Source organism: Liolophura sinensis, chromosome 13 (assembly GCF_032854445.1).
Source record: "Liolophura sinensis isolate JHLJ2023 chromosome 13, CUHK_Ljap_v2, whole genome shotgun sequence".
NCBI lineage: Eukaryota > Metazoa > Mollusca > Polyplacophora > Chitonida > Chitonidae > Liolophura > Liolophura sinensis.
The window spans coordinates 1,713,770-1,773,552 of record NC_088307.1 but is presented as its reverse complement, the minus strand read 5'-3'; the positions used below and the strand labels follow the sequence as shown (position 1 = coordinate 1,773,552).

The window sequence follows — 59,783 nt, the reverse complement described above, 5'->3', positions numbered from 1 at the left end:
GTCTAGAACAAAACTTTCTTCCAACTCCTGAAGCCCTGTGCTTAAATCAATGGATACCACAAACCTTTCAATTTTAGTAACTAAACATTGTACATATAGTGTATCGCGTGCGCTCGTTTGCACATAGCCAGCTTTTTCTCGCACATGTAAAACGGGGAAACTTTGAGCAAACTTATGCTTGTAATCTGCTTAATAAATCAACACCGAGAAATGTGCTGCATTTTTGCAGTTTGAATTGTGTTAACTTTTATGCAGGTAATGGTGGTTGGGCTATATTTAGGGATTCCGTTCTCCAGAACGGGATACCTAATGTATTCGTTCTGTTTTCTCTTCTTATAATTATTTTTTTCACGGACTTTGTGAGCAGGATTTCTCCAACACCGCTCAACATACAGGCCCCAAATTTGGCACATATTATCTGTGAGATATTTTCCAGGGGTAAAATTTGTTTCTAGGTCACGTGGTTTGGCCGCCACATTGGATTTTGTTTGAAACTCTTAAAAATCTTCTTAAGAATCACTGAACCGATTGTTTTGAAATTTGATATGCAAGTACACCGTTGGTAGTTACAAAAAGTTTTTAAACATCGTTGACATCCGGTAAAAACTTTGAAAGCTTGCCATTGGTCGAAGTTGTGACGTCACAAAAGGTTTTAAAACTTTAATTTTGTGTAACGTATTTTGGTGTATTTTGAGCCGCTGATTAGGAATCTGCTTTTATTTTTTGCATATCTTTGTAACTTTTTGAGACCTAGTCAAAAAAATCTAAATTTAGTTACGTAATTTCAATGACCTGTAATTCGAGAACTATGGGAGCTAGAAACGTGAAACTTGCACCAAATTGTAGCCCAAGGCATGCTCTTTCAGTGATATGTGCTGCGATTAATAATTTTGGGAGTATAAACTTGCTGTTACACGGGCCGTGTATTCTTGGGTCGGGAAAACGATCAATCCGATCCAGGATCCCGGCCTAGGATCTGCTCGCAGATCCATTCTAGTTATTATTGTATTTGAATGTCGTCTAGCCCTATACAGAATTATATTTCATTTATAGGGCATATTTCATTAACGGCCAGCAGGCTTGTAAGATGAGGAAATCAAAGTGCCCCCCCACCCCACTCCGCCTCACTCCTTTTCTTTCTTGTGACGAGGAGCACATTGCGACACAATGTCGACTGTTTTATTTTAATTCCTAAATAGCATTGTCTGCTCTTGCCCCTAAACGGAAAGACGAAGACGTTTGTCTAGAACAAAAGATTCTTCCTGAAGCCCTGTTCTTAAATCAGTGGATACCATAAACCTTGCAATTTTAGTAACTAAACATTGTACATATAGTGTATCGCGTGCGCTCGTTTACACATAGCCAGCTTTTTCTCACATGTATAAAATGGGGAAATTTTAGCAAACTCATGCTTGTAATGTGTTTTATAAATCAACGTAGGGAAATGTGCTGTATTTTTGCAGTTTGAATTGTGTTAACTTTTGTGCAGGTAATAGTGGTTGGGCTATATTTATTATTGTATTTGAATGTCGTCTAGCCCTATACAGAATTATATTTCATTTATAGGGCATATTTCATTAACGGCCAGCAGGCTTGTAAGATGAGGAAATCAAAGTGCCCTCCCCCCCCCCCATTCCGCCTCACTCCTTTTTGGCATCATTTAGTAGAACATTTTGTCATCAAGGAGAAATAAGGTTGTTAAGGTATAAACCAATGTGTCTAAGTACACGTTTTCGAAAAATTACTTCCATGGGTTTTCTCCACTTTAAATTGATTTTTATTTCGTTCTAGTCCTAATGCCTTTTAATTCTCTTTGTCTTATTTCCTCAAACTCTGATTTTAAAGCTGTTAGCTTTTTCAATCGTGTATCGTCAAGCTGTGAAACATTCGTCTATATCTCGTTTTCAATTTTTAAAAAAAATTTTGTTCGATTTCCTTTTCTGTAAACGTTTCTTTTCTGTTTTTCTTTGATGAGTATTGAATGGTTTCTCCTCTTATTTTCATGAGTAAAACTTCAAAGAAAAAAAAGTTGATCGCTGAATGTTATATCTAGATTGGATCTATGGATATTTAGGACATTTTTTCTGCAATATGACAGAGGAGTGTATTCGTCGATAATTTGCTTTATAGAACATTTTACTAGGTCAGTGTATTTAGGATCTTTCGGAAGGGGAACCATATAGTTTCCAATAACCCTTTCCTTTGTCACAGTTAACATACTTACATTTTAAAGTATCTACCGAGTGGTCGCTCCGATATCCTGGAACATGGTTCGGATGGAGGGAATTCATAGCGGCAGAGACGTACTGGTGATGGTTCTTACAGAGAAAATACCGACCAGTCAACTTTCCGCTGATATTGTAGACATCATCCACAACCAGACGTACATCGAGATGACAAACCACAGGTACGGCGAGGCGCTTTTCTGGGAAAGACTTGCCTCGGCCATTAAAGCAGACTAGATCCCCGGGACATACATTATGCCGAAGGAAAATGGGCGTTACTATGGGTCTGAGCTTGTCTCCGACTACATTATACAAAATGGCGTGTAACAAGAGAAGGAGACACTGCCTCTTAAGAATGAGCACCGGGTGGGTAATAGTGCCACGTGGACATTTTAGATTTTAGAAGTGAAAACGTTTTGTCGATTGTTACTTTCAGGTTACCAAGGGGACAAAATGCTATGACTTCACTTCAAGCAACCTAATTGTTAAATGCAGTGCTTGGGAATTCTGTTTGGGTCCATCATCAAGTGCCGCTGCGCTTTAGTACAAATAAAATGTTTTCGGGCCGGTGGTGTTTAAGTCTTATGTTGATGTTATATTTGGTTGATATTTTTCCCTCGTCGGTAGATTACTCTGAGTTTTCCTGTAGGATGTTTGTGTATTTCGAGATTTCAATGTTTTCATAGTATTCATGCATTCTTTGATTAGGGGTGATGGGTTTTTGCTTCTTTCTACCTGCTGGGTAGAGTTGCGCCTTGAGCGAATCGCACTATGCTTGTGTTCTTGTTTATTTACTTTTTTTGTATCCACGTGTATTCAGTTTGTCTTGGAACAAGATAAGTTTTCTCATGTAGTTTGATTCTGAGCTGCAGTTACTAACATATCTGTCTGCTTCGCCTATAATGAATGATTTGAAACAATGAGTGCCAGGAGTTTGGGTGGACGTACTGATATGTCCCAGTTTTTGCCATGTGCATTTTGATATCCAGCATACCTTCCCGTACATATTTTGGGCCTTTAAATATGCAGGTGTCCAGGAAGCTCGACTGGTTGTGCACATTGTTAGCAATAATAAAGAATCCTTCTATTTCCAGTGGCGCCCCAATAAAGAGCATAAATCAGTTATCACGTGATCCTTTGTGAAAGACGGATTTGGTTTTATGCGGGCACTCGCTTATAATCTGGTTTATATGGCCACAAAGTTCAGAGTTACGGACTGCTCCCTGCGGGGCTCCTACTATTTGTCGATAGTATTTGCAGTTAAAATTGGATTCATTTTTGGTCAGTTTAAGGTTTGTAATCTTTATCAGTCGTTCATTGGGCAGTTTGACCTTTGGTCATAGTTTAGGTTGGAGCATGTCTCCATGTCCAGCTTTGAGGCGTGAAGTATTTCATCAAACTGTAGATTGGTGTACACGGAAATAACTACATATGACGCAAGTATTGTATTGATGGGGATTTTCGGCCCCTGAGTAGAACCCGGGGGAAAGTCCGGTTTGAACATGTATATTTTAGGTGGGAAGTAAAGCGGACACACTGAGATCATGAAACAGATGAGTGGAGTATTCTAACGAAAGATTCAAAATTGGGACACTGTGATTGGTGGAAAATAAAAACCGCATGCGCTTGGCCGCGACATAATGATTTCGTTAATAATAATTTTGTTATATTTATTTTAAATACCGTGTAAGACATTTCGCAAGTAAAATGTTATACGTACTGTACTTATCTGTGTATTGTATATGGAAGAAGTTCTACGGATGTCTTTTATTTAAAGTTGTAATTTTAATGAGGAACTAGCGGTTCAGAAATGAATTTCCTCATAAAAACTGAAACATTAAGACTCCCACAACGCCTTAAGAACCAGAAACCCCTTTATTAACCAATCTCTACGGCAGTTAACGTACTAATGGAATTTCCATGGAAATTTCTGAATCACAGGCTGTTGTATTTAGGGAATATATATTTTGGGTGTTCAAATAGACAGATTTAAGGCATAAATAGTAACGAAAATCAACGCCCTCATGTCACCTATAGGCGGCATGTATTTATATATTTGGTTGGTGTTTAACAGCAGCCAAAACAACAAGAGGAGGATTCGAACACGTGGCCTCACTGGTCGAGTGCATGATGATCAAGGCGAGCCGGAGCAGTAACCGTTCCACTGCTCAAAATCACAGTAACTGATGATCTTCTACATACCTAACATAACAGAAATCTCATCACGCTCAAATAATTTATTGTTCACCTTTTGACCTCTGTCAATTATATATATATGTTTCATTAATAAATATCAACTCGGTCTGAGTGGAAGCCATCGGCCATAGGTCCCCACCATTTCAGCACACTTGTGTATTAATTAACCATACACTCTTATACATTATTTAAGAATGCCATGTTTAATGTGCACCAATGTGATCGCTGTTAGTCCACCTCATGCTAGTTTCCTCTCTGGCCGTACGTGAGAAGGTCTGTCAGCAACCTGCGGATGATCGTGGGATTCCCCCCAGGCTCTTCCCGGGTTTCTCCCATCATTATGCTGGACGCCGTCGAATGAATGAAATGTTCTTGAGTACGTCGTAAAACACCAATCTAATAAATAAATAAATAAATTAATGTGCATAAAAAACTGCAATATATTGTTTGATTTTACACTAATTTATAAGATTAGTAGTAATATCCTTTGTGAAGATGTAGAAACTTGATATTTATTTGGAGGATAATACAAAACGTGTTCACATGGAACAGCACTTCATTCGGAAATTCAAACCCCAACTTAACAACTGGATCTCACTGTGAAGGTATAACTATTGTTTGTTTTGTTTAATTAAGCACTATTTGCATACAGACCTAAATCCCTGTAAGCTTACTTCTATGTTTACATTTACCAGGCAATAACAAAGAGTTGCTAAACTACATAACTGTATACGATTCTATGTATATGTTCTTTGTGATCGTTGCCATTTCGAAAAGTCTCAAAACAGATAAACCGCCTTTGAGTCACTTGAGTTTGGTTCATTATACACTTCACTAGCTTTAGCTAGCAAGTCTATATATCGGCTGCGAGAAATACGTGCAGTGGCGTAGCAAATACAGCATAGATGCCCTGGTACAGGAAGGAAATACAACAAGAGCCATCCAACAGGCAATTACGTGTTCCCGGACCCCACACACAACACTTTTGTTTCCACTTTCCATTGAATGCATTACGGTAAAAAAAATTGTAAATTTACAGCCTAAAATGCTGGCAAAAGGGTACAAACTTTATTTTATAATTACAACAGCGAGTAAGATGTTCATTAGTCGGTGGCATCGTTGATCGAGGCGGTTAGCGTGCCAGCGCGGCGCAATGACCCAGGAGCCTCTCACCAATGTCGTCGCTGCGAGCCCATGTTGGCTTCCTCTCCAGTGATATGTGGAAAGGTCTGCCATGAACCTGCGGATGGTCTTCGGTTTCCCCCCAGGCTCTGTCCGGTTTCCTCCCCTCGGAATGTTGGCCGCCGTCGTATTAGTGAAATAATTTTGAGTACGGCGTAAAACACCAGTAAAATAAATAAATATGTTGATTAGTCTAAATTGCCATGTGGTTTTCGAAATGATGGCCTTGGTATGTCATAAAGTAAGTGTAAGTGTACATTTTGTGTGGAGTACACGCATTTTCTGACATACAAAATGCGCTCATGCTTTGCATAATGATACAAAACACTGTTTTACCAGGAAAAACAGCGATGTGTTTTTATTGCTGCATGTCAAGTAGGATGCGTACATATATCACAAAGAATAGTAAAGCGCTGGCGTCACAAAAACGTGTCGTACACGGCGATGTCAAGTAGTGGTGGTTGTAGTTATCATGTCCAGTGTGGTTGTGGATATCGTGTCCAGTGTGGTTGTGGATATCGTGTCCACTGTGGTTGTGGTTATCGTGTCCAGTATGGTTGCAATTATTGTGTCCAGTGTGGTTGTGATTATCGTGTCCAGTGTGGTTGTGGATAGCGTGTCCAGTATCACAAAGAATAGTAAAGCGCTGGCGTCACAAAAACGTGTCGTACACGGCGATGTCAAGTAGTGGTGGTTGTAGTTATCATGTCCAATGTGGTTGTGGATATCGTGTCCAATGTTGTTGTGGTTATTGCGTCCAATGTGGTGGTGGTTATCGTGTCAAGTGTGATTGTGGCGATTGCGTCCAGTGTGGTTGTGGCTATCGTGCCCAGTGTGGATGTGCTTATTGTGCGCAGCGTGGTTGTGGTTATCATTTCCAGTATGGTTGCAGTCATGGCGTCCAGTGTGGTTGTGCTTATCGTGTCCAGTGTGGTTGTGGTTAGAGTGCGCAGTGTGGTTGTGGTTATTGCGTCCAGTGCGGTTGTGGTTAGGTGTGTTTGCGGTCATTCTGTCCTATGAGGTTGTGGTTTTCGAGTCCAGTGTGGTTAAGGTTATCATGCACAGTGTCGTTGTGATTATCGTTCCTTCCAGTGTGGTTTTAGTTCTCGTGTCCAGTGTGGCTATGGTTATCATGTCCAATATGGTTGCCATTATTGTGTCCAGTGTGGTTGTGTTTATCGTGCGAAGTGTGGTTGTGTGCTTGTGTTATCGTGTGCAGTGTGGTTGTGATTATCGTGCCTAGAGTGGTTGTAGTTCTCGTGTCCAGTGTGGCTGTGGTTATCATGTCCAATGTGGTGGTTATTATTGTGTCCAGTGTGGTTGTCGTTATTGTGTCCGGTGGGGTTGACGTCATCCTGTCCAGTGTGGTTGTGGTTATCATGTCCAGTGTGGTTGTGGTTATCGTGCCCAATGTGGTTGTAGTTCTCCTGTCCAGTGTGGCTATGGTTATCATGTCCAATGTGGTGGTTGTTATTGTATCCAGTGTGGTTGTCGTTATTGTGTCTGGTGTGGTTGACGTTATCCTGTCCAGTGTGGTTGTGGTTATCGTGCCCAATGTGGTTGCGGTTATTGTGTCCAATGTGGTTGTTCTGGCCCGGATAGCATAGTTTGTAGAGCGTCCGCTTCAGGAGCGGTAGATCCAGGATCAATCCTGGGTCGAGTCACACTCAAGACTTTAAAAAAGGAAGTTGTAACTTCCTCGCTTGGCGTTCAGTATGAAGGGGATAGTGCAACAACTGGTTGACCCGTATCAGTATAATGGCTCGGGCGGGGAAGCTTACTTGCCTTCGGGAAGTCGTCTCAGTGAAGCAGCACTAGATAAAAGAGCGGTGGAAATCCGTCCTGCGACAAGGAGGCACATTACATACATCCTAAGGATTCCTTCGTCGTCATATGACTGAAAAATTGCTGAGTACGTTAAACCCCAAGCACACACTCACTCACTCCAGTGTGGTTGTGGTTATCGTGCGAAGTGTGATTGTGGTTATCGTGTCCAATGTGGTTGTGCTTATCGTGTGCAGTGTGGTTGTGGTTATTGTGTCTAGTGTGTTTGCGGTCATTGCGTCCTGTGTGGTTGTGGTTTTTTGCGGCCAGTGTGGTTATGGTTATCGTGTCCAATGTGGTTGTCGTTGTTGTGTCCTGTGTGATTGTGGTTTTTGTGTGCAGTGCGGTTATTGTTATCGTGCACACTGTGGTTGTGGTTATCGTGACTAGTGTGGTTGTAGTTCTTATGTCCAGTGTGGCTATGGTTATCATGTCCAATGTGGTGGTTGTTATTGTGTCCAGTGTCGTTGTGGTTATCGTGTCCAATGTGGTTGTGGTTATCATGTCCACTGTGGTTGTGGTTATCGTGTCATTGTTGTTCTGGCCCGGATAGCATAGTTTGTAGAGCGTCCGCTTCAGGAGCGGTAGATACAGGATCAATCCTGGGTCGAGTCACACCTAAGACTTTAAAAAAGGAAGTTGTAACTTCCTCGCTTGGCGTTCAGCATGAAGGGGATAGTGCAACGACTGGTTGACCTGTATCAGTATAATGGCTCGAACGGGGCGGCTTACTTGCCTTCGGGAAGTTGTCTCAGTGAAGCAGCACTAGATAAAAGAGCGGTGGAAATCCATCCTGTGACAAGGAGGCACATAACATACACGCTAAGGATTCCTTCGTCGTCATATGACTGCAAAAATTGTTGAGTACGACGTTAAACCCCAAGCACTCACTCACTCACGTGTGGTTGTGGTTATCGTGTACTGTGTGGTTGTGGTTATCATGTCCAGTGTGGTTGTGCTTATCGTGTCCAGTGTGGTTGTGGTTATCATGTCCACTGTGGTTGCGCTTATTGTGCGCAGCGTGGTTGTGGTTATTGTGTCCGGTGGGTTTACGGTCATTGCGTCCTGTGTGGTTGTGGTTTTTGCGTCCAGTGTGGTTGTGATTATCGTGCCCAGTGTGGTTGTAGTTCTCGTGTCCAGTGTGGCTGTGGTTATCATGTCCAATGTGGTTGTTGTTATTGTGTCCAGTGTGGTTGAGGTTATCATGTCCAGTGTGGTTGTGGATATCGTGTCTAGTGTGGTTGTGGTTATCATGTCCACTGTGGTTGTGTTTATTGTGCGCAGCGTGGTTGTGGTTATTGTGTCCGGTGGGTTTGCAGTCATTGCGTCCAGTGTGGTTGTGGTTATCGTGGCCAGTGTGGTTGTGGTTAGTGTGTCCAGTGTCGTTCTGGTTTTTGCGTCCGGTGTGGTTGTGGTTATCGTGTCCAGTGTGGTTGTTATTATCGTGCACAGTGTGGTTGTGATTATCGTGCCCATTGTGGTTGTAGTTTTCGTGTCCATTACGAGCTCAAAATATAATTCAGAGCTTTTCTCTGATTGGTTATATGCTATTCAGTTTATGTTCATTTATTGGACAATTGGTGAAGAGATATTATTTAAATAAATAAACCACGAAAATGAGTTTTTACATTAGTAATTACTCTTTTATTTCACATTAATTGTAATGTGTGCTTCTGTACAAAATCATGAATATTTCATTATCCGCCGTCTGTTGTTATGTTTACATGGCATCTCGTTAGTTTCAGCTCAGTCGGTTAACAGATGGAGTTGTCCATTGCATGGTTGTGTTGCTGGTTAAAGAGCATGCAGGCCGTTCCTAGCTACTGGTTTCACAGCTCTGCATTGCGGTGCCAACAGGGCAGTGTGTCACTAGTTGCACAGCATACTATTACTGCTTAATTGGGAAACTGGTTATGGAGCAGTATGGTACTGGTTGTGGAGCAATGCAATACTGGTTATAGAGTATTGTGGTTAGGAATCAGTGCAATGCCTATGGGTCAGAAGGTTACTGGTCAATGAGCTTTGTGTGTGAGCGTGAACAAATCCATCAGTCATGTGTTTGCTATAGGAATAAATTGCCTTGCTGAATTAAGGGATTACTTTGTATAAATACTTCAAATCAGTTTATTAAACTGACAAACTAGTTTGTTAAAGTTTACATAGTAGTTTGTTAAATTAACGCATTACTTTGCTAAATGAATTAACAAAGAAACTTAAAATTAAAATTAATTTAACAAAGTACTTTGTTTCCTAAAAACTTTCTTACTAGTAACAAAATAGTTTTCTTCAGTGTAGATTTATTTATTTATTTGATTGGTGTTTTGCGCCGTACTCAAGAAAATTTTACTTATATGACGGCGGCCAGCATTACGGTGTGAGGAAAGTGGGCAGAGCCCGGGGGGAGCCCACGACCATCCGCAGGTTGCTGCAAGACCTTCCCACGTATGGCCGGAGGGGAAGCCAGCATGAGCTGGGCTTGAACTCATAGCAACCGCATTGTCTAGAGGCTCCCCGAGTCATTACGCTGCGCTAGCGCGCTAACCAACTGAGCCACGGAGGCCCCCTTTACGCCGAGAAGACACATGTTCCGTATGCAGTGATGCACCAGAAGATGCAAGGTTTTACAATACATGGTGGTGCTTACTTTTTGACTACGAAGTCCATGTATATATCTGAAAAACCGCATACTTGGTCAGACAAATTCGCATTGGAAATGGTACACATGGTTTATCTCTGGTTTTGTAATGTCGTGTACATTCTGGAGCAAGATCATCTCAGAAACGATTTGTTATCTGTTTTCAACCTGCCTTGTATTTCATGGATGCACTGTATACTACATACTATAGGCATGGTGCTCATTGTTACACAGCCGGGTTAAAGAGTGGCTGTACTCCAGCAATGAGTTACCACACAAGCTAGGGGCGGGTGCCAGGGCATCAAGCATTCCTCACAAGACCTAAAATCTCTTGCAGATTCTCTCTTTTTTGATTATTCCATGACAAAATTTTCCTCTCTCTGCTTTAAGGCTTCTGTGGTATACACACTCTGTTGTCACGCCAAAACGTGTCTGACCTTTGAATGCATGGTAACTTTTAGTATGGCGTGCGAACCACCTTGCCTAATAGAAGGTACAAAGTCTACACACCTGCAAATTAAAAAATTTCTTCACGTACATATATCAACCAAGGAGTCAGAATAAACTCTTCATACTTTTTATTTCTGGTCTCTCATACAAACACCACCTACATTTTGACAACAAAACGGAAGATTTCTGGCCAGCTTATCTGTAATAAGGACTTTGGGTGATTTTCAGGGAGGTTTTTTAAGAACTAAAAACATGGTGGAAAACACCACGTGAATTTCTGTCAATAATCATGAGCCTACAAGTTCACCCAACCCTAAAATTACACAGCTGATTTACATAAAAATTGTGACAAGACAAATCTTTGACATGCAATGTTGCAAGTACAAATACGACCACTGGATTTACCCAAATGTTTCGCAAACGAAAGAGTTCTATTGCTCACAGAAAAGCGGTTTGAGGTTTGTTTCACAGCTAAGGTGATATCCTACAGGAAATATTTCCGTTTCAGCACCAAAATACATATTTTATAACCTTTACTTGCCTCACAGATTGCCTTGCGAACAGATGCGCAATGTTATGCTGATAGATACCGAGATTTATATTCCACAACTACCTTGCCAATATTTAGCGCTAATACATCACTATTACAAACTAAGGCCGCACACTTAATCAAATGGGGAGAGGAACAACTTACGACTGCCCGGGAAACATCCGTTTATCAAACAGCATTTCCCTTCAAGGAAATGACAACACTATAGACAAATGCATACATGAATCGAAAAGGACTATCCTGCCCAAAGTTTAGAAAGTGTAACCTTGTTATCTTTATGACGTACAATCGAGATATCACAGATCCACGTAAATCTCCCATCACACTAAACAAATTCTCACCACGTTCTTAAACTTGCTGCCGAACGGTCCTCAAACTGCGTGCCAACGGTCTCAAACTGCGTGCCAACGGTCTCAAACTGCGTGCCAACGGTCTCAAACTTGCTGCCGAACGGTCTCAAACTGCGTGCCAACGGTCTCAACTGCGTGTGAACGGTGTGGACGGTGTAGCAACTTTTTATGGTCTTAATACGAACGTCATGGACGGGCTACGACGGGAAGGAGGCTTTAGAACTTCGGATCTGCTCAAAATTTTCTGACGGCCATCACGTTGCGCAATTCGACTTGAACCGATATGGGCATACCGCGAACGGAATTGCCGTACTTCGATCCTACTAAGGGCGTGTTACCAATGGCAGCAATGGCAGTATGTGCGCACACCCACGGGGTCCGTTCGTACCTCGTTCATCCCGTTAGCAGACAGGCCCAACTCGTTCACTTGATGTGTTGATATGCATCGTATTTTAGACATCATTTGGCCAAGGTTACACTTTCTGGCCCGCCACAGTTACACGTTTCTGGTCCAGCCACAGTTACACGTTCTGGCCCGGCCACAGTTACACGTTCTGGCCCGGCCACGGTTACACGTTCTGGCCCGGCCCACAGTTACACGTTCTGGCTCGGCCACAGTTTACACATTCTGGCTCAGCCACAGCCCGTTTTACGCTTTTTTTGGGACGCTTTGAGAACTACTTTGGTGTGATAATAGCGCAAGCAAATCACGCACATCGACAGAATTGAAAGTGCTGCCGTATTATCACATTTCCTCAATCAGGCGCAAGTTTTTCGTTTACAACCCAAGAATTCCACTGTGAAGCCACGCGAGCCCTTTTCTCAGAAAAGCCACCGCTTGCCTCGGCACACACGATTACTTCTTCGAACTCACTATTCATGCCATCTTTCATGACCGCCATGTTGAATAACTTACTATTCATCAGCTAATAGTTCATTTTTTAATTTGGATGTTTTTGATTAAGTCCGATGCAGGTAGATAATTTTCATACCATTAATACAGATTTAGACTCAAGGAATCTGTCAATATCTGATACTCCTCTATCAACAATCATCCCCGTACTTTAGGGGGAAATCAGTACGCGAGCCTTGTCTCGGCACCGTAGGATCACATGGGACACATGGAGGACGTGCTAGTATTTGCAACCGATACTATATGCCTTCTGATGGCTAGGTTATCTCCCTTTGTTTGGCTGTATCACACAAGCGGTTCACCAACACATCAACCTTCTGTACTGAATTCATGGGTCTTTTGCAGGATAAATTTGATACCCAGGTATATGAGAGTTACTGACATGTATTTCTGCATTATGTTACATGGAGTAACTGTTTAGCTGATATCAGCTGATCACTGTTTAACATCATACATAAGAAGACAATAGAGAAGACAATTCTCATATACAAATGGTACATGCTGGAATATGCGTACCTCTCGACATATTTCTCTGCTACCTAAAAGTTTCTCCTCGTTTCTTTAGATGTCGTTTTTTGGACGCCAAGTATTCCTTCCTCACTGTGCTCATCCGGAGCTCGAGAATATTGTTCAGCTTTTCAATGATTTCCTCTGCCATTTCAGTTTCAGCCTCGAAATCTTGGTGTTTGTATTCATGACCGGTGGAATATGTCATCCTGAACAAGCACTTCCCTGCGAAAAATGAAATAAACTGTAGTTAAGCAAAATATGTCATCCTGAACAAGTACTTCTCTGCGAAAAATGAAATGAACTGTAGTTAAGCAGAATATGTCATCGTGAACAAGTACTTCCCTGCGAAAAATGAAATGAACTGTAGTTAAGCAGAATATGTCATCCTGAACAAGCACTTCCCTGCGAAAAATGAAATAAACTGTAGTTAAGCAGAATACATCATCCTGAACAAGCATTTCCCTGCAAAAAATGAAATAAACTGTAGTTAAGCAGAATATGTCATCCTGAACGAGTACTTTCCTGCGAAAAATGAAATAAACTGTAGTTAAGCAGAACACATCATCCTGAACAAGCACTTCCCTGCGAAAAATGAAATAAACTGTAGTTAAGCAGAATATGTCATCCTGAACAAGTACTTTCCTGCGAAAAATGAAATAAAGTGTAGTTAAGCAGAATATGTCATCCTGAACAAGCACTTCCCTGCGAAAAATGACATAAACTGTAGTTAAGCAGAATATGTCATCCTGAACAAGCACTTCCCTGCGAAAAATGAAATAAACTGTTAGTTAAGCAGAATATGTCATCCTGAACAAGCACCTCTGTGCAAAAAATGAAATAAACTGTAGTTAAGCAGAACATGTCATCCTGAACAAGCACTTCCCCGCGAAAAATGAAATGAACTGTAGTTAAGCAGAATATGTCATCCTGAAACAAGTACTTCCCTGCGAAAAAAAGAAATAAACGGTAGTTAAGCAGAATATGTCATCCTGAACAAGTACTTCCCTGCGAAAAATGAAATGAACCGTAGTTAAGCAGAATATGTCATCCTGAACAAGCATTTCCCTGCGAAAAATGGAATAAACTGTAGTTAAGCAGAATATGTCATCCTGAACAAGCACTTCCCTGCGAAAAATGAAATAAACGGTAATTAAGCAGAATATGTCATCCTGAACAAGCACTTCCCCGCGAAAAAATGAAATGAACTGTAGTTAAGCAGAATATGTCATCCTGAACAAGTACTTCGTTGCGAAAAATGAAATAAACTGTAGTTAAGCAGAATATGTCATCCTGAACAAGTACTTTCCTTGGAAAAATGAAATAAACCGTAGTTAAGCAGAATATGTCATCCTGAACAAGCACTTCCCTGTGAAAAATGAAATAAACTGTAGTTAAGCAGAATATGTCATCCTGAACAAGTACTTCGTTGCAAAAAATGAAATAAACCGTAGTTAAGCAGAATATGTCATCCTGATCTTTCCCCCCCGAAAAATGAAATAAAGTGTAGTTAAGCAGAATATGTCATCCTGAACATGCACTTCTTTGCGAAAAATGAAATGAACTGTAGTTAAGCAGAATATGTCATCCTGAACAAATACTTCCCCGCGAAAAATGAAATGAACTGTAGTTAAGCAGAACATGTCATCCTGAACACGCACTTCCCCGCGAAAAATGAAATAAACTGTAGTTAAGCAGAATGTGTCATCCTGAACAAGTACTTCCCTGCGAAAAAAGAAATAAATGGTAGTTAAGCAGAATACGTCATCCTGAACAAGTACTTCCCTGCGAAAAATAAAACAAACGGTAGTTAAGCAGAATACGTCATCCTGAACAAGCACCTCTGTGCAAAAAATGAAATAAACTGTAGTTAAGCAGAATATGTCATCCTGAACAAGTACTTCCCGCGAAAAATGAAATAAAGTGTAGTTAAGCAGAATATGTCATCCTGAACAAGCACCTCCGTGCAAAAAATGAAATAAACTGTAGTTAAGCAGAATATGTCATCCTGAACAAGTACTTTCCTGCGAAAAATGAAATGAACTGTAGTTAAGCAGAATATGTCATCCTGAACAAGCACTTCCCTGCGAAAAATGAAATGAACTGTAGTTAAGCAGAATATGTCATCCTAAACAAGCACTTCCCTGCGAAACATGAAATAAACTGTAGTTAAGCAGAATATGTCATCCTGAACAAGCATTTCTCTGCGAAAAATGAAATGAACTGTAGTTAAGCAGAATATGTCATCCTGAACAAGCATTTCTCTGCGAAAATGAAATGAACTGTAGTTTAAGCAGAATATGTCATCCCGAACAAGCACTTCCCTGCGAAAAATGAAATAAACTGTAGTTAAGCAGAATATGTCATCCCGAACAAGCACTTCCCCGCGAAAAATGAAATAAACTGTAGTTAAGCAGAATATGTCATCCTGAACAAGCACTTCCCCGCGAAAAATGAAATGAACTGTAGTTAAGCAGAATATGTCATCCTGAACAAGTACTTCCCTGGAAAAATGAAATAAACTGTAGTTAAGCAGAATATGTCATCCTGAACAAGTACTTCCCTGCGAAAAATGAAATAAACTGTAGTTAAGCAGAATATGTCATCCTGAACAAGCACTTCCCTGCCAAAAATGAAATAAACTGTAGTTAAGCAGAATATGTCATCCTGAACAAGTACTTCCCGCGAAAAATGACATAAACTGTAGTTAAGCAGAATATGTCATCCTGAACAAGTACTTCAATGCGGAAAAATGAAATAAACTGTAGTTAAGCAGAATATGTCATCCTGAACAAGCACCTCTGTGCAAAAAATGAAATAAACTGTAGTTAAGCAGAATACATCATCCTGAACAAGGCACTTCCCTGCAAAAAATGAAATAAACTGTAGTTAAGCAGAATATGTCATCCTGAAACGAGTACTTTCCTGCGAAAAAATGAAATAAACTGTAGTTAAGCAGAACACATCATCCTGAACAAGCACTTCCCTGCGAAAAATGAAATAAACTGTAATTAAGTACATTTCGTCACTACGAACTAGAGTACAAGTGAAACAAACCATAGCTATTAAGATGAATTTGTCCCTGTGAACAAGTTTTTTCCTATATAAGTGAAATAAACTATGTTCCTGTAAAGTAAACGTTGCAGATTTACTTTATCTATTTATTTATTTGTAAATTAACTTCAGATTATTCTGTACTATCGTTCTTCCAGGATAATTATGTCCTGGTGTGAGCTTTACAATCCCATACTTTTTGTCTTCTGAAACTATCTTTAATGTCAAAATTCTAAATTGTCATCTTCATGTCAGTTTTTAGCATTCAAAGTTCCTGACGGTTACCTGGTGATAGAGGGTGGTCTTCTCTTTTTATTTTTACCACTCTCCGCTAGGTTTCTTCCAAATTCATGCTAGTGAAATAGTCCTTGATCACTGGATTATTATTTGTGTCATACAACTAAAATGTTACAATATAAGAACACCTGATGAGATACCTGTTGATTTTTCTCCCAGCTTTTCACAGGCTGCAATACTTTCTGCGTCATACGTGATTGCTTTCTGTCGAAAGATTCTTCCCGCTCCTTTTCGAGCTACGGGGTCGATCTCTACCTTCTCCCCGCTTATGCCTGGATAGAACAATGATACATAGTTATACAGCTAGGTCATGGACAGAAACAATTACGTATAGATGTACAGCTTGACTCGAATAGAACAATGATATACAGCATGAACCTGAATAGAACAATGATATGTAGTTATACAGCTAGGACCTGGACAGAACAATGATATATAGATATACAGCTGGGACCTGAACACATGTGCTCACCTAGCTGCATCTCTAAGTTTGTCCTCAACTTGTTAACCATCTCCACCATGAAGGACTTTCACTCACCTAGCTGCACTTCTGAGTCTGTCCTCAACTTGATAACCATCTCCACAATGAAGGACTTGTACTCACCTAGCTGCACCTCTGGGTCCGTCCTCAACTTGTTAATCACCACAATGAAGGACTTGTACTCACCCCACTGCACCTCTGAGTTTGTCCTCAACTTGTTAACCATCTCCACAATGAAGGACTTGTACTCACCCCACTAAATTTATCCTCAACTTCTTAACCATCTCCACTTGTACTCACCTAGCTGCACCTCTAAGTTTGTCCTCAACTTGTTAACCATCTCCATAATGAAGGACTTGTACTCACCCAGTGGCACCTCTGAGTTTGTCCTCAACTTGTTAACCATCTCCACAATGAAGGACTTGTACTCACCTAGCTGCACCTCTGAGTTTGTCCTCGACTTGTTAACAATCACCACAATGACGTCTTGTACTCACCTAGCTGCACTTCTGAGTTTGTCCTCAACTTGTTAACCATCTCCACAATGAAGGACTTGTACTGATGACTGCTAAGTGCCACAGTGGATGTGTCATAGGTTGCCACAGCCTCAGTGTCACCACGAGAACCTGGTGACAAAAAAATGTGGAGTTCAGTCTCAAATGTTAATGGTAAGTACTAAGTCATAAGTTTTCCAGTCAGTACCCAAAAAGGTCTAAGTAGGATCAGGGGTTTAGCCAGTGTGTTAGGTGAGGGTGTCTCACTTGAGTGACCCAGGACCAATAGGCCGGGGGTCGAGGGGCCGGAGATGCAATCTAGAGGTGTTCAGAGGTCTATAGTGGACAAAATTTAGTCCAACCACTGTTCCTCATGTTGTCATCATTTTTACATGTTCAAGTGACTAGGGTTCTTTTATTACAGATACATGTAGTATAAAAGTTGTCTTTGCATAATAGGCGAATGTCATTAAAGTCTTCTTGGCCTCTGCATCAGTGGCTTAGTACTTGTATTTTTTAGCATGATCATGGAGCCTGATAGTTAGATTGATGGTTTAAATAAAAAGAAATTACACTAAACAAATACAGTGAATTTAAGCTGAACGTGATATTTGGTCACACTGGCCACTGCCAATGATACTTTTGTGGAATTTATACAGGGGGCCGACATCAACAAAACTGAAAGTAAACCGGACCTGAAATTTCTCGTGGCCTCAGTCCACTCGCCCCACTCTGACTGCATACTTTAAATTTCAGTGTGTTGTCAGCTTGACAGTAACTTAACTATGCGAACGTTTTCATTCAGCCTGCAGAAAACGTTTTGTTTCGGTACACCTTTTTTTTTCCCATCACTTTGGGCCGTTACCTACACTGACTCGGCGGTCCACTTCCAACATGTCCGATGAAGCCATTGCTGTCAATGTCAGCACCAGCTTGTGCCTGGAGTTCAACATCAAGCTCCAAATTCAAATCCTCTTCGGTGTCTGAGTGTACACTACCACGAGTTGAAGCTTTGTTGAAGAAAGACATTATCTTGCTAGATTTATCAGACCCACGTTTTGACATCTTGGCTGATTCAAGTGGTTCGATGCTTCCTATACGTACGACGTGCGTGGATCGGGTCTTGCATGTACTAATGATGGGAAATTCCAAAAGTATTAAATCTTTTGGTAGATTTACAATATATTTTAATATGCCAAAAGTTTACGGAAATAATCTTTTATCCAGGGAATGAGATTTAAGACAATTTCGCCGCACTTCGTACTTTAGCGAAGGGAGACAACTCCTTGCATCTTGCTTGCTACAAAGCAAAACAGTCTGTCATACAAGTAAACCTTCATGTCATCTGACATGAAAACCCTGTTGTCAGCACTGCCTTCCTCAGTTACATGTGTAGTAATATTAGGAGACCAGTGAGTAGCACTGGGGAATATTTCCTACATAAACACAAGTAGAAGACAACGGACTGTGCTTTTGTCCCCACACGTGACCTTAGCACGACTGATATGTTACATGTAGCAGCAAAGTGCGCAAGATGGAAAGGAGTCATTCAGATAAAGCCGAGGCGATGATTGAAAATACATGTACTTGTTCGTTGGTTGGGCATAATCCAACCAACCCTCCACTGGGCGTAATCCAACCAGCCCTCCACCGGGATTAATCCAACCAACCCTCCATTCGGCATAATCCAATCAACCCTCCACTAGGCGTAATCCAACCAGCCCTCCACCGGGATTAATCCAACCAACCCTCCACTGGGCGTAATCCAACCAGCCCTCCACCGGGATTAATCCAACCAACCCTCCATTCGGCATAATCCAATCAACCCTCCATTGGGCATAATCCAATCAACCCTCCACTAGGCGTAATCCAACCAACCCTCCACTGGGCATAATCCAACCAACCCTCCACCGGGATTAATCCAACCAACCCTCCACTAGGCGTAATCCAACCAATCCTCCACTGGGCGTAATCCAACCAGCCCTCCACCGGGATTAATCCAACCAACCCTCCATTGGGCATAATCCAACCAACCCTCCATTGGGCATAATCCAACCAACCCTCCATTGGGCATAATCCAACCAACCCTCCATTGGGCATAATCCAACCAACCCTCCACTGGGCGTAATCCAACCAACCCTCCATTGGGCATAATCCAACCAACCCTCCATTGGGCATAATCCAACCAACCCTCCATTGGGCATAATCCAACCAACCCTCCATTGGGCATAATCCAACCAACCCTCCACTGGGCGTAATCCAACCAACCCTCCATTCGGCATAATCCAATCAACCCTCCATTGGGCATAATCCAACCAACCCTCCATTCGGCATAATCCAATCAACCCTCCACTAGGCGTAATCCAACCAATCCTCCATTGGGCATAATCCAACCAACCCTCCATTGGGCATAATCCAACCAACCCTCCATTGGGCATAATCCAACCAACCCTCCATTGGGCATAATCCAACCAACCCTCCATTGGGCGTAATCCAACCAACCCTCTAAAAATGGGTTCTAAACTTTTTAACAAGATTTTGACGGGTTTAGTTTTGTTTTCATCAAATATTTCTTTACATACCAATGTCTTTGAAATCCTCATCTCTTTCATAAGCCAAAAAAAAAAAAAATCCCACCTGACCGACCCTGTTTTTTCTGATTTTTCTTAAAGGACATCCCTGCTGCTTTTAATGTAAGAGTGATTCTATGTATTTACAAATGTACAGGTATTCCTGCCAGGGCTCGGTTCAGAATGTTCATCATTAATCTGTCTGACTGATAATTTTAAGGTGTTTGATTGATTATTTTAAGATGTTTAATGTTTTATTGGTCAATTCATTCTATCCTGTAAGCTGCTGAAATTTACTTTTTGCACATTTGTGGCCAATGAGGCAAAAGAAATTCAGCTTTGGCTTCAAACTCACCACCCCCTACAAACATGTGGATAAAACTCTGATCAAAATGGCCACCAAAACAGTGAAGTCAACTATTGCCTTGACTTCGCACCTAAAGTCTGCAACACTGGTCATAAATGATGAGTTGGATTGCACTACATTGGAAAGTGACATGTACGTGACATTGTTTCAACTTTTCATGACATCGTCCCCCACTCAGGCCGAGATTCATGGCTCGCTTACTGATTGTTGTTGTTAATACTACTTTCAGCGGGTGGTCAATCTCGATGAATTCGGATCTAGTTAATGCCATTAATACCAAAATGTTGCTGATTAGATTGGAAAAAAACACCAACAATCAGTTGGTCCAATGACCCTCTTTTAATGGAGATGTGAAGAAGCAAGAGTTTAAACACAGTCTCTTGTTGAACTTCAGCAAGATTGTGTTGTTGTTGTACGTACTGTGTTGCCGGACGAGGCACAGCTCCAGGGTGTTCACGTTAGACAACAGGGAGTCCAGATCCAAGGCTATCCCAGGCTCACTCAGCTTCTCCAGGTTGTAGCTCATGCCTACAAAACACACAAGGCTGTTAATTTATATCTCACAACTAAAATAGTCACTTTAAATAGATGCTGTGTTGGCTGCTATTTTAAGGCAAAGGACACACTAGCGTGAAGTACATGTCCGATGATCGGAGATCATTAAATATCACTGATTTATTTTTATAAGCATATTTCTTGACCTGGTAAAATACATTTAAAATTTTGGATTCTGTGATTTTTTCTGACCAAACTGGAGCCAGTGATGTCCCTTCAGAATTTTGCCACTAGACACACGGATCGCTATATTTCATCATTCAAAATGTATCTTCATTCAGACCTTTATATGTATTCAACAAATGGACCTTGAAAAGAACTGTTTCAAGTTCAAAATATTGCTGTGATATCATTGATACCCTCTGGGTCCCAACATTGATACCCTCTGGGTCCCAACATTGATACCCTCTGGGTCCCAACATTGATACCCTCTGGGTCCCAACATTGATACCCTCTGGGTCCCAACATTGATACCATCTGGGTCCCAACATTGATACTCTATGGGTCCCAACATTGATACCCTCTGGGTCCCAACATTGATACCCTCTGGGTCCCAACAGACCACATTGCTGTGACGTCACTGATACCCTCTGGGTCCCAACAGACCACATTGCTGTGACGTCACTGATACCCTCTGGGTCCCAACAGACCACATTGCTGTGACGTCACTGATACAATCTGGGTCCCAACAGACCACATTGCTGTGACGTCACTGATACAATCTGGGTCCCAACAGACCACATTGCTGATACCACTGATACCCTATACCACTGATAACCTCTGGGTCCCAACACTGATACCCTCTGGGTCCCAACACTGTTACCCTCTGGGTCCCAACACTGATACCCTCTGGGTCCCAACACTGATACCCTCTGGGTCCCAACATTGATACCCTCTGGGTCCCAACATTGATACCCTCTGGGTCCCAACATTGATACCCTCTGGGTCCCAACATTGACACCCTCTGGGTCCCAACATTGATACCCTCTGGGTCCCAACATTGATACCCTCTGGGTCCCAACAGACCACCTGTGTTATAAATGCATTTTAGTCGGTTTGAAAAATTCTAACAAAAATCAAACTATTTTACCTGGACAACGTTTAATGGTCTTTTATCTGATAAAAACTTTACTTTCGTGTTATCTATGTTTTAAGTCTCTCGCTTTAGTCAAAAATGTCTCACTTTAATGACAGTAGTTACCGGTCAGGCATAAAGGCACTAAAATGATGTATAAATCAGATGAAAGACAATTAAACAATGATGAGGAAAATAGTTAAGATTTAGTACATTAGAATGTTTCCAACCAAGAAAAATGCTAAAAGTGGTGACTCGTCTTATGAATGAAAAAAAGAGAGCAATTTCAAGCAAAGGTCTACTGACAAAGGGTTCCCACACCAACTCTGAGATTTGTCATGGTTAACGAAAGAAATCGAGGTGAAACAAAATTTTTTTACAGGCAAACAGATGAATGAAGCCGACCACAAAACCATGTCCAGCCATACATAACTGATTCATTCACCAAATCTGAGGTCAATCCATCAAGTCTATACAGAAAGCAAACTTGGGATGAACAGAAAAACTACATGGGATACAATACTCAGTTATAGAGCACCATGTACATGTTGTCAAAGGAAAGATAACTCTGTGATATTGTCCATCAAATTTATGCCACTGAGTTATCTTTCCTTAGACATGTCAATATTCCCATATTTGTCGTGGTCCATGATCATGTACTGTTCCCAACTGAAACCAGTATAAAAGTAGCTCCCTTGGTGATAGCTAAAACCGCTAATAGCATATAATAAAACACACTTCGGTAAATGGACAGTTTACCTGGTCTCAGCTTGATTTTCCTCTTCTTTAGGACTTTCTCCAGCAGGTCTTTGAGTGGAATATCCAGATGTTCTATTGGGATTTTGCTAAAGCCTCTGTTTGGGATCGTGCTGAAATTCAAAAGCAACTGAAAAATATTCATGCATGTAATACTGAGGAGCTATGTTCCAAACCTGAAAACAGGTGCCAACAACTTTAGGGAAAGCAGTAAAACCCTAACTGTCCATTTTGTTCAGTACTAGAACAAGATTCCTTGGACCAAGTTAGTAGGTTCGGTACAATGTGAAGTTCTAAAATGTCTCCAAAAGGGATGTTTTCAAAAATATCAAACACCTATTTTCTGGCTTGATGTTTCACACAATGTTTACATAATGTTTCCAGGAGAAAAACTAAGACATGTTTTCTCTCCAAATTCGACCAACACCAGAACGCGCATCCCCAACCCTCAGATACTACTTGCTGCCGTGAACTGGGGGAGAAATAATGGAAGCTTAGGCATCTCGGAGTTCGGGGCCATTACGTTAATGAACCTGTAAGTTTTGGCATGTCTAACTTTTTCAGGCACCTCACATTTTGGGCATCTCTTAAGTTCAGATAATTCAAGGTCTCTCAGTTTTCTTCTCCCAAAGACAACACTAACCCCTCTCTTCTGAACATTTTATATTTTGGTGGTGTGAAATTCTAGCACTATCAAGTTAAATCATCACTCAGTATCAGCACCCCATAGACTGAACTGAACCTCTGGATTGCTAAGCTAAGACTGAGACATTCTGCACGAAACCCTCAAAGCTGTTACTGAGGGATGTTATGAAAGTGAAATGTATTTAAATCCAGATAAAACAAAATTTATGTTAATAAGTTCTCAACAGTGTCTCAGAAGTGTAAAAAACAATGCCTTAAACATAAAAATTGAAGACTCTTCAACTGAACAAGTTTCATATGTAAAAAAAACTTTTGAAAGTTCTTGGAATTTCAAGGCAAAACAAGATTTATCTGAATTTGAAGACACAAAAAACCTTTTTCATAGCCATATTTGGCCACATTTTCATTACTGTAGTTCAGTATGGGGAACTGTTTCTTTCATCTACTGCTAACAATCTACATATTGATAAGCATAACTCTTAACTATTTTAAAAATGGTTTTACAGTAGTGGGCTGTCATGCATGGAACAGATTAGAATGTCTAACCAAAATAGCACTTTTCACTTTCTGCTTTCAAGTCACGTTATTTGAAAAATTATTTCAACCAGTAAATTGATATAAGGTGATATATGTAGTGAAGTGCTCTTGACTGTTTTCATGTTTTTAAAAGATAGAATTGTGTATACTGTTTGTACTGGTTCAATGTTCATGTATTGTTATAGACGACTTCTGGGAAGAGCCAATTTCATTCCATCGTTCATTCAGTATTTTAACTGACAGTTGTGTAAGGCTACACCTAGAAATTTTCATATATACAGCCCCTGCCAGTTTTAAAGGTGGAGAGACACGAGGTGCCAACCGCTGACCTTTGACAAAATTACTGACAAACAAAACTTTATACAAGTATGTATGCCATACTGGTAGAAGACAAATGGTCCTCTGGCCCACATGAGCATCGTCTATGGCTTATTTTCAATAAACGTCCACTAGTGATTTATTTATTTATTTGATTGGTGTTGTATGCCATACTGAAGAATATTTTACTTATACGATGGCAGCCAGGATTATGGTGTGAGGAAATTGGGCAGAGCCCCAACAAACCCACGACCATCTGCAGGTTGCTGGCAGCACTTCTGGTGTATGGCCAGAGAGGAAACCAGCATGAGCTGGGCTTGAACTCACAGCGATGGCATTGGTTAGGGGCTTCTGGATCATAGCGCCATGTTGGCGTGCTAGCCCCCTCGGCCACAGAGGCACTAGTATTTAGAATGGAGGTATCTGCAAATTCCCTGTCCTAAGCCGTACTTCAACTGCCTTAACCACAACCTCAAGTGCCCTCAACAACCCAGCCACAACGTGCCCCCCTGCTAAGCTACAACACACTCCACTGTACTTACATGGTGACCACTAGAGAGGCGGAGCTTGGAGATCTCAGGGGCGGGGCCTTCTCCACCAAAGCGAGTTTCCCGAAGCCAAACTTTGAGGCAGGCTCTTTGCTGTCTAGGCTCGGGAAGTCCATGTCTACTTCTCCATCATCCTCAGCAATGTGTAGGCCATAACAATCAACATTATTACTGCAGAACAACAACAAGCAATACAGAAGGTCAGGTACACATATAGGGCAGAAGGTCAGGCACACACATACGGCAGAAGGTCAGGCACACATACAGGGCTTAAACACACTGGAATTTACAAAGGGTCCTTGTCATCCTTGACAATTTGGAGGCCATAACAATCGACAATATTACTGCAGAACAACAACAAGCAATCCAGAAGATCAGGCACACATACAAAGCAGAAGGTCAGGTACACATATAGGGCAGAAGGTCAGGTACACATATAGGGCAGAAGGTCAGACACACATACAGGGCTTGAACACATTGAATTTACAAAGGATCCTAATCATCCTTGGCAATTTGGAGGCCATAACAATTGAAATTATTATGGCAGAGCAACAACAAGCAATACAGAAGGTCAGGCTCACACATAGGGCAAAAGGTCGGGCACACATATAGGGCAAAAGGTCGGGCACACTTATACGGCAGAAGGTCAGGCACGCATATAGGGCAGAAGGTCAGGCACGCATATAGGGCAGGAGGTCAGGCACACAAATAGGGCAGAAGGTCAGGTACACATACAGGGCTTGAACACACTGAATTTATGAAGGATCCTCATCATCCTTGGTGATTTGGAGGCCATAACAATCAACAATATTACTGCAGAGCAACAACAAGCGATACAGGTACACATATAGGGCAGAAGGTCAGGCATAACCGCCTGTTATAGGCAATCATAAACTCGGTAGTCTAGTGGTTTCTGTAGGATTCTCATTGGAAAAGTCTGCACTTCGGCCGGCCACTGTTTCTTCTGGATCGGTATCTGGTGTTTCATCTCGCTTTGTAGACTGAATTTTTTTAACCAACGAATCTAGCATGCAATTATTGTCTTCTTTCAGCTTTTTTACATATCTGTACAATAGGTGGACAAAGCTTCTTGTTATTATGGAGTTACCTCCCCTCCGTTGGTGAGAAATGGCAACTCTGTGATTTACAAAGATGACAGATAAAGCCCTCACGTTTAAGTTTTGATTACTTTCTTTGATTGTTTGAAAAAAGGTGCTTTTGGTTTTTTCAAAAAATTATTCCTCTGATTTTTTAAGGCGTCAATTACGCATCCAGAAAAGCCCTGGATGTAACCCTGGAGGGATGTCATGACCTACTTCTGGCAGCCATATTGAAGTCCGGTGGCTATACCAGTACACAGATGTAGCTGACTGAGGGTGAGGATGTCAAACGCAGCCTCTCTATATTACAGTCAACAACTATTGCTGTGTCTACTTTATTAAAGATGTAACCTTTATATAGGATGACAAATTAATCAAATCCTGACCATAGACATCTAAATACAAAGGGGGTTAACCCTGTTTGGAGTGTGGTAATTGTACTCACAAAAGCTTGGGTTCTCTCCCCTCTGAGGTGTACTGCCAGCAAATTAACCCCACCAGATCGTGCACTTTGGCAGTTGACACCACAGCAACGGTCATTGGGTAGGGGCGATCTCGAGGAGGCGCCATTGTCAGAAATATCTCTATTTTCTTCACACCAGCCATATGTGCCTATCGAACAGTAAACAGTGTGGCACTGATATCATTTGTTACATTACTATCACAAAATGTCACAATCGCCTCGCCATCCAACTTAGCCTGTCTGTAGGATATACAGTAAACAGTGTGGCACTGATACCATTTGTTACCTTACTATGAAAAAATGTCACAATCATCTCAATATCCAACTTAGCCCGTCTGTAGGAGATACATGAATGCAAGTACTGAAATGGTGAATTCTGTCATTTACTCTACCATCAAAAAATATCAGATACCATCAGATACACCACAAATACATGTACCCTGACAAAATTACCCTTCCATCACATACACCCTGACAAAATTACCTTGCCATCAGATACACCACACCTACATGTACCCTGACAAAATTACCCTGCCATCAGATACACCACACCTACATGTACCCTGACAAAATTACCCTGCCATCAGATACACCACACATACATGTACCCTGACAAAATTACCCTGCCATCAGATACACCACTCCTACATGTACCCTGACAAAATTACCCTGCCATCAGATACACCACACCTACATGTACCCTGACAAAATTACCCTGCCATCAGATACACCACACATACATGTACCCTGACAAAATTACCTTGCCATCAGATACACCACACATACATGTACCCTGACAAAATTATCCTGCCATCAGATACACCACACATACATGTACCCTGACAAAATTACCCTGCCATCAGATACACCACACACACATGTACCCTGACAAAATTACCCTGCCATCACATACACCCTAACAAAATTACCCTGCCATCAGATACACCACACATACATGTACCCTGACAAAATTATCCTGCCATCAGATACACCACACCTACATGTACCCTGACAAAATTACCTTGCCATCAGATACACCACACACACATGTACCCTGACAAAATTACCCTGCCATCACATACACCACACACAAATGTACCCTGACAAAATTACCCTGCCATCACATACACCCTAACAAAATTACCCTGCCATCAGATACACCACACATACATGTACCCTGACAAAATTACCTTGCCATCAGATACACCACACCTACATGTACCCTGACAAAATTACCCTGCCATCAGATACACCACACCTACATGTACCCTGACAAAATTACCTTGCCATCAGATACACCACACATACATGTACCCTGACAAAATTACCCTGCCATCAGATACACCACTCCTACATGTACCCTGACAAAATTACCCTGCCATCAGATACACCACACCTACATGTACCCTGACAAAATTACCCTTCCATCACATACACCCTGACAAAATTACCCTGCCATCAGATACACCACACATACATGTACCCTGACAAAATTACCTTGCCATCAAATACACCACAAATACATGTACTCAGACAAAATTACCCTGCCATCAGATACACCACACACACATGTACCCTGACAAAATTACCCTGCCATCACATACACCACACACACATGTACCCTGACAAAATTACCCTGCCATCACATACACCCTGACAAAATTACCCTGCCATCAGATACACCACACATACATGTACCCTGACAAAATTACCTTGCCATCACATACACCACACATACATGTACCCTGACAAAATTACCCTGCCATCACATACACCACACACACATTACCCTGACAAAATTACCCTGCCATCACATACACCCTGACAAAATTACCTTGCCATCAGATACACCACACATACATGTACCCTGACAAAATTATCCTGCCATCAGATACACCACACCTACATGTACCCTGACAAAATTACCCTGCCATCAGATACACCACACCTACATGTACCCTGACAAAATTACCCTGCCATCAGATACACCACACATACATGTACCCTGACAAAATTACCTTGCCATCAGATACACCACACCTACATGTACCCTGACAAAATCATCCTGCCATCAGATACACCACACCCACATGTACCCTGATAAAATTACCTTGCCATCAAATACACCACACATACATGTACCCTGACAAAATCATCCTGCCATCAGATACACCCCACACACATGTACCCTGACAAAATTACCCTGCCATCAAATACACCCCACACACATGTACCCTGACAAAATCATCCTGCCATCAGATACACCACACCTACATGTACCCTGACAAACCTGACAGAGCTTCAGCTGAAGCAGTGTGAGTGTGCAACTTCATTGGCCCACTGCCTGAGGCTCATAATGAGCCCATGCTTTACCCCTGATCCATGTCACAGTAATACCTTGATACTATGAAGTGTCAGACTCACCCTGCCGTCAAACTTTGCATATTCCATGAAGGGATTTTCTGATGAGCTGCTGAAATTTTCCAGCTGATCGGTAAGAGCGGACTTCTTCTTTCGTGTCTCTTGCCCACTAGAGGGAGCTGCCGGCACCTCCACTTTCTCAAAGAGATGAGCTTTATCTGTGGCTATATCCAAGCAGGATCAAAAAAGACAGTTAAATGATAGAAACTGTTGTTTTCTATTTCACATAATATTAATTGATATACATTTATTACTAGACATTTACTTATATAAGAGCTCAAGATAGATCACTTCTGTGTTGGTAGATACATTTGAAACAAGTTCATTTAATTTTCTTTTCTCTTTTGTAAAGTAAGAGTATCCAAAAGTTACACGTATATACAAAAAAAAAGGCACAAAACAGAGCATGGACTTACTCCCTGGGAAAGCTGGGTAAACTTTCTTAAAATAGGTACAGCATTGTTTCAAAACATAATAACATAGAATTTCTGCATCAGTGAATCAGAAGCACTGGAGCTGCAGCACGTGGAGACATACTAAACTCCATGTCAGATTGACATGGAGGAGATAACTACCAATTTCTTCCAATTTCTAGGACAGATATTTGTAGTGTTGAAAGCAAAGAGTTACACTTCTCTCCCAATTATTTTTGAAAAATGAAGATATGACTATGTTGTTCAGTAGATAAGGTAAGTTATCTTATGAAATAGTTCCTTCCAGGTGATGTTGTAGTAAGGAGATAGTGCAGAAGAAGCTAAAATTAAACTCTACAGGCAGTTCCTTCCCACTGACGTTCTAGTTTGCAGGCAGTACAAAAGAACCTACCATTAAATTCTGCAGGCAGTTCCTTCCAGGTGATGTTTTAGCTTGCAGACAGTACAAAAGAACCTACCATTAAACTCTACAGGCAGTTCCTTCCAGGTGATGTTCTAGTTTGCAGGCAGTACAGAAGAACCTACCATTAAATTCTGCAGGCAGTTCCTTCCAGGTGATGTTCTAAATTGCAGACAGTACAGAAGAACCTACAATTAAGCTCTACAGGCTGTTCCTTCCAGGTGATGTTCTAGTTTGCAGGCAGTACAGAAGAACCTACCATTAAACTTTGTCAGTCGTTTCTTTCAGGTGATGTTCTACTTCGCAGACAGGACAGAAGAACCTAGCATTACACTCTACAGGCAGTTCATTCCTCGTGATGTTCTAGTAAGGAGACAGGACAGAAGAACCTAGCATTACACTCTACAGGCAGTTCATTCCTCGTGATGTTCTAGTAAGGTGACAGTACAGAAGAACCTACCATTACACTCTACAGGCAGTTCATTCCTCCTGATGTTCTAGTAAGGAGACAGTACAGAAGAACCTACCATTAAACTCTACAGGCAGTTCTTTCCAAGTAATGTGTTTGACCTTGACCTGGTTCCGCTTCTCCTTCTTCATCCTCTCTAACCGCTGAGCCGTGTTAGAACGACGTCGATGAGCGCCTGTCAAAACAATCACCAGGTGTGCTGTTAGACAGAATGATTTGTTGATTTCATAGTTTCACACTGTACTCTTCAGTTCTCTGGGCCTTTGCCAAATTGGAAGAAACATTTCATAAATAAATAAATGAATGGATGTATCTTAACTTAAGTCACAGCGCATAAATACATATGCAATATCTGTGAGTCTGACATAAAGAAAGAGATAAAACAGACAGCCTCAAACTCTTCCTTAAGCCAACCACTATATACTCACATGGCTTCTCTCACCCACAAATTCCAACTTAATTCATGCCTGAGAAGGCTTCCCCAGTGAATGAATGAATGATTGAGGTTTAAATAAATGATTATGGCTTAACGCCACATCGGCAGTTTTCCAGCCATATCGTGGCCATATCATGAGATTTGAGGTTAAAAATGGTACATTGGTAATATATCTGCCATATCAATGTCATGCCCATAGGTAAGATTGTGACAACAGACAGTGTTGTACGAGAAGCCTCAAGCCCCTTACTAACTTCCCCTGAATTGCCTAGTACATGTACCACACATAACATTTATTTATTTATTTATTTGATTGGTGTTTTACGCCGTACTCAAAAATATTTCACTTATATGATGGCGGCCAGCATTATGGTGGGTAGAAACCGGGCAGAGCCCGGGGGAAACCCACGACCATCTGCAGGTTGCTGGCAGACCTTCCCATTTACGGCTGGAGAGGAAGCCAGCATAAGCTGGACTTGAACTCACAGCGACCGCATTGGTGAGAGGCTGCTCGGTCATTACGTTGTGCTAGTGCGCTAACCAACTGAGCCATGGAGATCCCCCACACACATAACATCCATCCATACCTCATACAGTATATGTAATGAATTCAGTAAGACCAGGTCATGCACATCTTAATAAATGCGGATTCAGTGAAGCATCATGCCAAAGACAAAAACCTGACATCATGCTAATTCCTGGGTGACCAGTCCATGCACTTCTGTTTAAATACTGCCTCACTCAATTATCATGCCAAAGACACCTGATCTGACATCATCCAAACACAGTATATTAATGCCTGGGTGACCAGTCCATGCACTTCTGTGTAAACGCTGATTCAACGAAGTATCATGCCAAAGGCACCAGAAACGACAGCATCTACTCACAGTGCGCTAATTCCTGGGTCACCAGCCCATTTACTTCTTCCTTAACACTGAGAACCAATTTAGGAAAACAGCAACTACAAACAAGTCTGGTAAACAGGGTTGGTGTTGTATTTAATCAACCATGATGGCGTGCTTTATCAGTTTTATCAGGCTTTCGTCTACCTACCATAATCCATATCTGGGAAGATATCGTAGGAATGTGACAGCTCACTGTCAGAGTGCTCAAAACCACTATCACTGAAGCTCGAGTCCAACTGACCACTGAAACAAAGACAACAACAACAACAAATAACAACAACTGATTTCATGACTTACTTGACTGAAGTTCAATACAGTGTCAAAGTATTAAAAATAAAAAAACTATAAAAAACAAAGGTTTGATTGCTGCTTCGAATGAGTTTCTTTCAATGCGCATTACATTTTAGGACAGGCTTAAATCTTGACACCAGTTTTATTTTATCACAAAGCAATGGCACTTTATTCCACACTTTAAACATCTGAAATTCACATGCATATTTTGATGCATGGTAGAGCCCAACTACATGTACATGTCCTTCCAACCGGGATGGTTACATGCATATATTTAAAATATACGTTTGAATTCCAGATTTCAAATGTTTACATTTATGTAAGTGATAACATGCTTTGTGGAATCATTCCTAGGGTTTTAACATTGCAATCAAGCATGTTTCAGTTTTTACAGCAAGTCTGGCTGTAGCAGGACAGTTTTTACAGCAAGTCTGGCTGTAGCAGGACAGTTTTTACAGCAAGTCTGGCTGTAGCAGGACAGTTTTTACAGCAAGCAGGAAAGTTTTTACAGCAAGTCTTGCTGTAGCAGGACAGTTCTTACACCAAGTCTTGCTGTAGCAAGACAGTTCTTACACCAAGTCTTGCTGTAACAGGACAGTTTTTACATCAAGTCTTGCTGTAGCAAGACAGTTCTTACACCAAGTCTTGCTGTAGCAGGACAGTTCTGAAGCAGGCACATTTAAATTTATGTAATTTCAGAACCTGGACTTCCACTCGTTACCTGGGTGCATGCCATGAAATTGGCCGTTTCTCGCCTTGCTGTTTCTCGTTTTCCTCACTCTCTATAATCGTCTCACACATTCCTGTGTCATCGCTGGTGATGTACGAGTTACGAATATGCGATATCAGGAACTCTGCATTATCCATCATCGCCATGGCGAAGCCGATGAGGGAGTACCTGAAACACAAAGAGAAAATAGAACTGTTCGTAACAGTTTGCGTCTGGGAGAGGACAAGTCAGTTAATGAGCGTAACGCTGAAAGTCACAAGGTAGTGAAAAAAAAGTCCAAAGAGTTTCTCATTGTTATCACCATTTGATTGATTTGCCGGCAGAAAAATCATATCCAGGAGAGAGAAGTTCCTGGAACTCGCTATCCATATCTGTCACTAAAAGAACATCACCTGGGTTCAGTGTGAAACATGCTGTATTCATCATAAAAAACAAATTATTTATCACTGACTGTCACCTTCACCGCACCATAGTTTTGCTCCATTTAAACTTGAACCATTCCAAACCCAAATCTAAATAGTGTGGGCATAAACAGAAAGCGCAAAGGACTTTACTCGGATCTTCTACTGTGTTTTAAAGTTGTGAAATGACATGTACTCTAACACTCCCATAAACAGACTGGCACAAAAACTGACATTCTACACACATGTATTTAAATAGACTGGTCAGACCAATGATGCAGGATGGCATTCAAGAAGACTTACTGAAATTTTATACCATTACCTTATAGCTAAACACAGACCTTAACTTAGCTAAGCTGTATTCAGAAAAATGAATTTAATGTTTTAAGTTACAATCTCTGAAAAAGAGGGTCCATTGACCAAATTTTAAATGGTGATAATCTGTAATTCACACAACAACAAACGGCCCCCATTTCACGTCACACTAATCGATGGTGTGCGATGTGCACATGCTGGTAGGTAGGGTTACTCTCTCACTTTGTGGAGCACTTCTAGTTGATCAAATAACCCAAATGAACCTGAATTTACCAAGGTGATAAAAAATGAAAACTAATGTTTTCGTTAAATAGTCATTCAACAGAAGGGCGTACTCGCACGTGTAGTAGTTATTCATCTTCAGATATCCGTGACTGTAAAATCTGTTGGTGTTGTTGCAAATATATTCAACAATGTTCTTGTCAGAAAAAAATGAATTTCAGATTCAATACCCAGAAGGATGTTACATTCAACATGTTTCAAGTTGTTTGATATGGAAATAAATTCAGATGATGGCGCCTGTCCCAGTGAACAGATAACGCTATGTAACATTAATCTTTGATATTCAATTTATACATTTGATAAATCAGTGACATGGTATATTTCCCATGCATTATTTCAACTTGTGATACATTTGGATGCTGCACTCCACAAAACTGTTTTAAGTTCACGCTTGTCTCAATGTCTGTCTCCATGATATATGGTATGTGTTTGTGTTTTTATTTTCAGGATATGTAGGTCAATATATTGAAAGTCAATCAATGAAGGCAACTTAATGTGCCTTTTAAATTATTGGTTTATTTCACGTGGTTAACACTGTGTTCATGAGTTTTTCACTTACATGACGATGGCCAGGTTTGGAAAAGGAGGAAATGGGAGTGCTAAGAATAAACATTCTCTTGCCAAGTACGACACATCAAATGTCGCAGGCGTAAATAACGTAATGCGCACAAATAATTCGCAAGCGCAGCTTGTATACAAAAATATTGTTAACCCATGTCTCTTTATTCATGACCCTAAAATCAAGTCTGGTATGTACATTAACCACCATAGCTTGACCGAAAACTGTTGGACTAAATCTGCCGCGCCGAATGGCGGCTCGAAACTGCGACTACAGCACTTCATGATTATTATAACAAAATTCTTGGATTTGGAAAACAGTTTACATATGCACTTCCATTATTGCTAATATGCGGAAGGCCTGATGTCAACACAATGCTTCGCCATGATCAGCCGGACGTATCTCACAGGGGTGCATTTCTATCAGATTGCAGTATAATAAGAAAGAAAGTACATTGCCACTGAATGTTGTTGTTGTTGTTGTTGCTGACAGAATATTTACCTTCCTCTCACTTAAAACGTTTGCGATTCAAATACACGTGACATTTATATCTTTACTCTACATGCATACTGGCCAATACATCAGTGGGTTCAGCTTAAGACGAAAAAGACATTCCCAGGAAACATAAAAAACAACCCCTAAAAACAGAGTATAATCTTTCCGCCTGTCAAACGAACTCCGGAAATGGAGATTCAGGGGGAGGTAAGCGTGCTCACTTACTTGTTTATAATCACTTTCCTTGTATCTCGGTAATTTTGGTCTCAAAACTGAATTTTCACAGACTCACAAATCAGCTGAGGTTAAATTGAAAATCGCAAGTATAAAGTATACATCATTGTAAAAACTTATATGTCCATGTCCATTTCAATTTTCGTTTTGCCCCCTGGTTTCTTAGTTTTTCGGCATGTTCAATATTGAAACAAATATGTATAGATATTTGTGTATGAAATTAATTGGTGAATTGAGGCTAGTCTGTATAGTGTGACGGGTGCTACAGACAACCATGGCTATTGACGCGTCACTTTGACATCTTCACAGATTCCTGTGATTTGTTGTAAGACTGAACCTTAATTTTGTGGTTGAACTGACTGATTTGGCGGAATCTTATACTGCATCAGCACAAGGAAAACTTGAGGTTTTAACTATAAAAGTTTAACTGTCAACCGGTGTAAAAGAAAAAAAAGGTGGTGTATAAAGTAGTAAGTTCTGATAGCAGCCTGTCTGGGTTACATAACAGATAAGTGCTTTTGGTGTAAGGCCTACATAAACCCCGAAACAGGACATGCCTGCCAGAATAAAATTATTCAGTGAAGCTCACATTAGATAGATTTTTGTACTTTTTGAGAAACACGGCGTTTGTCATGGCCAAAGGACAGAGAAAGAGACAGGTGTCAAGGTTTAGGAAAGGAAAAAAAACCTATTCAATCAGTGGCAGCAAAGCAACACAGATGGGTTTTTCTTTGCTGAGTGCGGCTTCTCTTCTAAAAATCCAGGCAAAGAGGATGAAAGCGTCTGCAGTTTGGCATGATCCACACTAGGCATGGCAATGGGTCAGTTACCGAACACGCTGCGTGCCGTCTGTTGGCTCATTGCACATAGCAAGCCATGTAGTTTGAGACAGTCTAATCAAACACACCGAGGCATCGATGGTAGGCCTACAGATACTACAGGATTTACAGGAAATCAGCGACACCATGAAACATTTACCACCACCTGATTCTATTAACCTTTGCGCAGTAGCTATAGATCAATGTGCTGCCGGCGTTACGACAACTGAATACGTGCATCAGCTGGACACACCACTTGGAAAACAGTCGCAGCAAAGTGAAAGCGATGGCGTTTAGTGACGATGTGTTCCCCAGAAGGACAACGGAGGAAAAGAAAGACAGGAAACTGGCTTTGCGGACGACCTTGCATCTAGGTGACACAGTGAGTGGACAGAGGCCTACTGACAGACTCCAGGTGACACACAGGACTTGATCTCTAGAAACCCGACTTTCGTAAGAGATGCCATCGTCCCGTGTTACAAGGGAGATCACTGTCTGTGCATGCAGTATTTTGTTATGACTGATGAGGATGACAATCCAATAAATGATGCAGCTAAAATTTGCCATATGTTCAATACCTTCTTCTCTACTGTAGCCAAACATTTGATAGATATTAATAATATAAACATGGTCAGTTTTGTTCAAAGTCTTGAAAGACTTCAGGAACAAGTCGAAGAAAAGCTCTTCATTATACCTTTTACTCCATACCAACTATCTCCTATGTTTCTGTTTTACAATACCTTTTAAGCTTTGATAAAGATAAGGCCAGTGGTCTAGGCAATGTCAATGCTAAATTTCTTTCATTAGCTGCCCCTTTTACTGCAAAATCTTTTACCATGTTAATAAACAAGTAAGTTATGACCAGTTCTTTTCCAGACACGTGGAAAATTGCTAAAGTTATCCCTCCTCACAAAGGGGGTCCAAAGTTAAAAACTGTCGTCCAATATATGTCCTACCCTTTTTTTAAAAAAAATCATTGAACGACATGTTCATAACTATATATGACTCTCAAATTTTAAATTATTGCATGAAAATCAATCTGGTTTTTGCTCCTTACACTCCATTGCTGAAAATGGTTGAACACTGGCGTAGGGCGATAGATAATGGGGAAGTTATTGGAACTGTATTTTTTGTAGACTTCAAGAGGACATGTGATAGTGTTAATCATGCTATATTAGTTTAAAAACTTAAAGTATACAAATTTCACTCAATTGCTCTTACATTCTTCCAGTTCTACCTATATAACAGACAACAAAAGGTTGTTGCTGGAGGAGAAATGTCTATTGCTATGGATATTATGGCCGGAGTCCCGCAAGGCTCCATATTGTGACCTCTACTTTTTATTCTATATATAAATGATCTACCATTATTTCTAAAGAGCAGTGGCAATTCTATTGACAACTTTGCTAATGACACGACTGTGTACTGCTCCTGAGGCAATATGTCTGACACTGAGCGCAATGTTAACAGCAATATGGATTGCATTATAGACTGGCGCTACAAAAAACTCATGTTCATTAATCCCCAAAAATCTAAATGCGTGATACTAGGCTCCAGGCAACGGCGGCAGTTAATCAAACATGTTCCTTTCTCTGTTATGCTTCATGGAAGTAAACTGTAAGGAATCAGTAATGCTAAACTGCTTGGTATTTGTATTGATGAACGTCTTTCCTGAAAAACACAAATCAAAAATGGATGCAAAAAGGTTTCTAAATTGTTAGGGATGCTACGAAGGAAGAGAGCTCTTCTAACATGTCACTGTAGTGATAGTTTCTGTAAGTAGTATGTTCTTTCTCACTTCGATTATTGCTGTTCTGGGGAAACTGTTTAGAGAAAAGATAGTCAAGTTACGGAGAAGAACTGCTTGTCTAGTTCTACAAGAAACCAGAAACAACTCTGAAAAAACTTTGTTTGCAAGACTAAAGTGGATATATTATAATAAAAGGGTAAACTAAAAAATTCTTTCATCTATAAAGCATGACATAATCTCTGTCCAAACTATATTAAACACCTTTTCCCTCCAAACAAACAGCTGTACGATATTGTTCTCAGATCAACACAACATAATTTCTATCTCCCTAAAGGAAGTACAAATTCCATGACAAAAAGTTTTACATGTATAGACAGGTAAAAGGAGCCCCTTCCCTTTCACGTTTTCAATCGCCCTACGTAAAATTACAGACAACAACTGAAATTTACATGGATGCATGTGTGCTTTCACTGTATCAACCATCTAGATGTTATTTATATTTAGATGTATTATTATCATTGTAGAAAACCTTCCTTAAGGCTAGGCCTCTGTGACACTGTTGCGTTGTGCGTTGTTCAAAGCAAACAGGGGATGAGAAAGGGGCCATCTCCCACTCATTTGGTTTGTTCTCTGTACATGTGTGTCGGGTTCCAGCCAGCCATTGGTTGTGTTGTTGAGTGTGTATGTATGAATGTATGTCACAAAATACACATAGCACAGTTGGTAGAGCGTCCGCTTCGGGAGCGATAGATCCAGGATCAATCCTGGGTCGAGTCAGACCAAAGACTTTAAAAGAGGAAGTTGTAACTTCCTCGCTTGGCGTTCAGCATGAAGGGGATAGTGCAACTACTGGTTGACCCGTATCAGTATAATGGCTCGGGCTTGGCGGCTTACATGCCTTCGGTGTTTCGTCTCAGTTAAGCAGCACTGGATAAAAGAGCGGTGGAATTCCGTCCTGCAACAGGGAGGTACATTACATACACCCTAGGGATTCCTGCGTCGTCATATGACTGAAAAATTGTTGAGCACGACGTTAAAACCCAAGCACTCACTCAAACACAAATTTTGCTTTATATATACTCGTGTATTTTTTTTATTAGACTCTGAAGTACATGTTTCGTACATATTATTTTCTCTGTGAAGGCCTTGGGGAAGAACAGTTTCAGTGTAAATTGACCGACCTACCTTTGATAAATAAAGATATTATTATTATTATTATTATTAACACGTGTGGGCAGGAATTAAGGGGGATAACTGCATTAAAAACAGTGTTTTATGAATAACAACTTTGAACTTGTTGCTAGCCCTTAAACTGGCTATACAATAAGGCAACGTATAGCTTTTAGCCTTGGACAATCTGCTCTGAGTAAAACAAGCCACTTGCTGAGTACAAACAAGGCCGAGGTTGTTAACCGAGCCATCGACAAATGAATTCCCCAAAACAAAAAGGCACACAGCAGTTGCCTTGAATGCTGTAAATGAATAGCCACATCTGCGATGAAACAATGTGGATTGACATCAGTGCCCAAAACAAAGGGTTCAAAAGCTGTACAAGGACTTTATAAAAGCCAATTTAGAGACAACAGAGCTCGTCCTCGAAAGAAAAGGAAAACGTAGCAATTTTGGGCTGGAAGTGTGCAGCAAACCAAAAAGACATGTTAAAGCCTGTTATACAAAAGAGCGAGAAGCCAAAAGTGCTTCAAAATAATACATATTATAATATCAGGTACATTAAATAAGCTGCAATTTCAGGTGGGAAATTCTGTAATGAGGGATACTCCGATATACATCTAGAGTATGGTGTAAAGTGCCCATGAAGTAAAATAAATATTCATGATATTTACGCATATAAATGCATTGCAAAAAAAAAGTACATGTAGGATACCAAGTATAGTATGTATATATGTATGCTTGGGTTTAACGTCACACCTAACAATTCTTCAGACGAGGAGTATTTAGTGTGCTCATAGGGCACGTGTTGTTGTGACAGGGAGAGTACCTCCTGCCAATGAAGTATAATGCCACAAAACACCTCACGCGGTGACATTACACTGCCATCTGGCCAACCACTTCTGTTTGCTTTCTGTAACCTGTCAGTGCTGAGCGTCAACCAAGGCAGCAACAAGTACTATGTGTAAAATGTTTGGTATGACCTGACCTGGGTTTGTTGTCTGGTGTCCTGAAATCGCAGAGGACGCTGTAGTTACTACGCCAGCGAAGCGGTTACACAATGCGGAAATTTGATGGAATAGCAGAAATGAACATATGTGTTTAATAAACTGATTATTAGCTTAAGTAGTATGTAAAGTAAAACCCTAGGTTGTAGGCAGGAAAGAAAACACTGAGAGAATACACAACATATACATGCTTAACACCACAAGACATTTACTAATTTATTCGTTTGATTGCTGTTATACGACTCAAGAATATTTCATTTACACGGCGGCGGGCAGCATCATGGTGGGTGGAAACCGGGCAGAGCCCTGAGGAAACCCACGAGCATCCACAGGTTGCCGCCACACTGAGCAGCGATCGCATTGGTGAGAGGCTCCTGTGTCAATACGCTTCGCTAGCGCGCTAACTGACTGAGCCACGGAGACCGCACACTAATAGGCAGAGTTAAACTACTACGTTTAAATTATACATACCAAAAAAAAGCTTATAAACAAGCCTGAATTTTTGATCATGAGCATCCACGTGACTTTAGAGTTGACAATCTGAACTTGACAGCACATTTCTGGAGAGTGCACACTGGACGGTCCTACTACATGCACACTGAAACCGAGACCAATAAGAATATAATTTCTCCGACTCTTGATCGTATCACATATGTACAGCGAGAAGAGCAGGCTAACTTGACAATGCATACAGGTGTACACTTTCCCACTGTGCATCTATACAAGAGGTGAGTACCTCTAACCTTCTTGTTCATTAAAATTTATGTAGCAAAATAAGCATTGAATGCAAATTGAATTTCGGTACGTTTACTTGAGTACCTTTCCTAAGCTTGTATATTGTGTATTTTGTTCTACAGGATGGCTGTGGCCCTAAAATTTCTTTGAAATTAAACGCAGAGAATTCTAGTTCATAACCTTGGTTTGTTGACCTGTCACCAACGAGGCCGCTCTGAGTCCAAGTCCAGCCCATGCTGACTTCCTCTCCGGCCGTACGTGGAAATGTCTGTCAGCAATGTATGTTTATATCGGCTTTGTAAATGGCTGTAGCTTTCAAGGCCGAAGAGAACACAATGTAAATGACATAGTCTCTTAATGTTAACCTACTGTTTCGTTTTGTGTGCTGTAAAACGAACACTGTGTACCAGTATAAAGGCCAGTATAAGATGATGCTGGCTTTTGTTGTCATAGACCCGACTTGATTTAAATCTATCTTTGTAACATTGTCATTTACGTGATGATGATGATGATGACAATCACCAGAAATAAGAGCAATAATGACAAGGTAATTTCAACAGCATTGCCAATGGTTATAAAGATGTCAGCTGTATTATTGTTGTGTTTAAAATGAGTTTTGATTTTGATCTTACGTTTAACGTGGTATTTTGTGACTTTGGAAATCAATAGTGCTAATGCAATATGCCGGACAGGTTTTGCCTGCCAAGACAGAAGGGGGTTGTCTAAGTTTTGATGGTCACATGAAATTTATGTTTAAAATGGTTAGGACCACTGATTGTAAAGACGCATTATTAAGTATTAATAATGACATGTATGCATGTTGTTACGACCCAAACTGTCTGTATTATAAAGAGATGGCTTGTTCGAAATACACGACAGTTTAGCCGCACAAAAAAGTAACCAAAATCAGCAGATTTTATTTTACAACAATTTATTAGCTTAACGAGGACAGATAATAAGACTTATACAAATACTAAAGTACTTAAGTTTAACAAGAAAGGATAGCAGTATCTATACAAATACTAAAGTACTTACGGTGTCAAGTCCAAACAGACGCATATATTCCACAATATATATACCACACAGGCATAAATGCTCAGAGGCAAATTCACAAGAGGGAAAATCCAAAGTATAACTGAGTGTATGACGAAATATACACAAAATTCCACAGACAGGGTCCGTGTACTAATAAGCACTGTGTATACAAGAGCACGAATTAAACATACAAGTTCAGACTGAACAAGTGCTCGGTGGAGATAGGATATAACAAAGCCAGAGGCTATAGAGACACCACAATTCAGCACAAAAGGCCTACTAAAGTAATACACAGCGAAAGCATCCAAACTCTCAATAATTCTCCTTTCTTCGATCTCTGTTCTCTCCCTCTCTCCTGCTTTCATACGTCTTATATAGCCTGGTGGAATTGTCTAGAATAAGAAAATTCCCGAACACTTGATGTAAACAAACAGGCACCGAACTGAGCGTATTCTGGAACAGAGGCAGACAGCACTCCCTGAACTTAGCATATGTAAACAATGGCAAGCTATATTTAAAAACTGACGGCAGTCGTGCACATAACAATGTCAACTCAAAACATCACAAAGACATTACATAACTGAAGTACGAAGGCTTAAGTATACACGCCATTATTAATACTTCAGAACGAAAATGGAAGAAGACATAATTAATTCGTGTTGCAAGTGAGGTATAAACATTACCTGATTCAATTTATTTATTTATTTATTGATGTGATTGGTGCTTAACGCGGTATAGCGACGGATAGCAATATGGTGGGAGGAAACCGGGCAGAGCCCGGGGGAAAGCCGCGACCATCAGCAAGTTGCTGGAATACCTTCCCACTACCTGATTCGAAGCTGATGGTCCAGCGATAACACTCTTATTGCCAGCCATATCGTCAGTGACCAAATCTGAATGACACCTGAATATCTTCGATTAGGGTATTTTCAGATCCAGCGTGAAATCGTATTCTTCGGGGCACGCCTACGTAGACAAAATTCAAAAAGTTGATAATTTACATGTGCAAGTATGCAACTGCTATTATAACCACATATACTGGTTGTTTTAGCTAAACATAAATGTGTGTGGTGTTTTCAACGCTCTCTCTATAACAAGACGTATCGATATGTTACTGATGACAAGAACACATGCCTGGTAAAAACGACAATAATACTGAGCTTACCCTTTGTTTCTTTCAAGAACTCAACAAAGAATAATGCCACAGCTTCCGGTTTTCTGTTTGTGGGACCAACTCTCAGCTATAATACCCTTCGTGAAAACGTATTTCAGAGATCAAAGCAAAAATTGGCTATATTTTATCCATGAAACATTTGTGTACGTTTTCAGATACGATTGCGTATTACTATAAGATAATTACTTGGGTTCACCTTGTACCAGTTAACCCCTTAGGCTTGTCTGCTTCGTTAGCTAACTGAAGTATGTTGAAAGCCCAAGTTAGTTAACATTTGAAGACAATATCTCAACATAATTGTTTTAGCTAATGGTGCTGAATGTTTACAAATGAGATAAAACGCTTGAAATGTGTAAACAAAAGCTTGTCAAACCGAGGTACAACCAGTCCGTATTTCGACAGCAATTTTCGTTTCAGACCTCTGTATCCAAGATTAGAACCGCTACCATCCAGTTCATTCTAAACGCATATATAGGGAGAAAAATTATTAACACATTATGATGAAAATGATACGCGTCAAATTAAATGTACAACTTTTAGATGTCATATTATATATCATATTTAAAGATGGTGAAAGTTTAGTACAACAGTGACTTCACAAAATGTAAGATTTAGAGCAAACACCTGACCTATTTTAGTCGTAACAGTCAATTACCAGTAGAGGTTAAACACATGTACTTGCAATGGGCTCCCGCGGGTTCTGAAAAGTAGATGATGTATTTCCAAGAAATCGCTTATGCCAATACACTTGAATCATGCATGTTGCCCAGTACTACTAAGGTGGGCAAACATAGCCAAACTAATACTTACATTCTGCCCTATAGTGATATCAAATAGTCAATCACTCAATTCCAATTCACGTAAACTATAAAAAAAAATCTGCCCCTAAGGTATGTGCTCACCTTGCAACCATTAAAGTATATCCCTTCATGCGCAACAGGAAATAAGAAAAGCCACTGATCCAGAACACGAGAGCCGAGAAAAACAAAAACCGTGCGAATACTTGGTTATTCTAGCGCGGTTATGTATCAATGTCGCGCGGTGTTGGCTAGTCTCGACTCTCGTGTTCTCGGCCTGCGGGTTGTATGACGGGACATGCTAGTGGATAACTCGAGAACACGAAATTAGTAAAACCGCGCGATATTATTGCTGATCTCGCGCGGTTTATCAATAACACCGCGCGAGAATAAAAAAAAGTACCGCTAGTAATTTTGTTGTGGAACCGTGCTTTGCCACTCGCGAGGCTCAAGATCTCGCGGGAAGTTACGGCCTTCGTCTTATTCTCGAGTTCTCCACCCGCGGGCTTTTGACATGCTAGAGAAAACAAGAAAACGTTATCATCTCGTGCGGTTTTAGCTATTGTGGCGCTCTCGAGTTCTCGACCCGGTTATTAAAACACACGATAAGAGAAAGCGAGTGGTCACATCCGACTTCCGTAGTCATGGCCTATAAATCTGTACAAACTTTAGGAGGAATTTCCTCCTCTCCACAGATCACGTGCAATTCTCAGAACTAAGATTTCAGTTTGCAGTCTGAAAAGCTTAATCAGGTTGTGAAGCACGGTGGCACTAGTGTCGACAGGTAAGGCTTGTAAGCGCGCGTGTATTTTGATGTGTACATATTTCTGTCTGTTGTAAGAGTTGTCTTTAGTTGATAATGTTAGATACCGATAGTTTTAAGTTAATTGGTCTAGTCGCCCTAATATCGACACGCCAGACTGACGACCGGGGCGTGTCTCTGTACAAACACTTTACTCCACACTATGTGCGAAGCTGTGACATCGGCGACAGACTGTCAGATTTCTCCTCTTCAAGGAAAACGAGTGGTTTTGGTTAATACTGTTTATAGGGATTTTGTAACTATATATACAGACCGACATTACGTTATTAATGTGAGCTTCTAAAGCTTTGACCTTGAAAGACATTAAGCAGTACTCCTGAAGGTCAATTGCTGGTGGTGTTATAGCCTTAACAACCGGCCTATGGATTACTGTTTGTTTACTGACAACGTTCTCTCGTCTGGTCTAAGTATTAAAATTGTTATATTTTACGTCTGATGTATTATGTGTTCTCTATGGGCTGATTGTACATGCACAAATGGTGTGATCTCTGTGCTGAATGGGGTTGATGTACTTTTGGTACATTTCGTGTTTTCTGTATGAGCTTGACTCCAATGTATTGTGTGTTCTCTACGGTTTTCTTGTACATTTCATGTATTCTGCGTTCTATTCGGGTTGGTTTTAGACCTACATATGATGTCTTTATGTTCTGCTTGAGTTGATTGTTCATGTAATGTATTTAATGTTGTGTACGTGTTGGTTGTACATGTTATGTATTTTGTGTTCTGTACGTGATGGTTGTACATGTGATGTATTTTGTGTTCTGCACGTGTTGATTGTACATATTATGTATTTTGTGTTCTGTACGTGTTGTTTGTACATGTTCGTATTTTGTGTTCTGTACGTGTTGTTTGTACATGTGATGTATTTTGTGTTCTGTACGTGTTGTTTGTACATGTAATGTATTTTGTGTTCTGTACGTGTTGGTAGTACATGTAATGTGTCATGTGTTCAGTACTTGTTGGTTTTACATTTAATGTATTTTGTGTTCTGTACTTGTTGGTTGTACATGTAATGTATTTTTGTTTTATCCGGGTTGGTTGTAGGGCTACATGCAATATATTTTATGATTTCTCCGTGCTGAAAGTAGATGTGATGCATTGGTCCAGAAGAACTAATGATTGGTCAAGGATCATGGGAGTTACAGAGTGGTCTACATAGTTACCTAGATTTACGTGTTATGTTTGTTCAAGTTGTACAGCCTTGATGAATTTGGGGATGAACCGTTAAACACATAAAATATTTATGAGCCTTTCATTAATTTAATAAAAGCTACGGAGTTGAAATTTCAAGTACCAATGACTTTGGAGGAAAATGTCATGAGAACTTGAACATCTATGGGGTCGTTCTTCAGGACAAATTGTGAGTGTGGTGTAAATATGGTGAACGCGGGATAAACTTTAAAAGTTATTGTGTTATCGGACGGACAACAACCCCATACCAGTAAGAAGCAAATGTGATAATCTTTTAAATGATATGTAATTCTGAAGTAATATTGAGGAAAGTGGTATATTAGTTAAAATGTGACACTGGACAGGTGTCAAAGAGTATAAATACGTATAAACCTTAAGAGTAATTACCTCCCTTGCACAAATCACGTGTACTTGTTAGGTCAATATTTGGTTTAATTTCAGAAATTGTTTGAAATAAATCAAAGGTTTAATTTTTGTGAGTCTGCTGGGTGGATGGGTGGTGGATAAAGGGGGTCGGGCCGAACAAAAGTTTTGCCAAACCTACGCCAGAGCAGTGTCAGTCCAAACCTTATATTTATACCTACTATGAGGTTGTTGTCCGTTTGATAATCTTACGGGGCTACATGTATGTTAAATTATACAGAAACATATTTCTATAAATAAACTTAGTCCCATAAAGCTAGGCCAGACTGTGTCCTTTGTGAGAAATGGAATAAATTTATCACATGCATGGATCATCCATTTTAATGCAAGATCGATTATAGTGAAGATCCATGTAGCCGGAATAAATCAGATCTAAGAAGAAGGGTGAAAATTACTCTGCTTAAAGTTGAAGTTGGTAGCAAGGCACATGAATAAAGAACTTCAGCTCAATACATAAAGAAGAAGTTGTGAATTTGTTAATTTATGACCGTCAATGTGCCGCCTGTGTCACTGTGCTGTACATGTACCGCTACCATACGTATAAACCTTAGAAGTCACATACATGTTATTGCTGTTCAAAACCACGTGTAGTGTTTCCTAAAAATAATCTCGTGCGGTTTTAGTTATTGCGGCGTGCTCGAGTTCTCAAGCCAGGGGTTATTAAAACACGCGACAAGAGAAAGCAAGTGGTCGCATCCGACTTCCATAGTCATTGCCTATAAATCTCCTCTGCACAGATCACGTGTAATTCTCAGAGCTAAGATTTCAGTTTGCAGTCTGAAAAGTTTGACCAGGTTGTGAAGCACGGTGGCACTAGTGTCGACAGGTAAAGCTTGTAAGCGCGCGTGTATTTTGATGTGTACATATTTCTATCTGCTGTAAGAGTTGTCTTTAGTTGATACTGTTAGATACCGATAGTTTTAAGTTAATTGGTCTAGTCGTCCTAACATCGACACAAGCCAGACTGACGACCAGGGCGTGTCTCTGTACAAACACTTTACTCCATCCTGTGTATGAAGCTGTGACACCGGCGACAGACTGTCAGATTTCTCCTCTTCAAGGAAAACGAGTGGTTTTGGTTAATACTGTTTATAGGGATCTTGTAACTATATATACAGACCGACATTACGTTATTAATGTGAGTTTCTAAAGCTTTGACCTTGAAAGACATTAAGCAGCTCTCCTGAAGGTCAATTGCTAGTGGTGTTATAGCCTTAACAACCGCCCTATAGATTACTGTTTGTTTACTGACAACGTTCTCTCGTCTGGTCTAAGTATTAAAATTGTTATATTTTACGTCTGATGTATTATGTGTTCTCTATGGGCTGATTGTACATGCACACATGGTGTGATCTCTTTGCTGAATGGGGTTGATGTACTTTTGGTACATTTCGTGTTTTCTGTATGAGCTTGACTCCAATGTATTGTGTGTTCTCTACTGTTTTCTTGTACATTTCATGTATTCTGCGTTCTATTCGGGTTGGTTTTAGACCTACATAATTATGATGTCTTTATGTTCTGCTTGAGTTGATTGTTCATGTAATGTATTTAATGTTGTGTACGTGTTGGTTGTACATGTTATGTATTTTGTGTTCTGTACGTGTTGGTTGTACATGTGATGTATTTTGTGTTCTGGGGGCCTCCGTGGCTCAGTCGGTTAAAGCGCTAGCGCAGCGTAATGACCCAGGAGTCTCTCACCAATGCGGTCGCTATGAGTTCAAGTCCAGCTCATGCTGGCGGCCGTACGTGATCTGCCAGCAACCTGCGGATGGTCGTGGCTTTCCCCAAGGCTCTGCCCGGTTTCCACCCACCATAATGCTGGCCGCCGTCGTATAAGTGAAATATTCTTGAGTACGGCGTAAAACACCAATCAAAATATTTTGTGTTCTGTACGTGATGGTTGTACATGTGATGTATTTTGTGTTCTGTACGTGTTGATTGTACATGTTATGTATTTTGTGTTCTGTACGTGTTGGTAGTACATGTAATTGTGTGTATTTTGCGATATGTACATGTTTTTTGTAAATGTAATATATTTAGTGTTCTGTACGTGATGGTTGTACATGTAATGTATTTTGTGTTCTGTACGGGTTGTTTGTACATGTAATGTATTTTGTGTTCTGTACGTGTTGGTTGTACATGTAATGTATTTTGTGTTTTGTACGTGTTGGTTGTACATGTAATGTATTTTGTGTTCTGTACGTGTTGTTTGTACATGTAATGTATTTTGTGTTCTGTACGTGTTGGTTGTACATGTAATGTATTTTGTGTTCTGTACGTGTTGGTAGTACATGTGATGTATTTTTGTGTTCTGTGCGTGTTGGTAGTACATGTAATTGTGTGTATTTTACGATATGTACATGTTGTTTGTAAATGTAATATATTTAGTGTTCTGTACGTGATGGTTGTATATGTAATGTATTGATGTTCTGTACGGGATGGAAAGTGGGATGTTAGTTAAAATGTGACATTGTACAGGTGTCATAGAGTATAAATATGGATAAACCTTAAGAGTGATTACCTCGCTTGCACAGATCACGTGTACTTGTTAGGTCGATATTTGGTTTAATTTCAGAAATTGTTTGAAATATATTTAAGGCTTAATTTGTGTGTGTGTGCTGGGTGGTTGAGCGGTGGATGAAGGGGGTGGGCGAACAAAAGTTTTGCCAAAACTAACATCAGAGCAATGTCAGTCCAAACCTTATATTTATACCTACTATGATGTTGTCCGTTCGATAATCACACGGGTCTACATATATGTTAAATTATACAGAAACATATTTCTATACATAAACTTAGCCCCATAGAACTAGGCCAGACTGTGCCCTTTGTGAGAAATGGAATGACTTAAACACACGCATGTTACATGAATAGCAAACTTCAGCTCAATACATAAAGAGGAAGTTGTGTGAATTTGGTAATTTATTACCGTCAATGTGCCGTTTGTGTCATTGTACTGTACCTGTACCGGTACCACATATATATTCGTATATAAAGTCACATATATTTTATTCCTGTTCAAACCCACATGCAGTGTTTGCTCAAATGTGCTCTATTTCTTCAAGCTTTTTAGATACAAGACCTATTTATTAAGTCTTGTTTTATATGTACATGTATAATGAGTGCATATTTCTGCCTGGACTGAAACGATTTTCTGTAAAGCCAATTAAGATAGTGGCAAATCCACATTTCTAGAAGGAAATCTCATATAAACGAACTTTGCCGCTACTGTATCACTGCTTGTCTTGTTAACCCGGACATGCGGTTTGCTACAACCTCTTTCTGCCACAGTCTCTCACACCCGGCACGTACGGATTATGGCCAGGGCTGGTGCGGGACGACAATTAAAACTATGACCAGGCCGAGAGTCCCGGGGCGTAATAATTACGCGCATGCGTAGTGTACGGCGGGAGATATCGGGATTACGCCCAGAGATACAAGATGATATACCGATAATGTTTGAGCCATAGTATATTGAATAAGCCTTGTCTTATTGTACTCATCATACAGCCGAGCAGCACAGCAACAACTACAGTATACCTGATCCGCTCTGTAGACAGGATTTTCATCTTTACTTTTTACGCTCCAAAATTATTGTCACTTGACAAACCTTCCGCTAAATGCAAGTTGCACTTATTAGTGGAAAGTTGAAAATTTACATATTGTACATGCCGATGGTTCCATTGCAATATCAACCATGAACTTCCTCTACAAAGGTGGGAACTATTCATCTTTTTCTTCGGTGTCAAGGTCTTTCCTCAGATTTCAAACATGAGTCGCCCTGCCTGACGAGCTTGATCAATGAATGAGAGAGGGTTTCATTGCATTTGTTGATTGTTCCGGTCGCCCAAGCGCCTTGCCTTTCCCTTGGACAATCCAGTGTATATATCGACGTCTTTTAAACGTGTGTGGTCAAGGTTATGGGCATCCATTTCGGACAGAATTACTTGTGTTGCTGTCCTTAAACCGACTAGAGAAAACAAGGTAGCCTATACCTTAGGGCTACTCAGCTCATTCGGGTCCACTAAACATGGCAATACTGCCACGTGTGACGAAGCTGATGATCACATTGATGAGTTTACATTTTCTACCCAGGTCCTGGTAATAGGCCGCCAGAAGTACTATTCTGGGGGAGACTGAAGCGATACCATAGACCTCTGATACCTACGGCAAAAAGATGTAATTACTTTAGATATACCGTGCAAATTCAACATACCAATTTTGCAGTCGAGTATCTCTTGGTCGTCCATCGACACAAAATATGAACTGCTAGAAGAGGCGAGGTGGGGCAAGTTGTCAGATCGTAACCGTTTTGACTTGGTATTCTTTGCCAGTTCTCTTCACGGCCGCTTCCACCACGGTTGAATTCTGTACAAGCGTTTCAATGAAACCCATGTTCGATTCACAAGCAGAAACGCTCGGCATTAGTCGCTTTTAGATGGGTGACGTGTCGTTCTTTCAAACCTTTTACCAGCCTCACAACAGTGAAATTTTAACTGCAAGAAAAATAAAAGCATACACTTAAAGGTATTTCTTGAATTTACTCAGCCTTGAAGATTTAGAAAACTGTAGAACACTTCAAGGAGAATTATTAAATTAATTTAGTGACAGGAAAGATAGCAAATTTCTGAAAAGCGTTCTTTTCAGATATACCGTATCGGCAAGATAGACAGTGTATGCAGTGGACAGGTCCTAAGCAAAAGACAACAAGTCAACATACTTTTAACTGTGTGCGAGAATCTCCGGGCGCAGCAAGCGTGTTTAATTTGTTAATGGTAGAAGCAGTAACTTGTTAATGGTAGAAGCAGTAAACTAATTATTTCATGGAATTATACCACGCAGTTTTAGCAAGTTGTCTCCTTAGGTAGAATATAAGTCTTTCCCTGTTTTCCTTACAGAAATGGGAATGTTGGTATCTGTTTCAGCTTAAGGGAATAAGGTATATTTGCTCGGCGCATTTCATTGACGTGACATGAGCATGGCCTGCATGAATCGCAGAATTGCGCTCACCCATGCACCACTAGGATATGTTGAAATGTGTAATATTTTGTGAATATGATGGCAGGGTGTTATTGTAATATGACTTAGCACTCGACCTTGAAATATTCGTTATTAATTTTATTACCCAAACGTAACTTAAAGATATGTCAAAATAAGGTACGGTTTGTTCTCAGTTTTATCTAGTGTTATGGGAATATAGTAATTGTTATAGCACATGCAATATACAAGTTCTTAATAAATATCTCCTGCGGATGTCACTTTATGTACTGCACAGTAATGTTGATGAGGTTGACAGGAAAAAATATTCTTTCTGGAAACTATGCACACACTATAATTTGATCTCTAGACCTCCGTTCGATCTTCTTCGATTTTACACAACTTGCAGTCAGTGTCGAAGTTTATTTATTTGATTGGTGTTTTACGCCGTACTCAAGAATATTTCACTTATACGACGGCGGCCAGCACTATGGTGGGAGGAAACCGGACAGAGCTCGGTGGAAACCCATGACCATCGGCAGGTGACCGACGTACCTTCCCACGTACGGCTGGAGATGAAGACAACATGAGCTGGACTTCAACTCGCAGCGGTCGTACGATATCGAAGTGTTTGTGGATATATTTGATACATTCAGCGTGTAAACTATAAGTTTAACGGACATGTGTATGGGGAGACAACTGCATAAATATGCTGTTCATTAAAACTTTTTAAAAAAAATATAACACGTGTTGCTTCAACACACGCAAGATCCTGCATGTAGACTAGTTTTTCTGATGGCCTATTGTATCTTATACATGTACGTGCATCGGTAATATTTGCTTTCATGAAAAACTTATAGGTTCTTTGCTGTACTCATCCTCTCCAAGTAAACTTTCAAGACTTTGTCTTTGATTTTTGGTTACTCTTATGGGTTTGATTGTAACGAACAATGACATGTTAAATATTTTTCTTGTATTTGGAAACACATCTACCTGTCATTCACGGCCTAGTTTTACCTAGTTCTACAGTGAATTCAAGGTGTCTGGGGAGAAAGATAATTCACTCGGGACAGGTACGATATGGTTGTACTGGAAAATGTCATTGCGCACCATGCTACCAACACCAATTTCCCCTGCTAGCGTAGATCGAGGCAATGTATTACGAATTCGAAGGACTGATACTGTGTAGTCTACACCGATAGTAGTTTAATCCGTTCAATAAATTCTTTGCTCGGATGTTGGAAACGAATGCAAAATTGAAATGACAACGGCAACCAGTGGCCATAATCATAAATTTTCAACTGAAAGTTGCCTTTAAACATCTGAAAAGGTTGAATTCATATGTGAAGTTTTGTATGTTTTGAAATTTCAGTGTAAATATAGCAAAAGATGGCTTCTTTGTCAACTCGGCGTCACAATGAGAGAGTATTACTCGAGCTGGAGCCTGGAGACATCATCAAGTTCGGCAGAAAGGTTTACTCTCATTACGCTGTGTATGCCGGTAAGTCCACGGTCAATAAGTGCATGTATAATGTAGTTATAAGCGTTTTGGATCCATTAACATGTATATGGTGAGTACTTAGGTACGTTGCATTTCTTCTAATTTATGAATGGATTGTAGTGGACTCCCATTTACTTTTTCAGAAAAGGAATATCTAGATATGTTATTCGGTGTGAAATAGTTGAAACTGTTCAGTTTCGTCTTACTGTTACGTGTATATGCAGGCCCCTACTTGTATATTTGTTAAAAAGAGATGACCAGATGCAGGTAGTATAGGTACAGGAGTTAATGACACTGTATGAGAATAAATTGTATAGTACTTGGTGTGTGACAGCCAGTAAACACAGGTGTGTTTATTGGGAGTGTTTATGTTGACACAAGCTATGTCCCTCTCCTTTACATCTACATGTTTATATATGCAGTGTATATGATATTGGATTATGGGCAGGTATAATTATGAAGACATTTTGTGCACATGTACAGGACATGGCAGAGTCATCCACCTTTGTGGAGAGAATGATGGGATAGGAGATGGCTTGCAGTCTGACAGCATGTTTAGCGTTTGTGGAAAGGAATTCAACAAGGCTTGGATCAGAGAGGATGATTTCTTTGAGGTGGCTAAGAAAAGCAAGGCAAAAAAGAATAACAAGGATCACAAATATACGTAAGCATGGGTTTGAGGCTAAATTAAGTATTGTTATTAATCAGAAGTACTGTATTATTTTTCTGATTTCCCCATTACCTTTTGAATGTACGTGTTGATTGATTTTTTTTGTTTTTTTTTTGTTGATTGGTGTTTTACGCCGTACTCAAGAATATTTCACTTATACGACGGCGGCCAGCATTATGGTGGGTGGAAACCGGGCACAGCCCGGGGGAAAGCCACGACCATCCGCAGGTTGCTGGCAGACCTTCCCACTTACGGCCGGAGAGGAAGCCAGCATGAGCTGGACTTGAACTCACAGCGACCGCATTGGTGAGAGGCTCATGGGTCATTACGCTGCGCTAGCGCGCTAACCGACAGAGCCACGGAGGCCCCTAATGTACGTGTTGAGTGTACATCCAAGATTATCCAAAGCAAGTCTGAGAGGCATTAATCTTTGATAGCAACTCTTGTTTCTATTTTATTACCTGATTTACATAATATTTTGTGTGGTACTAGGTATATGTATAAGGATTACACAAGAATATAGTATTTTCAAAGTGTGTCAAACTTTGTCCTGGCATCTTATAATCTTTACCTGATAGTCTACCTGGGCATGGCTGACCACTTTCCTTCCACTCCACCAACAAGTGTCAGAAGCAAGAGAACATTCATTACATTGCCGTCTGATTCATTTGTTGTAAATAAAAAGCCCTCTGTCTACCCACTGTGAAACAATGAAGAAATTTGTTTACCCTAGAGAAACATGCAGTATTTATTTTGGAAAAGGCGCGGGGGTGGGGGGGGGGGGGCGGAGCGTGTCATAATTAATGTTGTGGGAGAGTGCCTAGATCCAGCATGCTTGGGGTTGTGTGCTTTGCTACACCACCCTTAAAACTTGTTTGATGGAAAACGAAAAAAGAACAGTGTTTTAGTAAGAGGAGGTTGTTTTTATTACTTTTAGTTGAAAAAGAGGAATTAAAAAAATTATAAAGTTGAGGGAAAAAAACATTTTCTTCAAAATCCAGTTTCAAAATGTTAGGGTCTCTTTGAAAGATGCCCAAGGAACATTATGTATTGGTAATAATGACCTTATATGGAAATTTTGGAGAGCTTGTGACAACTTTCCCACGGGTGACTCAGATATTCATTTTATTGGTGATGTCCCACAAACTCTGTATTAATGTCCACACATGGCCTCTGACTGAGGGTGGAATAGAACTAACATCTCATGCGCCCAAGCAACTGAGAGACATCCGTCATAACCATCTGGCCATGCTGATGTATACTAGTATGGTAACCACTTGGCCATGCTGATGTATACTAGTATGGTAACCACTTGGCCATGCTGATGTATACCTGTAAAGTAACCACTTGCCATACTGATGTATACCTGTAGGGTAACCACTTGGCCATGCTGATGTATACTTGTACGGATTTTGTTTCAGTCCCATTGGCAGTGGTAACGAAGTTCTACACAGGGCAAGACAGAGATTAGGGAGAATTGGTTACAATGTGCTGACGAGGAACTGCGAGCACTTTGCCTTCTGGTGTCGCTATGGTGTGCAAAGGAGTAGGCAGGTAACAAATCAGTATGGTGTGGCATTGTGTGAGCAGATAAGACGTCACCATAGTGTGTCATGGAGTGAGCACGTAAGACGTCACCATAGTGTGTCATGGAGTGAGCACGTAAGACGTCACCATGTTGTGTCATGAAGTAAGCAGATAAGACGTCACCATAGTGTGTCATGGAGTGAGCACATAAGACGTCACCATGTTGTGTCATGGTGTGAGCGGGTAAGACGTCACCATAGTGTGTCATGGAGTGAGCACGTAAGACGTCACCATGTTGTGTCGTGGTGTGAGCTGGTAAGACGTCACCATAGTGTGTCATGGAGTGAGCAGGTAAGACGTCGCCATGTTGTGTCATGGTGTGAGCTGGTAAGACGTCACCATAGTGTGTCATGGAGTGAGCACGTAAGACGTCACCATGTTGTGTCATCATGGTGTGAGCAGGTAAGACGTCACCATAGTGTGTCAGGGAGTGAGTAGGTAAGACGTCACCATGCTGTGTCATGGAGTGAGCAGGTAAGACGTCACCATGTTGTGTCATGGAGTGAGCAGGTAAGACGTCACCATGTTGTGTCATAGAGTGAGCACATAAGACGTCACCATGTCGTGTCATGGGTGTGAGCAGGTAAGACATCACCATAGTGGTGTCATGGAGTGAGCACGTAAGACGTCACCATGTTGTGTCATGGTGTGAGCTGGTAAGACGTCACCATAGTGTGTCATGGAGTGAGCACGTAAGACGTCACCATGATGTGTCATGGTGTGAGCTGGTAAGACGTCGCCATGATGTGTCATGGTGTGAGCAGGTAAAGCGTCACTGCGTTGTGTCATGTAGTGAGCAGGTAAGCCGTCACTGTGTTGTGTCATGGAGTGAGCAGGTAAGACGTCGCCATGTTGTGTCATGGAAGGAGCAGGTACCATGTTTTGTCATGGAGTGAGCTGGTAAGACGTCACCATAGTGTGTCATGGAGTGAGCAAGTAAGATGTCACCATGTTATGTCTTGGAGTGAGCAGGTAAGACGTCGCCATGATGTGTCATGGTGTGAGCAGGTAAGGCGTCACTGCGTTGTGTCATGTAGTGAGCAGGTAAGCCGTCACTGTGTTGTGTCATGGAGTGAGCAGGTAAGACGTCGCCATGTTGTGTCATGGAATGAGCAGGTACCATGTTGTGGCATTGTGTGAGCAGATAAGACGTCACCATGTTGTGTCATGGAATGAGTAGGTAAGATATCACTATGGTGTGTCATTGAGTGAAGAGGTAACAAATCACTATGTTATGTCATGAAGTAAGCAGGTAAGACGTCACCATAGTGTGTCATGGAGTGAGCACATAAGACGTCACCATGTTTTGTCATCATGGTGTGAGCAGGTAAGACGTCACCATAGTGTGTCATGGAGTGAGCAAGTAAGATGTCACCATGTTATGTCTTGGAGTGAGCAGGTAAGACGTCGCCATGATGTGTCATGGTGTGAGCTGGTAAGACGTCACGGCGTTGTGTCATGGAGTGAGCACGTAAGCCGTCACTACTATGTTGTGTCATGGAGTGAGCAGGTAATACGTCGCCATGTTGTGTCATGGAATGAGTAGGTAAGACGTCACTATGTTGCGTCATGGAGTGAGCATGTAAGACGTCACCATGTTGTCATGGAGTGAGCATGTAAGACGTCACCATGTTGTCATGGAGTGAGCAGGTAAGACGTCATCGTATTGTGTCATGGAGCGAACAGGTAAGACGTCACCATGTTGTGTCAAGGAGTGAGCAGGTAAGACGTAACCATATTGTGTAATGGAGTGAGCAGATAAGATGTCACCATGTTGTGTCATGGAGCGAGCAGGTACATGTGTAAGACTTTAGTATCGTGTGTTAAGGTGCAGACCACCCGTTGGGCTTAGCGAACGATCAGTTTGTTGGAAGTTCGTTGCAGATCACATACTTTTCACCCACTTGGCACACATGTAGTCGTCACCCGCCAGGAATGTTTGTCGGTTACTTAGTCAAATGCAGGTGGTTTAATTGTCACACAGTTGTGTAAGTTGTATGGGATTTGTATCATATTTTGAAAAGCACAATGACTTAAATACACATACATACGTCATTGCTGTCATTACGGTACTTCTTTTGAAATTAGTCTTATTCAAATTTGCTTGATGCATTTTATTTTTACAGGTAGACAGATTTCTGTGGGCTATCGCTGGTGCTGTCGGTTTCGGCGTCGTTACATTGGTCGGTGCATTTTTCGGTTTGCGGAATGTCAAGAGACGCAATGCACTCAGAAATGCAAATAACTAAAATCTGTTCATCAGCGGACAATCATTGATTTGAAATATGGTAATTTTGCATGTATTTTCACAGATATAGGCAAGCATAGATGCGGTAGATTTATCATCACTGGTGCAGCCTTATTGCAGATAATTAGAAAGGTGAGGATCTAGAGAAGATCTTTGATTTTAGGATTGTAATTATAAAATACATGTAGGGATACAATGTATCAGGCTAGTGCCATCTGTTATCAGTTTTGGCATTTACCTAACTCTTCTGTCCTGACCTATATCAGGGGCATTTGTATGATTACGTACATCTGCCATGTTATCTGACCTATATTCTACATATTTTTATGTTACACATCTAAATGACAGGATGCATTGTGCTTTTCTCGTTTTGCAGACATTTCGTGATAAAATATTGTCACTAGCTGTTTATTTTATGAATATGAGTGATGAAAAATGAACAACACACCTATTACTGCAGTCAATACAGATAGGGGGTTTTCGCCCTTTACGACTTCCTCGTTCTGTGACGTAGGTGCCATGGAAACGACATCGAGTGTCTTTCGGTTGTCATGGCAGCTCAGAACTTTCGTCAGAGCATGCTGCATTTAAACACCTGATGCAGTTTATAGGTTTATAGGCGTCGGAAGCTGTCGTGACCTGGGGGGAGGGGGGGGGGGATATTTCACTTATAGCCAACTTTAGGCGAGGGTCTAGGGGGTGCGTAGGCCCCGGAAGCCCTGCGCACCCAGATGACTACAGACCCATTCTGATCGATATGAAGCTATTAAAATGATGACAGAAAACGTCCAGTATAATTAGATTTGACCTGTTGTTATCTGGTTCATTTTGACTGTCAAGTATTATGCTATATTAGCGGATATATGTATTCGGAAATAGTGATTCGTATCAGTGGTGATTGTACGGTATGTAATAAATAAAAGCAAAATATCTCTTTATGTCAAGTTCTATCATTAGACTATCATTAGAAATAAGGTATAAGCATGGGAGAAAACATATTCTTGTACTTGAACCACAGGCATGGACTCTGAATGCAGGGGAAAAAACGCCATAGTAATTTAAATGGATAGACATCATCACGGTCTTAAGGCTACTGGATGCTGTGATGCTTCGGGTTTAACGTCAGCAATATTTCAGTCATATGACGACGACGTCATTTATTTATAGTGCACCTTTTGTTGGGTGCTGCCTCAACGTGAGGAATTGCTGAAGACACCTTGTTACGGTATTGAAAACAGCAACAGAAAACAGACTCAGTGACTCAATATTACAATGTAAACAATGCTTTATATATAAAATGAGACGTACAGTTTTACAGACAGTTCAACAACAACAACATAAAAAACAACACATCAGTATTACAGGTCTTTAAAAGTTTCCGGTTCACCTTTGCATCCCAAGGATCGTATTCCAGGAGATCCAACGTAAAGACCATGGGATAAACACACAATTCACACAAGTCACAAATTGTCCCAGTCAGGTACTTCGCTAGGTTAGCGAACGCGAACACAGTACACAGGTTACACATAACTGGAACAGTCAAGCCTTTGAATGACGTCACACCCGCAGAGCACAACACAGGGTAAATCCAGGCATGGAGGTATAATCCACTTTAGAACAGTCACAGCTCCCGCAGAAACTCACAAACGAGCCGTTCAGAGACGTAGAGTAATGTCACCTTGTGGCAGAACGAACGTCCTTTGCAAAACTGAAAACTTCAGTTTAGAGTCCGTGACGACCTTGTCGGTCAGGTGAGGTCAGCGTGTTAAACAAATTACACAGTCAACACTGTATAATCATAATAAAGATCCGAACACCAATAAACGTGACTTCCGCAGAAATTCACTTAAACCAGACATCAGTACAACTGTGGTACACAAACGGTGCCGGCATAGAAATCTGTCCTCCCAAACGAGACTGGCATCACCAGCTTATATCAATATAATGGACTCGATACGAGAGCGTCGCACACTCTCCTGGCTCCCAGTGGATGCAGCAAAAATACCCCCTCTCTGCACAGAAAACACGGCTTATATACGTTCCAGGTGGATTCAACTATTCTTAAACACAGAATTAACAGCCAATGAAATAAACGAAGCACTGAACAAGGCGCTTTCGATCCGGTCCGCGCTGTACACATATAACAGGGCCTGTTATGCTTTCACAAAGGTCCGCAGACTAACAGTACATGAAAACGTTAAATAGTCATACATAACACCCCCACCCTTCAGGGAAAGAAAGTTTTGCATAAAACTTTCTTTAACATATTCATAATCAATAATAATAATAACGTTTACCACAGTCTTTAAAAACAAAGCTGCAGAAAACCAACTAGACACGTGACAAACAATCAGCAATCACATTATCTTTCCCTTTTATGTGTCTAATCTCTAGATTAAATTCTTGCAAAAGCAAACTCCACCGTAACAATCTTCGGTTTTTACCTTTTAGTTTGTGCAAGAAGGTCAAGGGATTGTGACCTGTATACACAACAATGGGGTAACTTGACGAAGTCACATATACTTCAAAATGCTGTAATGCTAGAATCAAGGACAGACACTCCTTTTCTTTTGTCGAATAATTTCTCTGGCATTTGTCAAATTTGCGAGAGAAAAAACATACAGGGTGATCAACGTGATCTGTTTCATTTTCTTGTAACAAAACTGCCCCAGCAGATATATCACTAGCATCAACAGCTAGCTTAAATGTTAAATTAAAATCAGGTGCTACAAGTATGGGGCCGCTGCTTAGCATGGCCTTTAATCTATCAAAAGATCTCTCACACTCAATGGACCACAAGAATTTAGCGCCTTTCTTTAACAGCTGAGTTAGTGGCTCACTAACAAATGAAAAGTTCCTACAGAACTTACGATAATAACCTGCCATGCCCAAAAAACGCTTTAATTCTCTCTTACAACTTGGCACTGGAAAACAAGAGATAGCACTGATTTTAGAATTAACAGGTTTTACCTGACCTTGTCCGACAACATGCCCTAGATATGTGACAAAAGCACAACCAAACTCACACTTGGCCAAATTTACTGTAAGATTGGCTTGGGACAGTCTCGCAAATAATGCCTCCATGATAGTTAAATGTTCCTCCCAAGTGTCGCTGAATATAATTACATCGTCGATGTAAACACGACACCCTTTAAGGCCTGATGTAACGTTGTTCACAAGTTCTTGAAAGGTGGCAGGGCTGTTCTTCATCCCAAAGGGCATGACTTTGTACTGGTATAAACCATCTGGGGTAGCAAACGCTGACACCTCACGAGCGCGCTGCGTGAGCGGTACTTGCCAAAATCCTTTCAATAGGTCAAACTTGGAGACAACGTTGGACTTTCCCACGGCATCGATACAGTCGTCAATCCTTGGAATGGGAAAGTTGTCCGCTTTAGTGACGGCATTCACTT

The 59,783-nt window shown here is 40.8% G+C and overlaps 3 protein-coding genes across 4 annotated transcripts; 2 read left to right on the top strand and 1 right to left on the bottom strand.

Annotated features, from left to right (window-relative positions):
* Positions 1-6,308: 6,308 nt before the first annotated feature.
* Positions 6,309-7,980, top strand: LOC135480379 (uncharacterized). The gene is made up of 3 exons (XM_064760208.1): positions 6,309-6,595; positions 6,823-7,209; positions 7,770-7,980. The coding sequence occupies exons 1-3, from the start codon at positions 6,309-6,311 to the stop codon at positions 7,978-7,980; spliced, it is 885 nt and encodes a 294-aa protein (XP_064616278.1).
* Positions 7,981-12,497: 4,517 nt separating this feature from the next.
* LOC135480246 (target of rapamycin complex 2 subunit MAPKAP1-like) lies at positions 12,498-34,385 on the bottom strand. The gene is made up of 12 exons (XM_064760027.1): positions 34,237-34,385; positions 32,170-32,346; positions 31,306-31,400; positions 29,875-29,991; positions 28,517-28,677; positions 26,075-26,241; positions 24,524-24,700; positions 22,485-22,594; positions 20,516-20,623; positions 17,162-17,290; positions 16,324-16,455; positions 12,498-13,057 (listed from the first exon to the last, which is right to left on the bottom strand). Exons 2-12 carry the CDS (start codon positions 32,322-32,324, stop codon positions 12,861-12,863), a joined length of 1,548 nt encoding a protein of 515 aa, XP_064616097.1. The 5' UTR covers positions 32,325-32,346; positions 34,237-34,385; the 3' UTR covers positions 12,498-12,860.
* A 9,273-nt stretch (positions 34,386-43,658) lies between these two features.
* Positions 43,659-57,302, top strand: LOC135480641 (phospholipase A and acyltransferase 3-like). 2 transcript variants are annotated; one of them, XM_064760535.1, is made up of 5 exons: positions 43,659-43,734; positions 51,737-51,865; positions 52,349-52,529; positions 53,957-54,089; positions 56,249-57,302. In XM_064760535.1, exons 2-5 carry the CDS (start codon positions 51,754-51,756, stop codon positions 56,369-56,371), a joined length of 549 nt encoding a protein of 182 aa, XP_064616605.1. In that variant the 5' UTR covers positions 43,659-43,734; positions 51,737-51,753; the 3' UTR covers positions 56,372-57,302. The 2 variants fall into 2 exon arrangements, with proteins under 2 accessions (XP_064616605.1, XP_064616604.1); XM_064760534.1 differs by lacking the exon at positions 43,659-43,734 and adding an exon at positions 46,112-46,213.
* The last annotated feature ends 2,481 nt before the right edge of the window (positions 57,303-59,783 follow it).

What these genes read in the sequence shown, in the direction of transcription:
- LOC135480641 (XM_064760535.1), top strand. Translation starts at nt 51,754, where the DNA reads ATGGCTTCTTTGTCAACTCGGCGTCACAATGAGAGAGTATTACTCGAG. An exon ending in TCATTACGCTGTGTATGCCG is followed by an intron (nt 51,866 to 52,348) that starts GTAAGTCCACGG and finishes GCACATGTACAG; the next exon opens with GACATGGCAGAGTCATCCAC. An exon ending in AACAAGGATCACAAATATAC is followed by an intron (nt 52,530 to 53,956) that starts GTAAGCATGGGT and finishes ATTTTGTTTCAG; the next exon opens with TCCCATTGGCAGTGGTAACG.
- LOC135480379 (XM_064760208.1), top strand. Translation starts at nt 6,309, where the DNA reads ATGTCCAATGTGGTTGTGGATATCGTGTCCAATGTTGTTGTGGTTATT. An exon ending in TCCAGTGCGGTTGTGGTTAG is followed by an intron (nt 6,596 to 6,822) that starts GTGTGTTTGCGG and finishes TATCGTGTGCAG; the next exon opens with TGTGGTTGTGATTATCGTGC. An exon ending in GTTCTGGCCCGGATAGCATA is followed by an intron (nt 7,210 to 7,769) that starts GTTTGTAGAGCG and finishes TTTTGTGTGCAG; the next exon opens with TGCGGTTATTGTTATCGTGC.
- LOC135480246 (XM_064760027.1), bottom strand. Translation starts at nt 32,324, where the DNA reads ATGGCGATGATGGATAATGCAGAGTTCCTGATATCGCATATTCGTAAC. An exon ending in GGGAGAGAACCCAAGCTTTT is followed by an intron (nt 24,701 to 26,074) that starts GTGAGTACAATT and finishes GTTGTTCTGCAG; the next exon opens with TAATAATGTTGATTGTTATG. An exon ending in GCTGGGAGAAAAATCAACAG is followed by an intron (nt 13,058 to 16,323) that starts GTATCTCATCAG and finishes CATTTTTCGCAG; the next exon opens with GGAAGTGCTTGTTCAGGATG.